This window comes from Manis javanica, chromosome 1 (assembly GCF_040802235.1).
Source record: "Manis javanica isolate MJ-LG chromosome 1, MJ_LKY, whole genome shotgun sequence".
NCBI lineage: Eukaryota > Metazoa > Chordata > Mammalia > Pholidota > Manidae > Manis > Manis javanica.
Window position 1 is genome coordinate 151,180,947 of NC_133156.1, and position 60,804 is coordinate 151,241,750.

Below are 60,804 nucleotides of genomic sequence, written 5' to 3' on the forward strand. Positions count from 1 at the left end.
GTGGGGATTTCTATACCCTGGTGTCTATCCCATGTGAGAGGTCACCACCTCTGGCTGGGGCTATGGGTGACCTTCATGTTCTGCTTTATGCTTTTGTATCTAAATTTCCTATGATCAAAATGTACTACCTTAAAAAAATTTTTACTTGTCCTATAATTCTTCCTGGGATGATGACTGGAATCCTCATTTGAAAAACTAGACAGTTTGCAGAATGGCCTCCACAGTCAACTCAACTTGCTATTTCTTTTCTCTACACTTGCAAACCCAGACTCCGTCAGCTCCTGGGGACATGGGCCGACAGACAGATGAGCACAGACCATCCTCAGATGCCTACTGGAGGCCGCAGAGGCTGCCAGTAGGGGCATTGTCCTGTTGGGTGTCCACTCTGGGGGGTCACAGAGTGCCTGCGGCTGCCACGGTGCCTGGAACTTCCCAGACGCTGTCCATGAGTGAGAGCGTGCTCACTGTGGCTCAGCACGTTATATCCCAAATTTCCACCTGGGTCGCTGCTCTGCACAGCCCTGGGGGACTGGGGGGTGGCCTGCCAGCTGCCGGGGGCTGTTGCAGATGCCTCAGAGTGTGTATGCCCACCGAGCCAACAGGTCCCACTGTGGCTGCTTTCTGAGAAGTTCTGATTCCTCCAAGGGAAACATGGTGATATTCGAACTGACTTAAGAGCACTTTGCATTTAAGAATTTCTGTGGTGTTTTATGAAGTGCGGAACTCACCATTGCATACCTGCCCACACAACCGAGGACTGAACTCCTGTAGCTCTGAGGGGGCCACCAGGAGAAGCTCTGATTCCATGCCACCCCTGGCCGAGGGGCAAATCAGCGTGGGCAGGAGCAGTTCTGGGAGAAGCTCTGCTTTACAGCAGGAATGTGCCCTCGGGAGCTTTAGGCAGCATCAGTGTCGCCAAGGCACTTTTGGGGAATGTCCCGGGCACCCCATCCTGGCTGTGAGTGGCCCATGGGGGTGAGTCCAGGGGCTCCCGCTTGACAACAGGCAGGGTCCCAGGGGCTCTGCAGTTGCGGCCCAGAGTTGGGGGCTGGTGGCCCTGTGCACAGAAGTTGGGGGGCGGCTCTGGCTCAGGAACACAGTGCACATGTTCCAGGCAGGCACAGCGTGCGGGGTGGAACAGAGCCAGATTACAGCCAGGTCTGGGGTTTGCCCCCAGCATACTGTGCCCCAGGTGCGGGGCACAGAGTTGGTGTCTGTGGCCCAGCTCTGTTTTGAGGTGCATCCTGGTAGGGAAAGTAACCAGCTGTCTCTTGGCCACATCAGTGGCCCCCAGCCACACCTGGCTTGGGGACACAGAGTAGTTGTCTGCTGCATCATCAGATCCAGAGTCACTCTCCATCTTGATAGGCACATCAAGCGACAGAGTGGGGCTGAACAGACTTCCGGGGGGCACCGGCCCGCCTCCAAACTTGGTGTCCTGGGTACAGTAGCCCCCCACCGCAAGCCGCTGTCCTCGAGGAGGAGGGAGCCCGTTCTCCAGGCTCCTCTGGGGAAGGGGGAAGCTGGCGGGAGACAGCCCATGAGCTTGGCCTCCGTCCCGCAGGGTTCTGCCCGGCCGGCCAGTGTATGCACTGGGGAGACGGTTTGATGGGTGAGAGACAAGTGAGCTACCTGAAGCAGTGAAGCTGTCGGTGTGGACGATGCCCTGGGCGCCTGCTTGCCCAGGGAGTGGACCCCCCGTGCTGGGCTCCAGCTTCAGCCTGGTGCCACCCTCCTGCCCTAGCGCCCCAGTCATCCGGTGCAGCTGCTGAGCTGGTCCTGCTGCCTCCAAGTGGCAATCATAGGCGTGACCCTCCCTGCGCCGCCTCACTGTGCTGGAGCCTCCGGGCGCCCTCCCGCGCCCCTCTCGTGTCCCGCCCCTGCAGAGGGGAGATGGCTGTCACCAGAGCATGGAGGGGTCTGCAGAGGCACCAAGTTAAAGTGGTACTGACTAAGCTGTAGGGCTGCCACGGGCCAGCCCATGGTACACTAAGGCTTTTACCCCCTGGCACCCTGTGGTGCCAGCCCAGCACCTTCTCTTCTGTCTTGACCCTCCCACGGTCTCTCGGATGGCCAGGTGAGGCTCTGAGGGCCCAGGGATGGGGTAGGTGCAAGAAGCAGTGTGTGCCACCCACTGGCTCCTCCAGGTGTCGCTGGGGTACACACCACAGGACCAGGGTCACACAAACCCACTGCTACAGACACTGGAAGGGGTGGGGGTCTGGTGCAAAGGGCCCCTCAGACTGTGGAGCAGACAGATACAGTCCCTGGTAGTGCCACCAAGGCCCTCCCGGCACTGCACGGCACCAGGGCTGGCACGTGCAGGGACGGGGGCTGGTGCCCTGAGGCCAGGCAGCCAGACCAGTCCTCCAAGAGGAGACCCTGGGCAGACATGGGGTGGGACAGCAGGCAGGGGCATCTGTAAGTGGGCTGTGGAGGAGAGGTGCAGACAGTTTCTGAGTAAAGGGAGAGGTTGGGCAGACACCTGTGTCCTGGCTACAGTGAGGTGGTGAGGGGTAGTGTGAGCAGGGGACTGTGGGACCTGGCACTCAGGGCGGAAGTCCCTACTGCCCCCCCGGGCCCCAGCAGTGTAATGACCGCTTCCCCAGGGAGAAGCATGTTGGGCATGTGTGTGGATCTACATGGTTCTGCAGCAGCAAGGCCTGGCTCTCCTGCTTGAGGCTGCCAGGCCGGCCACCAGCTCTTCCTTCCTCAAGCCCAGCTGTGAGTTAGTGAGGCACCCAGCTGGGCAGGGCAGCACTTACCCTGAGGCCACCCTGGGGTCCAGGACACTGTCGGGGCCGCCCTTGAGGCAAGGGCACGTGGCTCTGGCAGGAAGCTGGGCCCAGCGGTCACCATCCGTCTGTGCCCTGAACACTGACAGGCCGTTTTCTGCACTGTTCCTTCCTGCGGGGATTTAGGGGAGGGTAGAGCCATCACTGGGGACCTGAGCACCCAGACCCACGGCATCCCACAGGGAGACGACGACCTGGGCTCTGGGCCCAGACACCAAGGCCCTCCAGAATAGCACATGTGTGGAACCAGCCACAGGTCCAGGGACAGGGAGAGCCTGCAGAGCGATACATGCATTTTACCCACTTAGGAGTTGAGAAGGTAAATGTTAAAGTACCTGCTGAGTGGTTGGGCTTCACATGCGATTCTGGCTCACACTGACTTTGGGCTTTTGCTCTGCAAAGAACAGATAACAAACAGGGGGTCACATGTGTGCTGAGGCAGACACAGCACGGCAGGGCCACTGTCATGCCTGAGGGGGCAGACACGGCCACTAACACCTTTGAAGTGTGACCCAGTGTAGTCTTTCCTCAGGCTTGCTGGCAATTTCAATGCACGTCACTTTTCAAGTCAATGAAGGGCTGACAAATTTGCTCCAGAAAGTAGACCTAGTCCACACAGGATGACTCCCAGTGCCTTTGGTTTTTCTGGATGAAAGGAGAGGGAGGCGGGGAAGAGAGGAGAGGGCGGAGCAGGGATCAGAGGAGAGACAGGAGGCAGGTCCTGCTCAGCTGGGATGGTGCAGGTGGGCAGCTCACATTTTTGCCCTCTGTACCTCCCAGGAGTGACTCAGAGCCCAGGCACTGATCCAAGTATAAACAGGCCACAGCGGTGGGAGGATTTCAAGCGCATTCCTGCGGGAAGGCCACGCAGGGCCCGGGAAGACAGCCCGTGAGTGCAGGGCCTCGCCAGAGCTCTGATGTGGACAGACCCCAGACGGGTTTCTGAGCCCAGAGGGAGGCGGCTGTGGTGCTGGGGCTGAAAGCTAGGCAGGCATTCAGGTCAGGGCAGGTGGGAATTCAGAGCTCTGAGGACTCCAGGGAGCGCCTTTCCTAAGACAGGTTGGAATCACCCTTCTCTGCGCTGCCCCAGCTCTGCACTCCCGAGGTAAGTGTTCATACAGCATATGGACTGATCTCAGTGGCCTTATGTGAAGCTTAATGTACAAATCCTCACATGCCTCTGAGGTCAGTCTAGGCATCTGGCCCATGGAGGTGCCCACCCCTGCCATCCAGGCCTGCCGCCCACAGAGCTCACAGCATGTGTGCAGCCAGCCTGCACCTCCCTGTGTTTGCACCTGGGGGGCTTGGGAGCCCAGCCTGCACCCTGACCTCTAAGGGAAGTGGAGAGGTAGGATTTCCCTTCTTGTTTTTAGGACTGGAGACACATGTGGAAAAGAGAAAGCTCCTTGTGAGCTTCAGTCAAGATAAGCAAGCCTTAAAAATAGAAACCTCTGAGACGGTAAATGAAAGCAGAGCAATGCACAGAACACGAGTGTCAGGCCTCCGCCCTGGGCCCCATGCACACGGCAGCCTGGCAGTGGCCTCTGCACCTGGCTCACTCGCAAGGTTCTGCTTTGTAACTCACTTCACGGTTTTCCGTGGATTCTGTTTTCCCTCCCTCATGACATTTTGTATCCCTAAAATTAAGGAAGTATGTATATGTAATACACTCTGAAAGCTGCAGTTTCAGCACTCTGGCACGTGTCAGGGTGCCCAGAGGGGCAGCTCAGCCACCCTCCATCCATGCACCCCGACCAGCTTCTGCCATGGAGGCAGAGGCTCCAGTTACAGACCTGAAGCCAACCACATCCGAGTTGCAAAAACAAGAGGTGACCCAAGGAACAGGGAGCAGAAAGGCACCCCCCGTGCAACCTCAGCTTCCTACCTGGCCAGACAGTTGCCCGAGGAAGCCAAAGATGAATTGTGGTTGCTGACCAGGAGTGAACACTCACACCCCAGTGGGGACATACAGGGGCACGGGGGCTTGCGAGGAAGCCCTGGGGCTCACCCCCTCCCAGGGTTGTGGATGGGTGAACAGGGATTCCTGGGAGTGGGCTGCATGCCCACCTCCTAAAAGGGCAGCTGCCGGCTCTCCCTGTAAGTGGGAGCCAGGTGTGGGGCCAGGGTCTTCCTGAGGGTGTCAGGCCTGAGAGTGTCCTGGGCAGGCTGTGAGCCCAGGAGTCCCAGCACCAGACTGCTGGCCCCACACGAAGCCAGTGCAGAGTGGCTCTCCTGGCCAGTGCCAGGGGCCTGGCAGCTGGCTCCATGCTTGGTCGGCCCAGCACTCAGCCCAACTCAAGTGGCTATTCCAAGCCCAGCAGCTCTCAGCTGACGCAGCACTTAGGGGGTGAGCTGAGGCAGGGCCGGTGGGCTCCTCTGCAGCTGCTGGCTCCACTCGACCCCACTGTGGGGACCATCACAAAGGACAGAGAAATAGCCTGGGTACACAGGGACCTTTTGACATCCTGCATCTAACCCATTCCAAGAAATTACAGATGTGAGCTGCCTATAAAAATTCATATAATGTGTTTTTTGCTCCTGAAAGGCTGATTTTTTTGTTCCTGGAAGGCAGTGGTACCATATCTCTACCTCCTGGACATCACCTCTGGCATTTGGGCACCACTGTGTACAAAGGGGGGGTGGCCCAGAGAAGTAGAGGAGGCTGCTGGCCCTGACCTTCCACCCCATGGCAAACACAGGCTTGGGTGTCTCTCCTGAGCTGCAACTGGGTTCAGGGACTCGGTGATGAAGGCAGCATGCAGCCTGTCACAGGTCACAAACTTTAGTTTGAAAGTGCATCATTTTTCTAAGAGTAGTTTCCTACACACTGTACTAGCTTTAAAAACAAAAAGCTCTCATTTTATTGCTTGCTGGAAATGAAGAAAGAACAGACAGAAAATACCAGTTCCAAAGCACTTGTCTCAACCCTGACTCTTACCTTGCATCTGTCAGGGCTGAGATGTCCGCCCCGTGCTTCAGCCTCAAGAATGTGCTCTTCACTTTCATCTCGGCAGCGGAGGGAAGGAGGGCAGGTGCCGCAGTGCAGAACAACGAGAGCCGAGGGGGCAGAGCCGTCCCTGAGGGAGCTTTCCTCTTCTGTCCAAACAGGAATTTCAGTTTTCCTTGAAACTGCATCGTCTGGCAATTCAGAGACAGAAACAAAGGCCTATTTGCAGAGTGAATAAGGGCACCATCAAGGGCTCAGAACACATTCTTGGGATGGAAACTTGGAGAAACATCTATTCAGAGTCACTAAGGAGATGTGAGTCAGCAGTCCCTACATGCTCAGTGTCTCAGGGGCCTTCAGAATGACTCGGGTTTCCTGGATTCTCTTGAACGCCCTGACAAGCATGCTCCTGCGCATGCATTCTGGGGCGTGTGGATGTGTGAGCCGACTTCCCCATGCTGGTAGGGAAGGCGCACTGAGTTGGGCTGACCCATGAGCCACCAGTTAATTCCTGAGTAGGATTTGCTGGAGCAAAAGTCCCCAAGGACCATTCTAGCTGTAACCCTCCATTTCCAAATTATTAGTCCTTTATTCATGATGATAAACTTAGTGACAATTGGATTTTGTTTATCTAGACTTTATAAAGTGAGTTAAAAACAACAAATATCTAGGGGTTTGTGATAAAAACATAAAAGATCTCGCTATAATGCAACAGCTAATCTATAATTGACTTGGTTACCAAACACTTTTGAGGGTCCTCCTTCCCTTGATGGAAGAACAATGTGGCCCCACTCTGTCCGTCTTTCCAACATCTGTCCTTCCATCATCCATCACCTCCCCAACCATCACCTTCCCATCCGTCCATTCTTCTATTCCTTCATCCGTCATCCATTACCTACCCATCCATCATCCACCGTCCATCCGTCCATCCTCCCACCTTCCATTCCTCCAACCACCCATCACCCTCCCATCCTTCTATCCATCCCTCCTTCCAACCACTCACCCATTGACCTCTCTGTCTCCCTGTTTGTATATGGGTTTATTTTGTGAGCAAACACTTGTAAAGCACTCGCTGATGCCAGTCTCATTGATGTGGAAGATTCAAAGTACTGTTGTGCTGGGATGTTAACATCCAGCTCTCCAGACAAAAGCCCTGGTTTGTAGTGTTAGCCAATGTCTTTGCTATTTCCACTGTAGCTGATCTCAGTCTACCAGCCTAATGTCAACCAGCTCTCCAGATTCCTGATATTCTACCCATGGGCTCTCCTGGCCAGTAGCACAGTGCTGCCCAGACCCAGGGAAAGGGTCTGCAGTCACGGTGGGGCCGGAAAGAGCCTGCAGGTCACATGGGGCCTGCACTCAGCTCCTGTGCTGGGGGGCCTGGGCCTTTCCAGGGCTGCAGCGCTGAATTCAACTGTGATGTGTAATCACACACTTACAAACTACTTGCTTATTTGCTGCTTTGTTTTATAGCTTCAATTCAACCTACATTTCAACCTCTGCTTGACTGAAGTAAGATCCCTCCAATTTTAGTTCTTCTGGAAATAAGAGATTCCAACTTACCAAGAATTGGTTGCCCAATTTAAAAAAATGAAAAACATTATCAGCCAATAAATAGTAACTATCATAGTTTCCACCAAATGTAGATCAAAGTGTTATCAAAATAAAAGAATTTATGGTCAATAATTGCCTAAGGAAAGGTGAGCAGTTAGTGGTATGTGTGGTAGCAGAAGATCCAGGACCCATGTGCTTTCCTTAGGAAGGGTCCAGGTCAGGTGAAAATCCTGCAGAAACAGACACACAGGAGGAGCCTCTGCTGTGGGGCTGAGCTAGGCTTGGGTCCTCGCTGTCAGCCACCAGGGACCCTCATCACTGTCCCTTGGGATCAGGGGAATGAATTCAGGGAGCGTGAAGCTACCACTTCACTGTTGATGGATGAAGCCAGACTACTGCCTTAAAGGCTGTGGGGCAGCCTGGAGCCACTCGGTAAGCTGCCCCCACTCTGCAAGAAAGCAGCTCGGCAGTTTTGGGGGCCTGAGGCAGGTGACAGGTCCTCTGGAGGTGGAGCATCCCGAGTGGGGACCTGGGTTTGGAGAGGGGTCAGCAGGTGAAGCTCAGGGCCCAGAGCACACACAGAAATGGGGGACGACCCTGAGTCCTGAGGAGGGCCCCCAAGCTCAGCTCCCTCACACAGGTCAGTGGAGAGCAGGAGGCCGGGGGCCCCTTCAGGAGGTACATGGGGTCAGAGCGGTGACCTCCGGGAAGGGGGCTGGGGACCTGCAAAGGGTGTTCATTCTGGTCTTCATTCTCTGCTCTTGTGAAGTAACTGGATTTGTACTATGTACAAGCAATGTTTACATTTTTAAAAAGTTCATACAAAACGAAAACTAACCAACAGGAAAGGCAGTAGAAACTACAGCCCTCTGCCCACACCTGGCAAGGGGATGCTGGCCGCATGTTCTAAGGAGCTTTGCTCCTCAGCAGGACCCACGGACGACTCTAGGAGCCATCTGGGTGTGCATCTCCCGAAAGTGGGCTGGGGCTTGGGGTGGCTGGAGGAGCCGTGGAGCCCCTCAGGCCTGTGACCTGGAAAGGCCCTCGTGCACCACGAAATGTGGTGGGGCCCCCCAGGAGCAGGACACTGAGACCAGCAGGGGTGGCTGGACCAATCCTGGGCTCAGCCTGGTCTGTAGGGGCTTCTGAAGGGCCCCCTCTTCAGAGCCATCAGGAGACATCTACCTAACACCCACGCCCCTCTGGGAGCCCTGAGGGAAGTCGCCAACTCTGGCCTAAAACTAAACTCCAGGATGACCCCCACAGGTCTCCAAAGTCAAGGTGGGGGACACTGATCCCCAGTGGGGCTGGGGACCGGTGTGCAGAGGTCCTGGGAGTGGGAGAAGCTCCCTGGCAGCCTGCCCAGCAGCGACAGGCCCAGGGGCCCCAGGGTCAGAGGTCCTGGTGTTGTAATGTTGCCTCAAGGACTAGCCGGGGGCTCTTGGGAGAGTCGGGGGGGATGGGCTGGGTCGGGGGCAGCAGGTGAGGCTCTGGGTCTGTGTGGAGGCCTGAGGTGCATGCCAGTTCAGCTCCCAGGAGATTATCTCCTTCTTCCATCTATCTTTTCCTGGAGGAGCTGGTCAAGCATGGGGAGTGGAAACCCCAGCATCTATTTGCAAGAGAAGTGGGGAAGCCAGGGCTCGGCAGGAGGCCTCTGGGCTTCGGTGCCCCAAGCTCACTGCTGGGTGTAGGCACTGGGAGAGCTTTTCAAAGGAGTTTTGGTGGTGGAAGAGCTAGACACAAACAGGACCGGCTACTCATCTGAAACCCGCCCGGAAGCCTCCCTCCATCCCCCGCGCCCTGCAGCTCCCCAGCGCCCCCAACCCGGCCACCCCCTCCCCTGCAGCACCCTCGGCGCCTCCTGCTTTCCCTCCGCCCTGCAGACCCCGCGCCCCCACTCTGCAACCCCCCAGCCCCCCAGTGCCCCCCCACCCACACTCACCAGGAAGCCCGAGGTGCTGTCCAGCAAGCAGCGCACGCGGCAGACGAAGCAGCGCGTCAGGAAGGCCGAGTACTCGGCGGGCGAGCCCGCGCCGTCTTCCTGGGCCCGGAGGAGCCTCCCCAGCGCGGCGTCCTCTGCTGCCCGAGGCGTCGGCACCGCGCGGCCGGGCGGGAGAGACCGAGATGAGCGCAGGCCCCCCCGCAGCCCGCCCTCCGCCCTGGAACCCGCGCCTCCGGCCGCGCGCGGGACTCGGGGCCGTGGCGCGTGGGGTGGCTGGGGCTTCCCGGCGGGGCTCCGTCCCCCGCGTGAGAGGGAATCGCGCTACCCCTGCGGCCTGAGGTCGGCGGACACTGTCGGGGATGCCTCACGCCCCGTAAACCGAATGTGGCCCCAGGGCCTTCCCGGAAGGCTGCCCCGAGGGCCCGGCTGCGCTAAGCCGGCACCCTGGCCGAGCACGGGGCAACCGCCGACTCGCGGGCGTGCGGGGACCGCGGCGGGGCCCTCTGGGGAGGGGGCGCGGGGCACCGCGTTCAGGTTGCAGGCGGAGGGGACCAGGGCCGGCGCATCTCCGCGGAGCGTGCTGCTCTCCCCGGCGGCGGCAGACCCACCTGCCTCTGAGCGCAGGGGCCGCCCGAGCGCTGCGTGCGGAGGGTCCATGGCCCAGTGGAGCTGCCGACGGAAGTCATGGCGGTCGTCCACGTGGATATAGTCATAGATGTTCTGGTGCAGGACGTCCGTCTGCAATGGGCGAGAGGCGGTCAGCAGGTTTCCACAGGAAGACGCGGTGCAGGTCACGGTCATCAGCGTCGTCCGGGGTCGGGGACTCCAGGCGGGAACGTGGGGCTGACGGGCAGAGACCGGCTCAAGGCGGAAGGGGCGCCCCAGGCCCGCCCTCCAGCCCGAGCCCCGGGGGCTGCATGATCCCAAGCGTGCTGCCCTCCCAGGGGCGCTTTCCCAGCCAACCCGTGACCAGGGGCGGCGCTCGCTGAACAGCGCCTGTCGTGAACCCGCTGTTAGCTCCACACCGGGAGGCAGGACGCCCACTGCGGGTCGGGAGCCTGTCTCCACCTGGGCTGGCGCCAGGGGCCAGTTCCACACGTCCGTGAGCGCTGTGTGCGCGTCTGTCTGCCGGCTCCCTGCCGTGACCCACGGAGGCACGGTGTTTGCCGCTCCATCCGTGTCAGGCAGGGCTGGCGCCCTGGCATCTCCCCGATGAGCTGAGGGCACCTCCGTGGCACACACATGTAGCAGGATCGCTGGGCACGAGGCTCGGCTCGGGAGGCAACACGGCGCGGATATCCAGTGAGGCCGGCGTGTTCAGAGGACCGGCCGCTGCGCTTCCCGGCAGTTGCCTGCATCTCCGCCTTTTCCATTTGAGCCACGGTGTGGGTGTGCGGTGGTTCTGACCATGGCTTTGATTTGTCATGAGCGGATACAATTGGACAAAAATTGAGTATTTATTGGTCTTGGATGTGTGTGCTTGTGGTGTGTGCCTATGGGTCTGTTTGCCTGCACTTGCACAGATCTCACACCGCTTTCACTACTGATTCTATAGGAATCCTCGTCTCTGGGACCCTAGACCCAGGATGACCTCCATTCTGTCCTCTCCAGACCGGCTTGGATATGCTTAGCGCTCTGCATTTCCAGTTAGCATGTCGATTTCTGCCCAGAAAAGCCGCTTAGCTTTCATGGGAATGCCATTAACTCTGTAACTTTATCCGACACCTTTGTAACAATAGTATTGATTCCTCCAATTCACGATGACACACCCACCACCATTTACCTGCATCTTCTTTAATTTCTTTAAGTAATGTCTTGACATGGAAAACTGTACAGCGCTTGATCGCCTCCTTACTGGGAACCAGCGTCTCTCTCCTGCTGTGGCCAGAGGGCATGTCTCCCTCTGCTGATTATGGACCTTTGTGCTGACTGCGAGCCCCAGGTCATGGTGATCCCCACAGCAGACAGTGAACTCTCGGGAGTGTTGGTAGGTGGCCCCACGCTGTGTAGGTCCCGGGAGGCACTGAGCTGCTGGCAGCTCCTTGCATGTCCTGTGAATCTCCACACACCTCAGCTAATTCAGGGGAAGGTGCAGTTCATGTGCCAGGAGTGAGTCTGCGGCTCGGCCCGTCAGACGGCGAACTTGGAGCAGAGCGTAATAAGGACGCTCCAGCACAAGGCCTTTAAGTGGAAGCACGGTTCCGTATTGTAACAGTCAGTGTGGCACACTGACCACTGGTCCTAAGCCCCTGGAGACTTACCCCAACAAAGCGAGGTCAGGAGAAATGAGTGGGGGCACATAGGGTGGGGAGATAGCAATACGGGAGTCACTTGGGTGGAGCAAGGCAAACACGCTGCTCCTGAGGCCAGCCTTCACTGCGGCTCAGCCTTCACTCACAGCGCTAGAAGCCTGCTGGTTCTAGCTGCCCGTCCTGGTGTCTGCACTGCTGCCTACAGAGTCTGCACATACCTGCTGCCCATGCCCGTGGATTCCAACAGCTCGGACCGTCCACCCCAGGTCAATGGGGCACTTCCCCAGCACTGATCTTTGAAAGAGCGAACGGCTTCCTGAATCAAGTCAACAGTCATTGCAATATACTCTAGAACTTATTTCTAATCGCAAAGTGTGCTGAAGGTGAAGAGGCTGAAATGATGTACTCAGTCTCTGATAGGAAACAACTGGTTCCTGATGGTTTGTAGAGCACTTTGGACAAGAAGCTCAAAAGAGCACAAAGCTGTTCTAATATTATCTCAAAATATTTTGCATAAACTAGAGGCAATGCCTGATTGAATGGCATTTGGAAACAATCTCGTTATAATAAAAGGCAAAACTATTTTTACCTCTAATGTTTGGTGGAAAATAACCAAGCTCCAAGAAAACCAAAGATCCAGTCAGCAAGTTTATGCATGGAATTGAAGCTGTTTGCAGGGCACTTGCATTTATCACTAAAGCCAAGCCCTGTGGTAAAATCTCTGAATGACAACAAAAGGCAGGCAGCTCTGGGCACATCTGGAGAATCCACAGGGCAACTCTGGAGATGGTGACTGGAACTAAAGGAAATTCTGCCACGGCAAAGGCAAATCAAACTGTGTTTTTCTAGATTCAGACACTGCACACACAGTCAAGGGGAGGCAGTTGGGGGGTTCCGCCACTTGGGGGCCAGAACCTGTCATGTCCACACCCTCACTCTGTGCAGTGTGAGTGCTCCCCAGAGGGAACCCCCCGTCCCGGCTTGCCCACCAATCCCTTCCGTGCAAATGGGGCAACAAGTTGCATGAAGAGGCACCCCAGCACCGAGCAGAGGACAGAGGGAGGAGGGCCTGGAGTGGCTCTTAGGGACCAGTGGCTTGTCCCATCACAAGACCTCACAGCTCGCATTCAGGAGAGTGCCTGCAGACAACGGTGGAGGCACTTGCCCCATAGGAGTGGCCAAGGGGAGAAACCCCTGGGCAGCACCCCGGCAGTGGGGACACCAGTCCAGAGGCTGGTCTGCAGCCATGTGCTCTCACAGCTGTGCTGGCCACCGGGAGGAGGAAGAACTACCTCCTACCTGCCAGGATGGCCCAACCCATGGAGTGCCCTCTGCACATCACCCCTCACCACATGCTGGTGTCTGAGGGCCACACAGGCCATCTTCCCCTGAGTCGCCAGCACCCCAGTGGGCGGTTTCCTGCGGCCTAGCCCTGGCCTGGGACAGGGTGGACTCCAAAATGTGGTCCTTGCTGGGATGCCCGGCTGTGCTTTGCTGCCCCCCGTGATGTCTGCACCCTTTTATTTCTCACTGTGTTACTAGTTAATAATTCTTTATAACTATGTTTACACTAATTCCTCAGATTATGTATTGTATATTATGTACTTTACACTATATATAATATACTTATCATATACAAGTTTTTTTGCCTCCAGTTTTGCCTCTGGATGGAACCCTAGCAGATGTGCCCTTCTTCATTTCCCAAAGCTCTGTTTTGTCCTTTCTCAAACCCACCTGCTTGTGGTCCTAGGCTCTTTGGGGAGGGGGTCACCTCCACCACAGCCTGTGGCTCCCTTGTGTGTCCATGATTCTGTGTGGGAGCCCTCTTCAGAGGGGATGTTTTCATGGGGTGCTGTGGCAGGGCGGCCTGGGGTCCCACTGAGCTCTCCTGGTCTGCAGCCACCTACTTTGCCTACAGCCAGTTTGATTCCGTGTTCAGGGTCTGCTCAGGGGGGGCATGCCTGGGTTAGGATTTCTCACAAGGGGCTCCTTTTTCATCCAGAGGCCAGAGATGTTTCCTTTGTGTTTCCTGGGCCTGGGTGGGACTTTTATTGCACGTTTTCTTGGAGAAGCTGCCCTTCTAAGATCCCAGAGTTTGAGGGGGTCTCAACCCCAGGTCTCTGCCCAATATCTGGAATTGTACAGACTGGGCTGGCCTGGGCGAGGCACCGACTGAAACGTCTGTGCTCAGTAAGGGCATTTCCAGACCTCACTATATCCTGAGTGCACCACATATCTGGGGTTTATGCCACAGATGTTGCTGGCAAGGAGAGGGGCGGGCACCATGCCGCTGTCAGCACAGGTCTCTGCCCACGAGACCTGGGAAGCCCTGGACACCATCACCTCCCGCCATGGCCCACAGTCCTAGACAAAGCAGGGGTGTGGGAATCCTCGGCGGGCAAAGCAGCTTCATTTTAAGACGTCTAAGCCCTCAAGACAGTAAGATTTACAAGGTGGCAGAACCTACCGGGCAGCATATCATACAGCCGCTTACCTGGTGGAAGCCCAAATAGTCCACAATCGTGGCTGATGCATAAAATATCATTCCTTCCGCACTCACGACCAGTGCAAAGCCATCAAGGGACTGGAAGAAACAGAAAACGGGGTTGGGGCTCGGACGAAACACTGCTTGTGCTTGAGTTTTCAACCAGCTTTACCAACTCTGTGGTCCGTGTACATAACCTCTGCAAACACCCACTTTTAATTCATTTATGACCATTTTGCAATAGGTTCCAGGTTGGCAGACGACTTGGGAACTGGGTCATGGTTCAGCAGCTCGAGACTTGGGCTCCTCTTTTCCTGAGGATCAAGAGGTTTGTTTTAGGGACTGTAAAAGTCACATGGTGCCACGACACTGCCAGAGCCTGGGCCGGGGAAGGAGCCACCGCCCACCCGCGTGCCTGTCCCCATCACAACCTCCTGTGCCTTGTCGTGGGTTTCCTAAGAGTCATTATCATGAAAAGATGTGCAACTCCATCAAATGCTTCTTCTACATCTACTGAAACAACCACATAAAATGTCTGTATTCACGTGGTGCAGTACCCTGACAGGTCCATATGGTGACTCGTTCTTGCACGTACGGGGTAAACTTTATCTGACTGGAATCTCTCACTTGTTAGTGGAGCGGACCCACTTCCCTTAAGAGTGAGTCTCCACACCAAAGGAGAAGCCGGCCTACAAACTTTTCTCCTCATCTCGGTGTCAAGGCCCCTGATCATCAGAGATGAAATGGACTTCTTCCCTTCTTTCATTTCCTGGAGCCACTTTTTTAAGATGAGGATGATGACTTTCTCAAAAGTCTGGTTCACCTCTCTTATATTGCCCAGTCTAGGCACATTTTGGGCAGATGTTAAGGGAAAAGGGGTTGATTTTACTACCATACCAATTGATTTAATGGTTGGTAGTGTATCCAGGGTTTTTTTTTTTGAATGAATGAATAAATATATTCCCTTGCTTTTAACTGTATCCACAATTTAATATAGTAATACTGGTTATCATATGATAATACCAAATCTTGCTATTCAGTTTTACATGCCACTAATTAGTTAAAATGGGGGAAAATGAGATTATTATTCAATAAGGGCTTTGTTGACAAAAGTTTTTCCAAAAATGAAATAAGAAGATGAGCAACTAACTCTATTCTTTAAAACACTCAAAAGGCTTGAACAGATACTTTACAAAAGGACATATAAGAATGCCCTGGATATGCATGAAAATGTGTCCAGCATCATTAGACATTGGGGAAATGCAAATTAAAACTGTATTAAAATGGCATTTTGCACACACTAGGATGGCTACAGTGGGAAGGACTGGCAGCACTAATGCTGGTGTGAGTGAGGGGCGTCCGCAGAGCAACATCCATCCACCACGCAACCAGCAGTCCCGCTCTGAGTGGTTACCCGTGTGAAATGGGCAAGTTCACAAAGACACAGGAATGAGAGTGGCCTTGTAACAGTCAAAAGCTGAAAATAACCCAAATGTCTGCAACTGGAGAATGTGCATTGCAGAATAATTGTACATGGAGCCCTAACACATGAGCGAAGGGACACACTACTGGTCACGCAAAAGCTGAATCTCAGAAGCATTGTGTTAAGTGAAGGAAACCAGGCCCAAAGTACATCGCTGTGCATCTATGAATGCAAAATCCAAGAGTAGGTCACACAAGTGGCTTGTGACAAACATCAGAGAGGGGCTCCCTGGGGATGCAGAGGGGGCTAATTAAATGAAGGTAGGAGAAAAAACCCAATACAAGTAAATTTGAAGACACAGGTAAGTATATATCTTCTGGAAAAATACAAGTTACCAGAAATAGAAACCGTAAAAGAGCGATTTCCCCAGAGGAAACACAGAGTCATTGAGGAACCCCTCCACTGAAGCGCACCAGAGCCGAATGGTTTTAAAACATGATTCTGCCAAATCTTTAAAGATCAGACATCAATGTCCCATAAACTGCCCCAGAGTGGGAGATTGAAGGAAGTTTTCTGATTAGTTTCAGAAGTCTGACAGTTACACTGAAGTCTGATAAGGCAAGTGTAATAAAACTAGTCCTTTATGAATCAGACATGCTCAATAAAATGTTTGCATCCAGACTCCCATTTCACATGAGGAAAACAATACATTGTGAGCAAGTGGGTTTACTGCAGTAGTGCAAGGCTGACTTGGCATCAGGAAGTTCATTAATATAATGTACCACATTTACAGATCTAAGGAGAAAAATCTCATGATTATCTACATGATGGTGAAAAGATTTCAACAAAATTCAAAACTTGTTCCTGATAAAAACACTCAAGAAAATAGGAATTGTGGACAGTTTCTTAACATGATAACATGTGCATGTGCATGTGTGTGGGTGTGTCCATCTGTCTTATTTTAAGGCAGCAGCTTTCTCAATGGAGAAACCTAGGTGTTTCCAGTAAGATCAGGAGGCCAGGCAAGGGATGCCTACTGTCTCCCTCTCCAGGGCCATGGGCAGCAGCTGGGAATGGGGGGAGGGGTGTCTATTCAAGTATTCAAATGCACTGTCAGGCTTCCACTAGTACAATCCTTGGGTACCAGGCATGGACAGACAAGTAAGTCAGTGGACCTGAGTAGGAATCCAGAAACAGGTCCAAGTACAAATGGAAATTTGGTACAAAAAAAACCAAACACCATATGATTTCACTTATATGTGGAATCTAAAAACAAAACAAACGAACAAGCAAAAAAACCCAGAAATAGACTCATAAACACAGAAAACAGACTGGTGGTTGACTAAGGGAGAGGGTGGGGGGTGGGGTGGGGAAAATAGGCGAAGGGGAAAAATTAGTGGGAATGTTTGACATATTGATCTGGGAGGTGGTTACATGAGTGCACACATGGCAAAATTCATTGAGCTTTTCATCATATGCTAAGATCTGTGGGGAAAAAAAGGGGTCCTCTCAAACCACTGGGACAAAGACGGGCTTTTCAATGCACAGTGATCTGCTGAGATTTTGTTTCTACAGTGTTTCGTTGTCTGTCTGTCTAACTGGGGCTGGATAACTGTCCGCTGTGAGCTTTCCTCCTTCAGTATATTAAGTCAGAACGTTGGCAGTTATTTCCTGGCCTGGTGCACCGCCCCATCCCAGGACTTCCCATGGCCACTGCGGCCGACTATTTCATGACACAGGAGGAGACAACTAGCCACAGCTCTATTTAGGGTGGTCCGGACACAATTCTCCCTCGTGCTGGCTCTGCCGGGCTTTGACGCAGCACAGGGGTTCCCGGTTTCATGATATTAGCTGAACAGGTATTTTCTGTTCCTCAAAGGTTTCTGAAGTTTGTCTGTAAAAGCGAGTGGATCAGATACCCATTGCATTCTTCCACAGTCCCCCAAGGATGAACTCACTTTCAGAGTAACACCCCCCCACACACAAATGCTGCAGTCTGGGTGTGGGGCAGGGCTGGGCTCTGGAAGACCCTTCCTCACTTGGGGGCCGCCAGGCAGCTCCCCTCGGCTCCTGCACAGGACCGTAGGCTTGCCCGGCAGTGGGAGGGCAGGCACTCCTGTGTCAAGACCTGCAGGAGCGGGGCCACCTGCCCCCGGCCGTGCTGGGGCTTCTGTCACCGGGGCCTGGACGAGACTGTCTCCTGGGCAGCTCACAGCCTCTCTTGTGCTCCCCATTCTTTCTTTTCTCAGTTAATTTGTCGTAGATCTTCTGCCTTATTTGTTTCAAGGCAGAACGTCACTTTTGTTCCCAGCATGTGTGTTTATCTGTTGTTGGGTATCAGGGGCACGGGAGCTGTGGAGGCACCACTTCAAGTCAGGGGTTGGGTGCTCTTCCCAGAGGCATGCTCCGGAGGGAAGCTCCTCCAGGGGACAGGTGCAGCCGCCCCGCCATGGACAGAACTGGGCTCTGCTGCAAAGCCACAGTGTTGGCCATGCAAAGAAGACTCAGAAGAAGAAGTCACAGCATTCACAGAAACAGAATAAACACTTGTCAAAAACCTTGTTCAAGAGGGAAGCGGGGTTGTGTTAAAGCCCATCTGCAAGGTGTGCGAGTGGCTGGGGGCTTACGGGCGTCAGGTAAGACTACAGCACCAGAGGCAAAACCTAAGTTCCCTGAATGATCCTTGAGTGGCCTTCCTCCCACACGGCTTGGAAAGGATGTGTCACCAGCCTTCTGCCTTATTTCAAAGTTTCAGATAACTTTTCCAACATGTGAGCGTGGGGACTGCACAGTGGGACTTAGACATGGTGCTGTTTTCTGAGCAGAAATGCAAGCCCCACGCAGCTCCCCAGCTGCGGCTGCTGCTCACAGTGGTCTGGCCCCGCACCCATGCCCCAGGGTCCTTCTAAAGAACAGGAAACAGCCCCCGCACAATGTGTGCATCCACCAGAACGTCCCCCGGAGCCTGACAGACCTCACTGCCACCGCAGTTCCTCTGCAGCCCCTGGGGCGTGTGTCTCCACCCCTCAGATCTCGGAGCTGTAAGCCGAACACCCAGTACCTGCCTGGATCTCCTCTTCGCCAGCAATTTGAGTTTGTAAATGTGCCTAAATTCCCACTTGCCTCTCTTCTCAGACATGCAGCGTTTCATGGGGGCGGGGCACCCACGAAACATGCGGGCTTCATTTGTTTATATATCTTAACAAGGGACCGAATCTGCCCCTAACAAAGAGCCACAGAATGGAAATGGCTGCCGGACATGGAGGTGTGGGCGCTCCCCTGAGCAGGTGGGTCGCATCCTCCATGGGTGCCCAGTCTGGACGCTCTCTCACCTCCTCTGGTGCCCCTCCAGGTTCGCCCAGAAGTGTGAGAACTCCTCACCCACTTCCACCTGCCTGGATGCCTTCTAACGAGCCTGTCTGAGCACCGGGGTGAGGCTGCAGCATGCTGAGGCCCAGGGCTCTGCGCTCCTCAGATAATGACCAAACAAAGACTGTATTTTGTAACTGTTTTTTTAAAACCTAAAAAAATTATTTCAGGTGTGTTAAAATACAGATAACATAAAACTCACCATCTTAACCATCGTTAGGTGCACAGCTCAGGGCATGAAGCAAATTCACATGTTTGCAGCCTCCTCACCACCATCTCCAGGACTTTCCATCCTCCCAAACTGAAGCTCTGCACCACTAAATGCCCCTGCACCCCAGCCCACCATCCAGTCTCTGTGGCCTGATAAGCCCACCTTTGGCTGCCATGAGCAGCGGCCACAGCCCCAAGTCCATGTTTGGTCAGACAGTAAGCATGTCTTCAGGAGGGTGTCTGAGGAAGGGTGATGGTCCCAGCGCTCGGCTCTTCCCGCTGCCCTGGCTGGGATGGAAGATGCAGAAGCACTTCTGGGCAGGCTGCAGCCTGCAGAGAGGCAAGCCTTTTTCAAAAGCAGAGGCAGCCAGCCTTGAGCCCCCTGAGCTGGCCACCAAGCGCTTCGCCTGGACGGCCCAGAGCTCCCCGGGTTTGATCTGAGCCAGGGCTTGTACCCCAACCTCCCAGTCACGCTCAGCAGAGTCTGGGTGTGGCTAAGGCTCTGGGGCTGGTGCTGGTGGACAGGTGGGCTTCGGGCATGGCAGAGAGAATATGCCTGGTGCTACTGCTTCCCATGCGGTGGTAGTGACAGGGCTCAGTGACAGTGGGTGGCCAGGCACTCCAGGCGCTCACGCCTGATCAGGAGCTGGCAGCAGCATCCCTGGAGGGGATTCCCTGCAGCCCCACCCCGGAGATGGGTGCTGGGATCCTGAGGGGTTTGAAAGAAGTCGGGCAGACAATCACTAAAACATGAGACCTATGGTGATCCGTGGGCAGTCAGAGGCCAGCTCCCCGTGTGGTGCCAGGCAGTGGTGACCGCAAGGGCCCAGCCTCCTCCTGTGGCAGCTGAAGGTGTGCAGCTAGTGCGGGCAGGGCAGCTTTGTCCCAGAGCCACCGGAGTCGAGGGGGCACCCAAGCTGCGCCGCCAGCCACCCAGCTTTTCCCAGTTTGCAGTGGCTGCATATTGATGGTACCCTGCTAATAATAGCTCGAAGACCAAAGAAAGGTTCAAGGCTTGAGTATGTAAAATGCCTTCTTAAAAAAGATTTTACAAGGTTAGTCACAACCAAAAACAACCTTAATTTTAACTCACAAGGCAGAAATTTTTTAAAAGACCATAAAATGCTGTTTGCCGAGTCATATGGATTCAATATCAGATAGACAACTGGTCCAGGATCATTATGCCAAATACTTTTACACATGTGGGACCATCTCTCAAATATGCATCTCAAACGCTTGTTTATTTTCTCTCCCTGTCTCTTTTTAATCCTACAAGAGTTTTATGTTTTTTAACATGGTACATGGAAAATGAGATCACTTTTCCAAGTGGAAAAAAGGATTTAGCCCCAAGCTTAAGACTGTTGGTTTTTAAGGGGAAAAAAATCACATCTCCATTCAATGACTGAAAGTCACGAAACGTGCACCTGCCATTCCAGGAGACAAGAGGGAGGCAGGCAAGGTTCTGCCCCGCCAGACACTGTCGCCACCTGCAGCTCTGGGTGGGCACAAAGGCAAAAGGCTTAAGCAAGCTGAAACTTCCTCCAGAAGACTCTTTGCATATCCTGATTTCTTCCAGCCTCATGGCCAAAAAAATAGCCAGTAAGGACTTCAAAGACCATTCTGTCAAGGTCATGGCAGAGGAAAAACAAGAGGGAAAGGGAACAATCCTAAACAGTCCCTCTCCCCGCTCCTCCCTGGAAGACTGGGATGTTGGGAGCAGTGGACTCCCCTGGGAGCCGTTGCCATGGTTATGAAGCAACAGCAGGAGGCTGAGACTGCTAGTCACGCAAGCCAGCGGGTACTGGCGGTGCTGGGGCAGCTGGCCCGGCCTTGCTGGAGCCGGATCACTCGCTGAGCCTCTTCATGGGGCCTGTGTGCGTGCGAGGCGGCGTTCCTGCTCGGGGAGCAGAGTGACTGGCTGTTTATAGATCCCACAAACAGTAAACTCAGCCTTGAATTTCTGCCACGAAACGCTACAGCCCTTGAAAATGGTTCTTGAAAGATGCAGTTGGCTGACTGGCAGGACCATGCAGATGGAGGGAAGGCCGGACTAGGGGACCAGGCCTCCTGTGCAAGCCCCACCCCTGCCCCATTAATCCACTGCCCAGGTTCCCAGGTCTTCTCTTCCAAGTGTGTGACCTCCCAGTGTCACAGACATGGGGTGTGGAGGTGCCAGGACAGTGAGGGTCAGGCCTCGGGCTCTCGGCAGTGGACAGTCAGGGGCTCATGTGGACGCTCAGAAGCTGCAAGAGCCGGTGGCTGGCCCTCAGGGCAGGCTGGGGTGTCCTGTGTGTGTCATCAGGCTGGCGAAGAGGCAGGGGAGGGGTAAGGGGTCAGGGGGAGGCTGTCCTGGGGGCAAGCCAGCCGCCTGTGTCCTCTCACAGCCCCTGAAGCCTCTGTAGCTGCCCACCCACCTGTCTGTGGAAAAGAAAGTGCATTCAGAGCCAGAGGCCTGGAAGTTACAGTCGACAGCAACAGAATGTGATTTCTCTGAGCAGAAAGACCAGAGGACCCTGGCCATGTGCACCACAGCCCCTGCTGGAGCTCCCAGACAGGCTCTTGTGCAGGAGAGTGGGGAGCCTGGGGTTTCCCGCCATGGACACTCAGAAACGCGTCTGCCTCACCCAGGTGCCTGCCCGAGGCCCCCCACCCCATCCTTCAAAAGTAGGGTCAGAGGCCCCCCTCCCAACAGCCTGCTGTCCACCTATTGCCCACCAGAGGGCTCCAAGGCCAGCGGAGGCGGCTGGAGGGCAGTCCCACACTTGCCCCAGCCTGGGGGCCAGGCTCAATCCCAGGGCTCAGGACCCCTCTGTCTGAGTTTGAGTCCCCTCAGTAGGCTGGGACCAGTCTCCCCCACCTCTCGGACCCTCCCAGCCCTGGTGAGTCGGCGCCGCCCTCCTGGGCTGATTCCTTGGTGTGCCCCCTTCTGCAGTGGGAAGCCCCCGAGGTCCAGTCGGGAGTTCCCTGGAGAACCAATGGCCTTCTAAGCCTGGCTGTGTGCCCAGTGAGTGTCCCAGCGGGGGCCTGTCAGAGGAGCCTCCCATGAGGCCCCAGCCAGGGGGCGGTGAGCTTCCAGGTCTTTCTCTGGAAGAGTTGCTGGCCTGCAGGTGAGCGCCTCTGCGGCCCCAGCTCCTGTTCACCGAAGGGAGACACACACGGGCTCCAGGGAATTTCCCAGGCACTGTGCTGGCTCTGCCAGAAACCATGGGTTGATGGCGGTCTGCTGAGTGACATGTGACCCCAAGGGCTCCCACTGGCCCAGAACAGGTGGAACAGGAGCGGGTGGATGGCGCCCTGTGTGGGTCTGTGTGGGTCTGTGAGCAGTGAAGCCCATCCCCTGAAGGTCCTGCTGCAGCTGGGGGCTCAGCGATGAGCACAACCAATGGAGTGTGCAGCCCCTCGGGCTGCTTCCACCTCTGCCTCCACTTAGTGCAGACACAGGACTTCTTCTGTCAGCACCCGTGGGATAACAGGGGGTCCAGGGGTCTGGGGCTGGGGGAGGGGAGATGGGGCTGCACAGGGAGCAGCCAGGCAGGTGGGAGGGATCCTTGCTCTGTTCTGCTGCCCTTCCCCCAGGTGCCTGGGGACAGCCTCTGCCGGGTGGGCCAGCAGGGCAGGGCAGGCTGCAGGGCCAGCAGGAGAGAGAAGTCTGTACACTGAGCAGCCACCCGGGTCCCACTCCTCTGCTCCTGGTGCCACCCCCAGGCCATGGCTCCTACCCAAGGTGGCCTTTCCCAAGGGGAACCCCTGACTAAGGAGAAGACCCCCCCCAGCCCAGCTGCTGCTTGACCCTTTGGCTGACCAGGGCTGCCCCTGCTGTCCTGGCACAGGTGCATCAGAGGCACTGGGGTGTGACACCTGCTGGGGGCAGAGCACACAGGAGCCTGGAGATGCCATGAGGGGCCCAGACCGAGACAGGCCTGGACTTGATGAACACTTTCAGGGGAGTAAGAAAAGGCAGCAGCAAAGTGAAGGGAGAGCAAGAATGATACAAGTGGAAGTGCTGAGCATGAAAAAGCAACAAAGGAGTGGGTGCTGGAAGCCGCGGCTGGTGGATGGGCTGGAGCTCCCTCCTGGAGGCTGGCGAGAGCCAGGTGGAGCACAGAGGGAGGCCTGTGGACACGCTGGGTCCGAAAGTGGACCACAGCAGCCGGGGGAGAAAGCACCTGGAGAGGGGCAGCATTTGATGCGCTGATGGAAACAGAACGTCCAGACTGAGGACAGAAACCTGGGAGGAAGTCAGAGCGCCAGGCAGGTGGAACATGGCAGTGCCATGAGATGTAATACTGAAGACAGAGGAAAATCACAAAAGCTCCCAGAAAGCGCTGGGGTGCTGCACATCACCACAGAGGGAGCATCAGACAGACGGCTGGCCTGTCCTGTCGATAGCAGCTGCAAGCAAGGGGATGGATGATGTGCTTGAAAATTGAGGGAGAAAACATTGAACCTGAAATTCTTTATTTGGCCAACTTATTATCGAAATGCGAATGTGTGACATTCTCCAGCATGCGGGAGTGGTCACACCGAGACAGCAAGGAAGGCACTTTGTGGGGAGTGCTCACCACAGTGCAGGACCTGACAGGGGTGGGACTGGAGGTGGGGCACACTTTACTGGAGAGTATGTAAAGCAGCAGAAAGACAAAAGTCTGTGTCGCCCAGGATTCAGACTTCCAGACACAGTCTGTGCGCTAGTGAGAATGTAGCAGAGGGGCCAGGTGTGCCAGCCAGGCAGTCCGGGCATCCTCGACCTGGTAAGTCTGAGAAATCAGGGAGCGAACCAACTCGGAGAGGCAACCCCACGGGAAATGTGGTGTGTGTGGCTTTGGAACAAGCATGAGGGGGTCCCATTTGTTAGGGCCAGAGAGAAGGGAGGAAGTAGACTAAGCACAAAGTGTAGACAGTGACAGAAATTAGCCCCCAAACGGGAGGGGAGGAGGGCCCCTAGGGCACCCAAGACACACACAGACAGAAAAGCGGGAACAGAAGGGGCGACGGGGGCCATCCTGCGGCCACGAGCCACAAGCTATTGGCCAGGGGGCTCAGCCAAGGCCTGAGATCAAATGGGCAGGACTGCAGAGCCAGAAGCCCACGGCCAGCCGGGCCTGTGGCCCCCTTCCCGCCACCCGGTCACTCTGGCCCTGGCTGGTGCTCCCTGGCGCCCAGCAGCTTATGTGACAGCTGCTCTTGGTTTCCCGATTCAGACGTTTTCTGGCATCTGCTGGCATCCACTCCCTTGGCCACTGAGCTGTGTCATGAATGCTCACAGCCCACAGTGTCTGGGTTCCCACAGCCTCTTCTCAGCCCAGCCAGGTGGGCGTGTGACCCTCGTGGGCCTGCACAGCCGGGACGCCTGACTTGGTTACCAGGTCCTGACTTGCCCCCAGATCTCCCAAAGGAAAAACTTCCTCTCTGGCACTGTCCGCATGTCTCTAGGAGTCTCGCGCCCTCCTGGTGGGCCTGGGCTTGTCCCACGCCTGCTGCTTTGCCATCACCCTGGCTCTGGTGGGGCACCTCCTGGGACCTGTATGAGGAAGCAGCACCTCCCAAGTGGGACATTTGCCGCCGCCTGTTTGGAGGAGGTATGGTCCCCACCTGGCACCTCCTCTCGGCTGCCCAGTCTCCTGCTGCCAAGCCTGGACTTCCAACTCGATGCCTCCATGAAGCCTGCTCTTTTCTCTCGGGCATCTAGGGTGCTCTCACGTCCTGTGTGTGGGATGTCGGAGGACAAATGCCCTGGTCCTTCCCACCCCTGTGCTCGCCATGTGGGACCCTCCAGGCAGGGAGCTCACCCCTTGGGCCTCCATGGCCATTTCCTCCCCAGCCGGCTGCACCCGGGCAGGTCCCAGGGGGTCTGCTGATGCTGGCTCTCTGGAACTCCCCATCTACCTTCCATTCACTCTTAGAAAGGCCCCTTGGACTCCAGCGTCCCACCTTCCGTGGGCATCCATGCTTTGCTCTCCTGTGTCTAACTGCTGAACTCCTATGTGAGTCCCTGGGTGCCCTGGCAGTGTGGCCCACCCTCCCTGGATGCAGCTCTGCCACCGCTTGTCTGGGGAGCCTGGCAGCTTGGTGCTTGGCAGCTCCTGCCCTTTGCACACCTGTATCTTCCTGGACCCTGTTTTGCTCCATGAGCCCCTTTCCTGAAGGGTCCCGATCCCTGTGAGAGTGGGAGCAGGACAGCCACCAGGAAGCACAGCGCCCAGTGGCCTGGTGCCAACCTGGCAGAGCAGTTCTGGTGGGCAGCCCTGATGCTGGCACCTTGGCCTTTCCCAGGATGTCGGTGCTCTGGGGCCAAGGTAAGGGCAGGGCTCAGCCCAGTGTGTGCCTTCCACCACGCTGCTGGCAGGGCGCATGAGCTTCTGCTGCAGGAGGGCCTAGCGGCTACAGGCTCGCAGCACATTCTTGACAGTCACCCGAGTCCAGGCGGAGAGGCGCTCGACACTCCCTTGTGATCGTTTGGTCTCACTCTCCTTCTCCTCAAGAAGAGCTGCTGTCAGGTGCCAGGCCCCCACCATCCAACAGCCTCAGAGGCTAATTCTCTTCAGTTTTCAGGGACTTGATGGGAAATTGTGACCCTATCACTAGCAGTGCCTGAATTCATGGCTTCTTTCCATTTAACATTCACTCTTTCTGCTGATCTGCTGGCAAAACCCCTGCCCATACTGTGCAAGCCGCCCCCGGTTTGAGCATCCCCACACCTGGGCTCCCCTGGGACCTCGCCTGTGTTGCCACCAGTTCACTTGATGCTCTTCCTTGAGGAGCTGAGAGTCGTACCAGACCTGGTCACCTGCCCGGCACCCTGGTCCTGGGGCGTGCCCTGTGCATGGTGCTCCAGGAGGCCCATGCACGGTCCGCACACCACCAGCCTTCCCTTACGGAGGCCAGAGATGAGGGGTCCATCGCCCTTGGGTTCCGACTGAGCTCTGTCTTACCTTCCATGTAGAATGTCCCAAGAAAATCCCCCCTGATGCGGGTTTGCAGTGAAGACTGGCCTCCTCCAGGTGCCTGGCCCCAGCAGCCTAGTGCTTCCTGCCACCTTCCTGTTTCCATCTGGTGGGTGGGAACCAGAGGCCTCTGGGACAGCACCCTAGAGCCTGACACAATCCACTCTGTGCAGTCTGTCCCCAGTGGCTTTGAAGATTGAAACCAGGGCTCAAAAATGCTCTGTAGGGTGGGCAGGGGGCTCTGGGCTAAGTCCTTGTCTTGGCTGACAGTGGAACAAGGTCCAGCCTCTGACACCAGCCCTCACACTGCCGAGTTCCATGGGGCCACCTGGGGCAGAGCCCTTAGCTTAGGCCCACTGTGGACCCCTGATTTGGAGGGCTCCAAAGGGGGGGGCAGAGGGGGCTGCCCGCTGCTCTGCCCTTACCAGGACGTGACACTGGGCCACCCTGAGCCTCAGCACCCCCAGCTGTGAGCCAGAGACAGGAAGAGCGTCCACTGTGCCGGTCGATGGTCCCACGCCCCATGGTTCAGAACAGCCCCAGCACAGCACGTGGGCCTCAGAGATGGGGAGGTGTGAGTTTCTGCCCCCAACTGAGCTCTCACCTGAGGACTCTGTAAAAAGGATTGGCTACTGGGCTGAATAGTGGCCCCCAAATTCGTGCTGACCTGGAGCCTGTGAAGGTCACTTTACTTAGAAATGGGATGTTTGCAGATGTAACTAAATTAAGATGAGGTCTCCTGGATTAGCAGGCCTGAAATCCAATTCAAGGGGTGTACTGTACTTGTGAGGGGGAAATTTGGACCCAGAGACACAGCCACAGAAGAATGCCAGCAGATGCCCGGGCATGGAGCACTCTGTCCCCTAGAGCCACCTGAAGGAGCCCCCCATCTCAAGAATTATGGTATGTCTGTTGTCCAAACCCCCATTTTGCAGTAATTTCTTACAGCAGCTGCAGGAAACCAATTCGGTGGCCACCAGGCTGCACCAGCCACACAGCCCAAGTGTGTGCCCAGACCTTCCCATCCTGCTGGCCATGGCCTCTGCCCACGCAGCCTCTGTCCCCCATACTCCCCACCTTGTGCAGTGCCTGCCCTGGCTGCTCCCTGGAGGTAGCTGCACATCCACGTGGACTTCCTGGGGAAGCCGAGGGCCACTGGATCCCAGAGCCACTAAAGGCAGACACGGTAATGCTGGGTCTAGGGGCTAGTCCCAGCCCCAATGGGGGCCCTGGGTGAGCCCCCAATGGCTCCAAATCCTGGTTTCTGCATCTTCAAATGGCAGACATTAGATCACAGACACACTGAAATCTGCGCCAGCTCTAAATATTTATGAATTTATGATGCTGTGCTTTAAACTTCTCCTTTTTTCCAGTTTATTTTCAAGAAATTGAAGATTGGAAATAAAAGCTGGATTTCCTTATTACTGTTCACCTATTTTTCTCTGTTGGCAATTATTTCTGAACTTCAGAAGAGTCCTGATCCCAAAGCTTGGGCATCGCCATCCCAGAAATGCTACAGAGGGAACCCCTCGCCCTGTGACCTAACCTGATTCAGGAACTGCACCTCATTCTCCAAAATGGAGCTGGATGGATACTTTTCCAGCCTGGCCAGGGAAACCCAAGCAATGGGCAACATACCCTGGCCCCTCGGACCATGGCCTCTTTCCCAGAAGTCCCTGCCGAGGAGGGCGGCTCCATAGCATATCTGTCCCCCATGCCTGCCCCCAAAGCCTTCATGCTGGCACCGAAGAGGGAACTTGGCAGGTAGCCAGGCAGGGCTGGCCTCCCCACCCTCCCAGACCCCAGGGGAGAGGGTCAGTTCTGGAGCCGGGACTGGTTGTTCCCTGGGCTTCAGCCTCAGTCAGTCCACAGCCCAAGGCCTCTAAGGAAGACCTAGTACAACCAGGACTGGAAGCAAGCTCCAGGAATGCCGAGAAAAGACCTCCGTGGGGACAGGACAGCCCTGGGGACCCAGCAGAGAAGCTGTGTATGGGGCCCTGGGCAGCAGAGGTGAGGAAGTGAGGAACAGTCCCCTGAGCTCTCACAGGGCTGGGCACTGTGTGCACGAGCTTCCTGCACAGCTTGGGACTGTTTAAAAAGTTTATGATTAAGACTGTGTCATCTTTTCATCATCTTTTTATTAGAAAAGAGCAAAGCCAATAGACTTTTTCCAGGAATAAAATTCAGACTGGTACATTTTCCAGCTCCAAGTTTACTAGCACTGACAGAAAAGAACGATTTTAAAGGAAACATCAATAATATTTAAGAAGCGTGATAAATAATGAAGTATGAAGTATGGGAATATTTCCTCTACTGAAAACACAGTGTTTCCAAAAGTGGTGTGCTATCACCTCCCTGCTGTGCTGCCCACAGAGCTGAGAGTGACCCCCCAAGCTGCGCAGCTTGCCGAGACCCAGCGCAGACCCAGTCAACGCAGGCTGCACTTCCTCATGTTTTAACTTTTTAACAAGGAAATGAATTATAGGTTCCCTGATCCTCATGAGAGCACATCCAACCCCCTCAGCAAGGGTAGAAGCATGGGGGGTCTTGGAGGGTTGCAGGGTCCACATGGGGCCACATGGGATCATGGGGGTCACATGGGAACACAGTCACCCAGCTACGTGTGGTGCTAGCCCCCAAGTCCCAGGTGGCAAGCAGCTCCAGCTCCCTGACCTCTGAAACCAGTCCATCTCACATCTGTCTGTCAGTATGTCCACTTGTTACCCTCACTGCACCTGCCCCCTAGGTGCTGCAGAGATGGGGTCACTCCCAACCTGGGCTCCATCTAGCACATGCAGGATGCCCTCTGGGACCGAGCTCTGGGACCTCGGCAGCATGAAGCCGGGACTCCACGTGCGGTTAAGGGCCTCAGGAACATGGGGTTGGGGCTGGAGGCTCTATGTGCAGTCAGTCCGGTTGGGACAGAGAGAACCAGACAGCCCCTGCATTTCAAATCTGAAAATTGTTTTTCATCTTTTCCTACCCTGCCCTTTCTGCCCTCAAGTCAGCTAAGGATGGAATGTGGGGAGGCAAACGGGCTGGCAGCTTCCCTGGGCTTCCCTGCTCAGCCCCACACCCACTTGTCTCCTGCAGCCCCTCCTGAGATGCTGCCAACCAGGGCCAGGGTCTCTGATTGCCTCTCAGCTGCTGGCAGAGACAGTGATCCCCTCACTGTATGAAACAGCCCCCACGCTATCCTGACTTGCTTAAGAAACTGGCCACAGCGTCCCCAGCCCACCTGTAACAGGCGCATGTGGGTGTCAGAAAGCAGAGCAACCAGAATAGCGGGGCAGGGGGGGGGCTGGTCCAACTCAAGTGACAAGGCCCACAGTGTCCAACGTGTAATGTTAAATGGGCCAGTGGGCACGCCTGCCAGACCCAGGGAAGCTCAACACAGTTTTCTGTCTGATTTGAAAAAACAAAAATAACAAAACTTGCCTAATTTTTTACTAGGTTCTCTGTTGACAAGTAAAACCAGGGAAAAAATGAAAAACAATTTTCAGATTTGAAATGCAGGGGCTGACATGTCACTGGCTGGTTCTCTCTGTCCCAACTGGACTGACCGCACACAGAGCCTCCAGCCCCAACCCCATGTTCCTGAGGCCCTTAACCGCACGTGGAGTCCCGGCCTCATGCTGCCGAGGTCCCAGAGCTATACCCCTTAGTGCTCAGAGCCCTGAATTCTAGCCTGCTGTAGACCTGCGGGTCTGCACAGGTGCCCGGGTAACACCGTGAGATCAGAGGGCGAAGAGGCTCACCTCCAGCAGCAGCCTTCCTTCCAGCACGGGGGGCCGTCCGTAGGGACTGTCTCCTGGTGAGGGGGCTCCAGCTGCCGGTGGCTGAGGGCTCTTCTCCCGCATGGCTGTTAGGGAAGAACAAGCAGGTGGGTGGGCGCCCAGGCCGAGGCCTGCGTCCCCATTGCCTGCCTCCTCGCTGCCCTCCTCCACCACTGAAGTGCCCCCCATGCTGAGTGGGCAGCCCAGACCCCAGGCCACAGGGGGAGCTGAGGCAGGGCCCCCCTCGGAGCACCAAGTGACATTCAGGAGATGGGGAGGTCAGGCTGGACGCCCTCTGCTCCCCAGACTGCTCTCTGCCCTCCACAGAGCCCTCGAGCCCCACCCGCCTCGAAGTTCCTCTCAGACCCAAGCTCGGTGGCTCTGACCACCATGTGCCTTTCCCCTCCCGCTGGAGCCTGCCCTCAGCTCCTCTCAGCCCCAGCCCCCACCAGGGGCGGGGCACACCCTGCTGAGCACACCACCCTTTCCTGGCATTCGGGCACCCGCAGACAGCAGTGTCCTGGCACCTCCGTTTCTACCTCCGTTGGACCATCTCCACTTTGGAGTGGAGAGGCAGGACCTACAGACATGCAGGTCAGACAGACACAGGCGTCATCCACACTCCCGCTCACAGTGGGCCCAGCCCGGAGCTGGATGGAGGGCCCGTGGGAGGCGCCCAGCCCCCTCACTTCCAGGATTCACAGGCAAGCTCAGGTGACCGGGGATACCTGCAGTCCCTGGCCTGTGGCTCCCGCAGAAGGGACACTCGCTCTGGTTCTGGTTTAGGCCCTAAATCTCCCATGTTTTCTTTCAAAACCAGCAGCCTTTCCCTCTGGGAGCCTGGTCCGTTACTTCCCGACTGTGGAAAACCACCCAAGGCCTTTGCATTCCCACTGAGCCATGCTCAGCCCAGGGTCGGCTGCTTGTGGGACGGGCACCTCTGCTCCCCATGGAGCCTGCTAGAAACACAGGCCGCAGGCTGGGCCCCCGACAGCAGGTCCTGCTACAACCCAGGCTGAGACATTTGGTCCAACCCTCCTCCTGCCAGATGGCACCCTGCCCCTCTGCTGATGGAGATCCCTGACCCTCGCCTTCACCAGCTGATGACCGCTGGGCTACAATCCCTTCCACAGGCAGAGGCCATGCTGGTCCCCCTCATCTGTGCCCACGGTTCCCGATGCAGAGACGCTGGAGACCCAAGCACCCACAGGCTGGCTTTGATCCCCCCTCCCCAGGAAGGCTCTCCACCACCCTCCTCTCCCACAGCTCATGAGCACCAGACCCCCATTCATTGTACTAAACATAACAAGAACACACCATTTCCTCAGCCAGAAAGCAGGTGCACCCCAGGAAACAAGCAATCACAGCAGAGGCGAGGGGTCTGCCCCCACAAAACCTCACCAGCAACCGAGCTCATGCCCTCACCTGCCTTCCAGCCAGTGAGACACCAGCTTTGGTTCCGTGCAGTTCACCCCCAGGGCTTGCAGAAGCCATGCCAAAAGGGGCCGGGACCCCAAGGGAACCTGGACACAGAAGCCCAGGAAGGTTGAGGGGAGCCTCTGACGCAGGGTCACACCCCCACCCTGTGTTCTCAGTGGCCGAGAAGACAAAGTGGGAGGAACACTGGCTGAGAGTGTCCAGCAGGGGTCGGGCACATTCTCCCCGCAGCCCGGGGGTGCTTTCCCAGGCCAGGCCAGCTCACCAGCCTACCCAGGGGCTCCTGACCTACAACGGCCCAGGAAGCCAGATTTCTCCCCAGGACTGGGGCCACCCAGGTCGGGCACCGACAGAGCCTGGGCAGTGCCCAGGGGCCTTGGGGCTAGATGAAAGCCAGGGGCAGTAATGGGGCAGGAACAGGGTACCACCTTGGAGCTCCAGGGTCCTGGCCCACATCCCAGCAAGGCCACCCTACAGCAAGAGTTCCATTGCAGGGGCTGTCCCAGCCCACCCAGAGCCCTGCTCCCAGGCCTCCCCAATACACCCTCTAATTGAGGGGAAGGGGAGGCCCGTCACCTCCTGCTCGGCCCTGCAGACCCCATGGGGGGGATGCTGACACCCACAGCTGTGAGGCTGGGGAGCATCTAGGGCCAGAAAAAGCAGGGCGCTAACTCCCACCCAGAGCCCACCCAGATCCCACCCCGCACTCTGATGTGGCCAGATGCACAGGGGCCTCTGTGCTCACCCTCCCACACCCCCTGGAGGAAAGTAGGGGCACCCCCACCTAATAGAATTCTCCCCCTCCCCAGCTCCCCCAGCATTCCCACCCCCGCCCCACGCCCCACTTCCCCTCCTCCGCAGCCACATCCCGGCGGGCACGCCCAGCAGGGCCTCCCTGTGCTCCTGTCACGCGATGGGGCTGTCAGGACCGCAGTGGCAGCCACCTGGACCCTGGCCAGGTCCTCGCGTGCGAGCAGGGCCGCCAGTACGCCCCACCCCCAGGCCTGTGGCAAGACAGAAAGAGACTGAATGCGATTCAGAGACTGTCCTGCAGGACTGAGGGGCCGCTTTCCAGAAAATCCATCTGATCTGATGGCGCCTACCCCCTCACTTCCCAGGTCCCCCGAGTTCAGGGCACTAGGGATGCTGAAACAGGGCAGCAAACTCCAAAGGGTTTGGAAGGCCCCAGCCAGAGCCCACAGGCTTGGGGTCCCTGTGATTCCCTTGCCAGTGGGCAAAGGGGATGACACAGCAACAGGGTCCTGGGGAGCAGCCCCGCAGGAGACGCAGCCCCATCAGAGATGCAGCCCTCTCCCCCTGACCATCCTGCTCCTCCGAGCAGCTACGTCCCCAGCTCTGCCCATCACCCTGGGTCTGTCACTTCATCCCCCCTGAGTTGCCCTTCTCTCTTCTCCCTGTGACTCTGGTCTCACCTGAGCCTCTGACCTGCGAGGAGCCTGGGCACCTGAGCAGGGATGGAAGGGTAGTCTGGGCTGTGGGCAGGGCTGCTTGCTCTGGATGGAGGCCTCTGGAGCACAGCCCTGCTGCTGGGCACTCTCTGGAGGGTACCACGTCTGCATGCCCGGCCTCCTCTGTGACAAGGGACAAGGCATGGCTCCCAGTCCCCTCCCCCTGTGCCGGTGGTACTGGGTCAGGGAGAAAGGCTGGCAGGGAGCAGTGAGGGCCTGTCTGTTTGGGAAGCTGATGAAAGTGTAAGAGAAAGTCAGTATGTCCCCCAGGCCAGGCTTGGTGAGGAGGCAGAGAGGAGGGAGGTCCCAGGCAGGGAAGGGCACCAAGGCCTGCGGCGAGGGTAGCTCCCTGCCAGACCAGCCCCAGAACAGGAGGCCCATCTACGTCCAAGCACCTCGTGCCCCTGGGAGCCTCTGTCCCGCCTGCTGGCCCCGTCCTGTCCTCACAGAGGGGATCAAGCCATGGGTAATGGGCTCCCACCAGGGCCCACTGCCCATTGGCCCCACCGTGCAGGCAGCCACCCCACCTCTGGCCACCTGGACCCTGGGCCGGTGAGAGGTGGGGGAGTACCTCCAAGACCCCGTTCACAGATGTCCTTGCCTGGAGGATGAACTTGAGGCTGACATTCAGCGCCAGGTGTGTCAGACCAAGCTGGGGCCCTAGGGCAGGAGGAGGGACAGACTCACAGCTCAGCCTGAGCCCCGCAGGAGCCGGGCCCCTCTGTGCTTTCGGCTCCCTCCTCCACTCTGAGTCACCTGAACCCCTTCAGCCACACGGGTCCAAGCTGTCCACCAAATGGCTGAGAATTAACCAGCCTCTGTGTGGAGAAAATGGGGATCTCCTGCGGGAGGTGGGGGAGTGGAGGAGCCGAGGGTTCCTGTCTCTGCCTCTGGATGGCGCTGTGGTGCCCAGAGGGTGGCAGCCACTTTGCTCCTGGTCCAGGTGAAGGCCACTTCTCAGTGGACAGGTCAGGGGAGCCAGGACAGGTGACCTGCCACAGGCCGTTCAGAGCCAACGTCTCCGCCCGCCTGTGCATCCCTCTGGAGGTGGGTGTGACCACAGTTCTGCTCTGCTTTCCCCACGCTATGCCAGCAGTCAGGGGTGGAGGGAAAGGACTGAGCTTGGAGCATCGCAGGGACCCCCAGGAGAGGGCGTGCCCTCCTGATTCGGCCCACTTCTCGCCAGGAAACTAACTTTCAGCCCAGAGCCCCTCAGTCAGGCTTAGCAGAGGAGAATGCACAGCTCAGAGCAGGAGCCCTGGAGCCTCAGCCCCTAGGCAGGATGGGTCCGACAGGGCTGCGCACCTGACGTGCTTCATGCAGGCAGGGCAGCAGGTGCCCAGTGGGCAGCTTACTGCTAAATCTCATTGCTACCAACACTCACCACCAGGTAGTTCTCTGGGCTGAATGTGCCCCCTAAATTCACACTTGGAGATCCTCCCCCCAAGGCGATGGGATGTGGTGATGAGGTCGTGAGGGCAGAGCTCCCACAGTGGGATTCGAGCCCTCATGAGAGGCTGGGGAGCATGCTCCTATCCTTGGGGCTGCATGTGCTGCAGGTAGCTGTCAGCTTTGTGCAGCTAGGAAACTGGCCTGGGTTGGGCCAGAGAGACAGGGGTGCCTGGCTCCCCACGCACCCCCTGCCCCCACCCTGAGACTGATGGGTCCCGTGGGCCAACCACTACAGGGGGTGCAGAGGGGCCTGGGGGTACAAGGTGGTCCAGGCGGCAGGGCCAGGGGGCTGGGGGTTGTCCCAGGGAGCCAGGGAGGCTGGGGTATCCAGGGGTGCAGGGCGAATGGGCTAGGGTTGGGTTCAGGGATGCCGGGGGTGGGTGGCCAGGGAAAGCCAGGGGACAGGGCCAAGGGGCCGGGGGGTTCCAAGGGAGCTGGGAGTCTGGGGAGGATGAGGAAGGCTGGGGAGGGCCAGGGGGCAGGTAAGGCCAGGGGTGTAGGGAGGCCTGGGGAAGCAGGGTGGACTGGGAGGCCAAGGGGGTGGGGAGCTGGGGGCACCAGGGGAGACACACGCCCCCATCCTGTTCCAACTGTGTCTACAAACCCCTCTGCAGTTTTGACCTTAAACTAATGGACTATCTAGGACCTCACAGTTTCAAACATTCAAACCATCCTCCCATTCAGTTTTCAAGAACTGAAAGATGAACTCAGGTTTCCCTAAACGATAAACTTCAGACACATACTGGAGGGAAGTGTTATCTAGCGCTTCTCGAGGGATACGGGTCACACCTGCAGAGGAGACCCTGCCTGCCGCCTCTCGGAGGGTCGTCTCTGCACCCAGGATGCGGCCTGTTCATTTCGCTCTCCAGGCAGCCAGCAGGTTTGCGATGCTGTCATTGGCAGAAACCCAGCTTCTGCATGGGGCAGGGTCAGGAGATGCTTTGGCAACTACCCAAGGGTCCTCCGTGCAGGAGACTGTGGCTGAGCACAGGCCTCGCAGCTGCAGGAAGGAGGGAGTCCCTGCAGGTAGAGTCAGGAAACGTGCAAATGCAGCCAAACAAAGGCTGAGCTTGAAGAGCAGGAAGTGTCTCTGGGAAGGTCCCAGGCAGCCTGAGCACAGCGGGCCTTGTGCTCACATGCGTGTGTACTCACACACAAAGCTGGGGAGTCCGGCACTTGTGGGACAAGGCCACCAGTCAGGGTGGGTGTCTGGGAAGGGGCCTGGAAGGTGAGGGTCCAGGAGAGCCCTTGGCCCTCCCAGAAAACAGGGGAGTGGGAGCAGAGTGCTGCCCTGGTGGGTCTGCAGGAGCCCTGGGAGGGGCACCCACAGAGGCATATCAGCCTCGGGTTCCCAGGATGAGGACATCCTGGCCCCATCTTGGGAGTGAGGGTGCGTCTCTCACTGCTGGGAGGAGGCAGACAGATGAGCATTTCCTGGGGCTTTTGGAAAGAAGTGGCCTCAACGGGGGTCCCTCCATGGTTCCAGGGGTTAGTCATGCCCGCCCCGCATGGAGGGCTGCCCCAGTGCTTTTTCATGGTGGTACACGGTGCAGTCTCTGGAGGGGGGCTCACAGGGGCCCCTCTCCTGAAAGCCCCATTTCACCTGGGCTGTGGACTGGAGACCTCAGAGGGAGAGTGCAGGGCTGAGGCCAGTAAATCCCCAGTGGGGACCTCTCCTCTGCTGATCCTCCCCCTGCCACCTGGGGGGCAGTGTGTCCTGGCTACACCAGCCCTGCCCAGGCAGTGCCCCACCAGAGCCGTACATGACTGTTGAATCACACACATGCTGCATGTCATCCCTTGACCCTCCTATCCCACCAGGGGGCCCGCAGGCTGGACGGTGGGCAGAGTGGGGGTAGCCTGCAAGATGTGAGGGGCGGGAACGTCGTGTGGGCGAAGCACGGACAATCTGGGGAAGGGCGGGAGAAACACGCCTCTGTGCAGGTGGCTTTCGGCACAGCGCTGCCAGAGTGTTATAACAGAGGGTGAGAAAATGAATGTGATGTGCACATGGGGGGGAGGAGGCCAGCAAGCCAGTCGGAGGGTCCTGGCAGCTGGGTGCTGGTGTAGGTGTATGCCCTCAACATGCAAGTTTGTGGGGATGGGGGATCACAACTGCCTTTCGAAGCCCCATGCTCCCTCCAGGAAGAAGCAGCTCCAAATCGCTCACTCCATGCAGACGCGGTGCTTCGAGGATAAGGGCACATCCAAGATATATATCGCCTCAATTTGTTGATCTTCCATAGGAAGAATTTCCACATTTTCCAAAACACACCATATGAGCTTTAGAGATTCCATACTCTGACATGGCTCGAAAAAACTACGGAAAACACATTTCCTTAGAGCCGGCAATGATGGGGAGGCCACATCCACGTTTCTCTAACCACTGCTGAGGGCACTTGTCCTGGGAGTCCGGAGGACTCCAAGTCCTGCAGAGAAATGCACCCCTTCCTTTACTCTGCATGCTACCACGCAAGATGCGACAAAAAATAGCTCCTGGGAAGAAAAAGAAAGGAATATTGTTTATACACACTGTGGACCCATGTTCTCCTCATGGTGTGAAACATCTGGAAAAGCCAACTATTTGGGTTAAGTTTCAACACATTAGAAGAAAGATACGCCAACAACAAGCCAAGGGTTCCAGGGATGTTTAGAAAAAAAAGAACAAAAACAAACTGTTCTGGTGCTTTAAAAAAGCCAAATATTTATTCAGCTAATAACAGCAGGTGTATAGTGTAGTGACAAGCACCCACCCTGCGGGCAGGACCCACCACCCGCCCCACCAAGAGCCGGCTCTTGCAGCCCGACTCCCCAGCCTCTGTACCACCAGCCTGCCCTGGGGACATATGGAGAAGGCCCTAAGCCCTGTGGGAGCCGAGGGGCCAGCAAGGGCCTGGCCGTGGGCAAACTGCAGGTGAGCAGGTTATCCGGGGAGCAGCCCCATGAGGCAGTAAGACCCCGTCTCGAGCCCCATGGCAGCCACTCGCCTGCTCCCCATCTCACTGCTCAGACCCTCAACTGCTGATGGGAGGTGTAGGCTTATATTTCACTTACAAAAGGACTGCACGTCCCAAAATGCCAAGTGCCTCTGAAAGGTCTGAATGGGACTTGCCTCACAAACACCCCCACCCACATGCTCCCTGGGACTCTGGCCTCGTGGCCACCGCCTGCCCCCAAAGGACTTGTTCTTCCCACCAGTTCCTTCAGGAGCCAGCCAGGATTCACCCCTCAGCAGCTTCTCCGTTCTGCAATTTCTTTATTCCTCCTTCTGTTTGCTTGTTTCTGTTTTATTTTGAGACAATGTCCAGCTGCCAGGAAAGCTATCAGAATGGTACAGAGCTCCCCAAATACCCTTTGCCCAGAAACTCCACTCAAGTTTCACTACCTTCCACTAGCATCCTTTTACCATTTCTGGTTCTGGGTCCCAGCTGCACTGCAGTCCCCGATGGCCCTGTCCTGAGGGCTCCTTGCCTTTCCCCGACGCTCATGGCCTTGGCCTCAGCTGGGTCTGTGGGGCACTTCCTCATGATTAGACTAAGGTTATCCACCTTTGATAAGAATGTCACAGAAGGGATGGTGTGCTCTTCTTGTGCATCCTGTCGCATGGTGCATGTCAACTTGTCCCGCTGGTGGGTCACATTGACCATCTAGGGCACACACAGGGTCTCTCCACTTTGTGACTGATTCACATTTTGTTGGGAGATGGTTTAGGACTACAGTGATCACCCACCTCCACTGCTTCAACGTCTGCTGAAGTTTCTTGCTGAGTCATCACTATACTGGTTGTTTTATTATATATACTTATAGTTGTACTATTACATCTGGTGATTTTATGTCTCACCTCCTCCATCGAGTCAGCAGTCTAGCATATTCTCTCCTGTCTGTATTAGTTAGTATACTGTTGTGAGGAGGAGCTTTCTCTTGTTATTTATTTATTCATTCATTTACTTGTATCAGTGTGGACTTACGGAGTCCTATTTTATTCACTGGGTTATAATTCATTACTATCCTTATTCATCGTAGTGTTGGAATTGTCCCTGACCTGGCCAGTGGGAGCCCTTCAGGATAGCTCTGTCTTGGGACACTCTCTGAGCACCGCCTTGCTAGCTGGAGTGAGATGTTCTAAGCTTATCTTGTACTTAATCTGCTCCAACTCTTGAAGGAGGCTAAAAACCCCTTGTTCCTTTAACAGTGAGTGGTATCTAGAAACCAAGATCTAGATGTATGTTGTGCTCACTGCCACTGTGGTATCACTGCTCCCAGAGCCATAGCAGACACAGAAAACACACACATACATTTATACATGCATATTTACATCTGCACCCATCTTTATATATTGAAAACCATGAGTTTACAACAATAGTCCCAATTCCAATCGACACCACAGGATTCAGTACAGAGTGGAATTATTTTTCCTTTACTATTTGGTGGAAATTGCTTTAAAACTATCTGGGCTTAAATTTTCCCTGTGGGAGGATTGTAACTACTGATTTAACCTCTTTAACGTTCATATGACTACTCAGGTTTTCCATTTTTTCTTGAGTCATTTTAGTAAGCTGTATTTCTAGGAATTTGTTCATTTATGCTTTCAATTTATTGGCATAACTCTGTTCTTCACAGCCTCAAATCATCTTTTAAATATCTGCACCTATAATTGTGTTCCTTTTACATTCCCAGTACTGTTTATTCCTTTTTCCTTGTTTATCTCACCAGATCTTTGTAAATTTTAAAGGAAATCTTTTGTATGTGTCTTTTCTATTTCAACAGTCTTCTACTTTATAATTTCCTTTCTTTGACTTTTTATTTTGCTTTTCTTTATAAAAAAAGCAAAGCTTAGCTCACTGATTTCCAGCCCTTCTTGTTATATATAAACACTTAAGGTTATTTATTTCTAAGTATTATATTGCATGCGGGCATTTGGGTTTGTAAATATTTTCAAAATCACCATGTTTTCTTCTTTAATCTATGAGTTATTTGCAAGTGTGTTTATTTCCAAATATGAGGGTTTCCAGCCTTCATTTTATTGATTTCCAGCTTAATTGCATTGAGGTCTCACCATGCATTTTTCATCACTTTGTCTTTTGAAATTTATTGAAACTTGCTTTATTGACCAATATATTTTCAATGTACTTACAAGTTCCATTTAGGCCTGAAAAGATGTGAATTCTTTAGTTTCAGACAACAGTGTTTTATGAGTGTCCATTCGCTCAGCCCTCAAACCCCTTTTTTGCATTGTTCAAATCTTCTAGAATCTTTACTGATTTTTTAATTTACCTATTAAATACAGTTACTTAAAATATTTCTCTCTAATGATGAATTCATGTATTTTTACTTATAGTTCTGTCAGTATTTGTTTTATATTTTTTAGGTTATGTTATTGGAAGTACACACATTGTGTGACTGATGAAATGAATTTTTAATCATTAGGTAGTGACACTGTCATAATATCTAATAATGTTTTTACCCCATATCAATTTCTTGACATTAATAGAGCTTCATCAGCTTTCTTTCAGATGGCATTTTTTAATCTTTTTACTTCCACTCTTTCTGTGCCTCTGTAAACAGACAGTGATCACTCTCATCATCCTTGTCTTTTATTTGTCATGTTTGGTCCATTTATGCTTACTATAATTCATGACAGACTTGTAATTTCTACTTTCTTCTCTACCCTTTCACATTTCTTTTTTCTCCTTGTCTTTTTTCTTTTGATTGATTGCATTTTCTCATTCTACTTTTTTCTCTCCACTAGTTTAATAGATAAACTCCATTTCTCTCTTTTTACTGGTTATCCTGACATTCTATTATGAATTAGCTAACCAACCTCCAAAGGAAATTAATATGAGAAACATTGAGCTCTTTAACTTAGATCTCTCTCTCTCTGAATTTATATGCTACTATGGTTAGGAATTTATTTCACTTTTTTGTTGTTGTTCTCACAAAATATCAGCATCACTGTTTTACACAGTGTCTGCTCTGACTTACCCACGTCGTCATCTCCTTCTTCACTCTTTCTTGCACCTCAAACCTCCCACCTGGAATTCCCTTCCCTCTGCATGAAGTACATCCTTTGAAATTTTCTTTAATAAAGCTCTTTTTGCATTCTCATAGTCACTTGGATTTTCATTTCTGAGTATTCCTTAATTTCCTGCTGGCTGATCAAAATATTGTTGAAGGTTGCAGTTATCTTATCTTGTACTTTTGGCTGTTATCAGCAGGAGGACTGCCAGTCACTGGTCTGCTGTGCTGCTGGAGATGGCAAAGGCTGCGTGTGGCGGCAGAGCTTCCCTGCTAGACTGCATAGAGGAGGATGGGGATCATGGCAGCCTGTTTTCTTCTGTTATAACAGGTTGTTAATATGTGACTCTTTCAGTCTGAATTCTGGCTGAGGTGCCACAACAACAGGTACCAACTATACCCAAGTCCCACAATGAGACCCCAGGTGACTAGGGAGGGGTCAGAGGTGAGATGCTCAAGGCTAGGAGCAAGGTTTCCTTGGAGGGGCTGTACTCAGTCCCACATCCCTACCTGCACTAGGAGAGGCCTTTCTCTCCTCACCGCATATCCAGTGACAGGGGCTTCAGAAGGACCCCTGCTTGGGCCTGCCATGTGCCTCCTGGGGCCAGTGCCTCTTGACACTTGTGAAGTCCAAAAGGCAAAGGCTGCATCTGGAGTTCCTAGATGGGAACAACCTGGCGGGTCCAAGGTGCACATTTCTGGGGAGTAAGTGGGACCACAGTGCCTAAATGTTGGCCTAAGAAGATTCATCCTCCCAGGAAGGAGCATGGAAGAGTCCTCAGCAGGAGGGGCTGGAGGTCTCGACACCTGGGACTGAGGAGGAGGCAGAGGGGCCTGGAGGGAGAGGGTGCATGGCCCGCATTGGCCAAAGACTCCCTGGGTCCCTGCAGGGCCGTGTGCTCCACCTACAGTGATGCCGGCTTCTCCCAGCTGCCCCCTTTTTCCCTGCTGCTGCTCCAAATGGGAAGGGTGGGGACTGCAGCCAGCCTGACCTCAGGTGAGGGTGGGGAGGAGGCTCACGCCTGAAGGATAGAGGAGTTTTAACCATTTCACTGGACTGACCACACTGGCAGCAGGCTCAGCCTGCCAGACAACCCACCTGAGCAGAGGGCAGGGAATCACCTGGAAGGGACCAGAGAAGCCCTGGGGCTACCGGGGTCCACAAAGATCTGTGGGTGACTGGTCATGCTGGCCCTGATTCCTGGCTCTGCTGTCCTGTGTGACACAGGTACCAGGCAGAGAGAGCAGGTACACGTGTTAACGAGCAAAGCCTGCTCCCGCTTCTGCCAGACCTGTCTTTAGAAGTAATTGAGATGGTAGGAAAAATAAAACCAGTGCATAAAATAATCAAGATCACCCCTCCCCCACTAGTGGGCTTCTTGGGACCCTGAGGTGAGAAGCAGGGGGGCTCTCTATCCCGAATGGCTCAAAACTTGTGTGTCTTGGCTGGAAATGCCCCCCAGGAGAAGTTGTCTTCCCTGCAGGGTCAGTGGTGGAGAGGAAGGGTTGCAGGAAGGCGAAGAGCTGAAGAGAAACTCAGGGACCCACCATTCCCTTTGGAAATGCGTCCACACCAGCAGAGAAGGGTGATTTCTGGGCCCCTGCCATGCCAATGACAAAACCACACATGGGCAGCTCAAACACAGGTTTATTCCTGGGGCTGGATGTCTGAGGTCAGGTACTGCCTGCGAGGCTCCTGTCCTGGCTCGTAGACACTCCCCTCTGCCCTGTCCTCACGTGGCTTCTCCTCAGCCTGCAGGGAGGGGAGGGCAGGCAGAGTTTCTTTGGTATCTCTCCTGATAGGGACACCAAGCCTATGGGATCAGGCCCCACTGTATGGCCTCACACTTAGCTCAGTTACCTCCCTAGAGGCTCATCTCCAAGTGCATCCACATTCAGTCCACTGCAGGCTCATGCAGAGAAACACTGCTCTTAGGAGAGAGCTGAAAATTGGTGCCATTTAGCTTAAAGCTGTCCACATGTCCACCCTGGCTACAGGACCTTCAAGGGTCTTGAGGAGCATGTGTTCCTGATGTGCCAACCACATGGAGGTCCTGGGACGCACTTGTGTGTGACCCCTGGACCTGCCCAGCCACGTGGGCTGGGGAGACCTAACCGGCCCAGGTGAGCAGGGAACCAGGACCCACCAGGCAGGGCTCCGGGACGGACATGTGCGGTAGACAGGCTGCCAAGGGTCAGGGCCCAGACACAGCCCTCAGTGCAGCCACATCACGGGCGAATAGTGCCCACGTTTTCACAGAGCAGAAGCTGCTTCCTCCTGCCTCGCCCGCTCTGTTCGCTGACTGCACCTTGCTGCTCCTCTGCATCTTCCCAGGTTGATGCTCCACCACGTGGCTCTCAGTGAATGCCGTCCACCTGCAAGGCCCCTTGTCCCTGCGTGGCTCTCCACCACTCTGGCCCAGCGAGCTCATGCTGCAGGGGCAGGTGGTCCTAATACACCTCAGGGCTTATGTGGGAGCATGGGGGCTTCTCTGACCACACATCCTGGAGGTGCCCTGCTCTGCTCCCTGACCTTGGGGCCTTTATGCATCTCCTCTGCCCCCTCCCCTCCCCTTTATCAACCTGCAGTTCAACCTTGTGCAGTTTATAAGCCTGGAAAATCCCACTGTTGCCCATAAGCAGAGGGATGTACAGCTTACGCTCCAACCCCTTGCTCTAGGCAAAAACAGAATAAATAAAATAAAATAAACCCATTCCCTTTTAAGAATTCATGAAAGTCACACTAATGTAAACATTACAAGTAAATTTTCAGGTCATCATTACCCTTTGACGTTGAAACATTTCAGTTCATGTCCTTATTAAAGGTGACTTTTTATGGAAGCTTTGATGAAATTAGCTTGCCCATTTTTGAGTCAGGAAGCACAGACTAAGATACAGTTTTTATAGCTCAACTTTTTCTAACTATGCAGTGAAAATGAATTCAGGGAAAGTTTTTACAATTTTCTCTAAAATATACACTTGGGGGGATTTACAAGCTTCGGAATCCTTGGTAGAAAAGGTGTGATGGAGGAGTCAAGCTCATTATGTCATCCTCCACACGTGCCCATCAGTCACCACCTCCTGTGACACAGATGTGCTTTGCAGAGACAGACCAGCCCATAGCACAAGCATGGAGTTGGCCATCAAGGCTCAGGCAGACCCAAGGGGCGTTCGCCTGCATTCGGGGGAGGGTGTGGGATTGGCAATAAAAGGGGAAAGTCACTTGCTTCTGGTTAAGAAGTAGGACTTAGGTGGACAGCCATCTGGGGATGGCCCATCCCCCAGTCCCCTGGCCAGGAGGTCCAGGCCATGGGGTGTGCCAGTGCAGGAGGGTGAGCTGACCTCCCACTTGGGGAGGCCCCAGACCTGGCCTGAGCTTCCAAATGAGTCACTGTGCAGGGGGTGCATTAGCCCAGTCCTCCAGCTGTGCAAGAGGTGCCTCCCAAGGCTGGTCAGGGCACCACTCCCTCAACCTGTCCTGGCATCTTACGTTACACTTTCCTCACATTTGCATGACTTGTCAATTCCTAATGACATCCTAGAAGAGAACACTGGTCCTGACAACCTGATAATGCTCCAAGTGACATAGTAAGCTGACCTCAACACCACCGGAGCTGAGTGACCACCGACAGCCCTGGGTATGGCATGGGGTCTCAGGCACGGGGATGGGGTCTCGGGCATGGGATGGGGTCTCAGGCACATGGATGGGGTCTCGGGCATGAGGATGGGGTCTCGGGCACGGGGATGGGGTCTCGGGCACGAGGATGGGGTCTCAGGCACATGGATGGGGTCTCAGTCATGGGATGGGGTCTTGGGCATGGGGATGGGGTCTCGGGCACGGGGATGGGGTCTCGGGCACGAGGATGGGGTCTCAGGCACATGGATGGGGTCTCAGTCATGGGATGGGGTCTTGGGCATGGGGATGGGGTCTCGGGCACGGGGATGGGGCACAGGGATGGGGTCTCGGGCAGGGGATGGAGTCTCGGGCATGAGGATGGGGTCTCAGGCATGGGGATGGGGTCTCAGGCATTGGATGGGGTCTCAGGCACAGTGGTGTCTTGGGCACGGGGAAGGGGTCTCGGGCATGGGGATGGGGTCTCGGGCACGGGGATGGGGTCTTAGGCATGGGGATGGGGTCTTGGACACGGGGATGGGGTCTTGGGCACGGGGACGGGTCTCGGGCACAGGGATGGGGTCTCGGGCATGAGGATGAGGTCTCGGGCATGGGGATGGGATCTCGGGCATGGGGATGGGGTCTTGGCACAGGGATGGGGTCTCAGGCACAGAGATGGGGTGTCAGGCACAGGGATAGGGTCTCGAGCACGGGGATGGGGTCTCAGGCACGGGGATGGGGCATGGGGGTGGGTCTCAGGCATGCGGATGGGGCATGGGGATGGGGTCTTGGGCACAGGGATGGGGGTCTCAGGCACGGGGATGGGGTCTCGAGCATGGTGATGGGGTCTCAGGCACGGGGATGGGGGTCTCAGGCATGGGGATGGGGTCTCAGGCATGGGGTGGGGGTCTCAGGCATGGGGATGGGGTCTTGGGCATAGGGGTGGGGCATGGGGATGGGGTCTCGGGCATGGGGATGGGCCCTGGGCATAGGAGGGGTTCCAGGCATGTTTGTGCAGACAGAGTCCCATGCATGGGGAGTTTTGGCATCAGAGCCAGGGTGTGAGGGTGTCTGAAGGCAGTCTGAGAGCCAGCAGCCCCTGCTTGAGCAGTCTAATGGCAGTTGCTCTGTTCTGGAACTCCCTGGGCTAGCCCTCAATCTTGCCCTCACCCTCACATTAAACCCGGATCCTAACTTTCACTGTAACCCCATCCTCCCCATATATCTTACTGAACACCTCACTCTAACCCTAGCCCTGGCCCCTGGACCTGACCCCTCACCATCACCATTGACGTCACCCACATCTCACCGTAACCCTGAACCTCAATCTTGCCCTCGTCCTCACATCAGAGCTGGATCCTGACTCTCACCGTAACCCCATCCTCCCTGTACATCCTACTGAAAGCCCTCAGGCCAACAGTCCGGGCCCCATGACTTCTGTTCTGTCTGTTTTGAAGGTCATGTGGCTTTTCCCTGATGAGACAGAATTCCTTCTGCCTCTTCAAAGTTCTCCAAAGCAGGCTCCGTGTGCCCCAACTTGGGGCTGCCTGGTGACTCCGGCTCCCCCATCTATTCGGCATGCCAGTGTGGAGCCGCACATGGATGCCTGGCCATCTTCAATTGTGCGTGTAATGCACAGTCATGACACTTACACAAAAGCAACCAAATGATGATTTCAACCACAATTTGACTGATTTGAACTACCTGTCTGGCCGCATCATGGCCTGGGTGGCCAGGACAAGGAGCCTGGACCTTTACACCGACAGCAGTGGTGGTGATCTCACACCCAAGACAGACCCTCCTCCCAGAAGGGACACCAGAAGGGGCTGGGAGAGGCCTGTGCAGCACCCCCACCCAAGTCAGAAAACTGGTGAAGCCTCTGGGCTCCTCAAAGCCCCTGAGGACCCAGCGGCCAGTGCTGAGCCCACAGCTGACCTGGACTGGTACATGCCCTCCAGCCACTCAGAGACCCCACTGCCGGGTGTCTGCTGATTTTAAACTTAAAAAGTATAACTCAAAATGCTGTAGGGGAAGTCAGTCAGGGCCTGCATCACCCGACAACATAGGGTTGCAGTTTGCAAACTGTAAAAATCTGAGGCTGTCAGAGATCTGAGGTCTCCAGGCAACCAATAGCCTGAAATCTAAGGAAATGCAGGTCTGGGCAGAGACAGGGCACGAGCCAGGCACTGTGGACACTGTGAAGGAGAGTCAGACAGAATTCAGACACAGCTCTGAATGGTCCAGCAAGCAGACAGAGGTCCCTACGGAGGTTCAGATACGGATGTGCACCCAAGGGCAACTGCTTCTCTGGAGACCTCACTGGCTATGTCCAGGGCAGAGGGGGCTGGTGAGAGTCCCAGTGCAGGCCTGGGGAGGGTGGCAAGCCCTGGCACCCAAGGGCCTCATGAAACCCAGTGCAGCTGGGGAGGCCCTCTGTCCCTAGGAAGGGCCCCAGAGCACTACGTGTGGGAGGAACACCAAGGAGGCCCCACCCAACATGCAGGAACGCATGGGATCTGAGCCACAGATGGCACAGTGCAGCCTGCAGAATGGCCTGCCCCCCTTGCCTCCTCCAGGAAGCCCATGGCCCACACGACCCTCTTGGTGACCTCCACTGAATCTCCCACCACAGCTCCCACCATTTTCTGCCACCCTCCAAAGGGTGGCATCAGAGCTACTGTTTAACCCAAAAGAAGAGCACGTAGTTTGCTGGGAAGCACCAAGCTCCATAAACTCAGATGCCACAGGCCTGTGGGGGGCAGACACCAGCAGGTGGCAAGGGGAGGTGCGGGGAGCAGGGATGGCCCAGAGGAGCCCCCAGCTGACCCTGCATCCCCGAACCCCAGGCCCCAGGACTGACCCCAGCTCAGCCACCCCATGCCACCTGTGTGCTCCACCTCCCCTTGGGGTCAGCCAGCCTTTCCACTATGGGGCAGAGCACGATGCAGGACCAGCCCTCACTACCAACAGGGGGTTTGCATCCTAGAGCAGGTGTGGACCTCCAGGATTCTGGGGCATCAAACAGGTAGGGAGGAAACTGAGATCCACATGCAGAACTGTCACCACACAGTGGGGTCTCAACAGCCAGTGGTGACCAGAGGGTTTGGGGTTCCTGCTCCATGGGGCCCTTCAGAGGGGTGCCGGGGCCCTGCTGGAGTACACAGCAGGCAGAGCACCCTGCAGCTCTGGCCAAGTCCTCAAGAATGCTGCCCCCCACCCACTGCTGGGGTGCTAGGGACAACCAGCAACATGCAGTGGCCGAGTCATACTTGACCCACCTGGACAGGATTCCCAGGCCTAGCTATAGCCACACCAGGCAAACTGTTCCCACAGGTGTGAGAGTAGGGACAGATATGGGCACACAGTCCCAGAGCCTTGCTACCATCCATCCTCACAGCAGTCAGGTGTTCTGTTCAGGTTTGTTGAGGATGTGTGAAGTTGGCTGCCTTGTCCACAGACCATGAGTTCTGCAGTTTGCCACAGTCCCCACCATTCCCTATTGCCCATACCCAACTACTTAAGACATTATCTTACCTGCCCCCAAAGACAGATAGTAAGCTCATAATTTTGGAAGAAGTTCAGACTTAACCCAAGCCACATGGAGACTAAGGTCTGTCCTGGGGCTCTGGGTGTGGAAGCAGGGCTATTGGGAGGGTCTGACACATCAGCACACACGTGCAGGGGGCTAGCACCTGGCAGATCTCACAGTGCCCCCAGGACAGGCAGAGCAATAGGTTGGCCACCCAGCAGTTCCATTGGCCAACAGCAGGACAGGAACTCTGGAGCTCAGCCTGTCTGCTGCCCCATGAGGTGGGTCTACCTGGTTCCTTGGACTGCTGGGCCCTGAAAGGAAGCCCCAGGCCCTGGAGCCAGTGAAGCCAAGCAGAGGGAGGGCCAGCCCCTGCCCCATCCACTGAGCAGCTGTGATTCATCAGCATTCAGCAAATCCCCTCTAAACAGTTACCCAGGACAAGAGGCACAAATGGGCCCACCTTGTGAGACCAAGTGAGACCTGGATGGGCACAGATGTGAGTCCTACCTTGGAAGAAGCTCTTCACCCTGAAGTAGCTGACGCTGAGACGCAAGACTGAAAGCTTGTCCAGCTTGGAGATGACATCAGGTGGGAACGGCAGTAGGCTGGCCAGATGGTCCAGCTCAGCATTGAGACGGTCCCGGTGCCGCTTGGAAGGGTTTGTCCTCTCGGCCCCAGCGGGGGGCCTCCTGTGGGGATGGAGCAGTCAGACTCAGGGCCCACCAGGGCCCCAGCCCCACAGTGGAGACTGTCCCTGCCAGCGATGCTGGGAGGAGCAGTCGGCTTCAAAAGGAGCTGCCCCAGGGTGCTGTGCAGGCAGTCAGCCATTCGCCAGGGAAGGTTTAACCAGGCAGATGGGGACGCCCTGCCTACTGAGTCCAGCAGGTGCTGGACCCCTGTGCTCACTTCCCCACGTGGTGAAGGGCCCCTGACCACCTATTTGCCCAGCCCTCAGGCCCTCCTTGGTGTCTGGACACACGACCTTCTCGGGACCCACAACTCCCAGCCCTGCATCAGCTGGAGAGGCACTCTGGGCTTCACTTCCCTGTCCACACAGCGGGGCTGAAAGGGGCTGAGGCCAAGATGGTGGAAGACCAAGGGCACCCACCCCCAAGGCCTGGAGGGCAAGGCTGAGCCCTGTGTCCCCCACCTCAGACCTGCTCTCCCTCAGGGAGGCCCTGCCCAGGGTGTCCCTGACCAACACTCCCTGGGGACAGCTGACCCTGGGGCCCAACCTGCCCCCTAGTCACCTCCCCATCTGAATTCTCACCCCCACTCACCACCCCATCTGCCCTCCTAGCCCCAGTCACCTCCCCATCTGCCCTCCCACCCCCAGTCACCTCCCCATCTGCCCTCCCAGCCCCAGTCACCTCCTCATCTGCCCTCCCAGCCCCAGTCACCTTCCCATCTACCCTCCCAGCCCATCACTTCCCCACCTGAACTCTCACCCCCTGTCACCTCCCCATCTGCTCTCCCAGCCCGTCACCTCCCATCTGACCTGCTGCCCTCCTCACAGGAAGGTCCGCCTACGGCCTTCCTAGATGCCATCATGGGAAGCACTGAGCCTGAACCAACAGCCAGAGTCAGGAGAGAGGCAAGGGGCTGGGCAGGGGCCTCTGACAGGTGCTGACATGGGGCCCTGGAACCCGGGACCACCCTGGGTCATGGTGCCTGGTGGGCTGCAGAGTCCTGCTGCTCTGAGAGGTTTGGGCCTCTTTCCTCCAGAAGTCCCCATTTTCGATTGCGCCTGCCGGTCAGTTCCCGTAAGCTGCCTTAAAGAACCCTTTTGTTGAAGCCTCGGGGCCCGCCCTCCTTCGTGCTGTGGGGGACGCAGGACACAGAAGCCTCGAGGGAGCTGCAGCTCCACCCCAGCACCACCTCAGTTTTCTTTTTAACTGAGAAATAATTCATAACATAAGCTAATTACGGTGCAGTGTTCCATGGCATCTAGCACATTCACACATTGCACAGCTATCTCCTCTGCCATGTCCCGAGACATCCCATCCCCCAGATAAAACCGTGCTGCCAGTAAGGCCCAGTTCCCTGCCCCTGAGCCCTCACTTTTGTCCCACGGATTTGCCTCCTCTCCTGTCAGTGGGACCATGCAGTGTGAGGCACCCCATGCCAGGCGTCCTTCGCTCGACATCATGCTTTCCAGATTTGTGTCTGGCGCTGCATGGGTCAGACGCCATTCTTTTTCAAGGCTAAGTAATACTTCACTGCATGGCTTTACTGCATGTGCCCCCACCACCAGCAGTGGCCGTCTGGGTTGCTTCCACTTTATGGGTATTGCAAGGAGCAGTGTGGTCAACATTCATGCCCCGGTTTTTGCTTGAACATATGTTTGTAGTTCTCCTGGGTATGTGCCTCGTGGGACAGCTGGGCTAAGACGCAGGCCTATGCCTGACTCTGGGAGACTGCACTCCCAGCAGAGTGCAGGCAGGTCCGAGCCTCACACCCACACCTATGCTTCTCTTCCTCTTTCTCACGGAGTGGTCATTCTCACAGGTGTGAAGCGGTGTCTCATTGTGGTTTGATTTGTATTTCCTCAATGACCAATAATGTTGAGCATCTTTTACAAGCTTGTTGGCATCTGTATATACCCTTGGGAGAGATGTCTGTCTAAGTCCTTTGCCCAGTGTTTAAATTGGGCCGTTTGGCTTTTTACTGTTGAGTTGACTCTTCATCCACCCATTCCCAGGGAGCCGGGGGAGGGACTCACCAGCTGAAGAAATGGGTGTCGGAATTGCTTAGGAAACACAGCTCATTCATTCAGCCCTCCTGAGGACACTGGTTGTCCCAAGATGCACCTCCAACACCTCCCTCCCTGCTCCCCACATTGAAGGGGAGCAGGAACCGCCCACCACCTGCCCAGGGTGGGGTGGGGCCGTGTGGAGGGAAGCACTCCTGTCTGGGCTCAGGCTTGGAGCCCAGGGGCACATGCGGGAGTTTTGCTCATCAGGGACAGGGACCCGCACCTTTACTGCAGGGAGAGTGCTGTTCAGCAGTTACAAAGGTGTAAAATACCTGGAATAAATCTAACGGTATCTGGACTGAAACTGTAAAATACTGCTGGGACACATAAAGTAAAAAATTGATAAACTGATCTTCATCAAAAAGATGAAAGTGTCTTTTGAAAGACCCCATTAGGACAAAGAAAAGGGAAGCCAGATTGGAAAAACATATATTCACAACAAGATTTTGTGTCCAGAAAATATAAAGAAGTATGCAATTTAACAAGTGGACAAACAGCCCCAAATGAGATGGGCAAATTATTTAAACTGGCACTTCACCAGAGAAGATATGAGATGGTAAATAAGCACATGAAAAGGTACTCAGCACCTTCAGTCATTAGAGAAACACACATTAGGCCAGGAGGACACAGCACCATGGAATAAGCAGTTCCGAGGTCCCGCTACCAGGACATAAATGATGCATACTTTGGAAGACAGGTTGGTGGCTTCTTAAAAAGTTAGATGCACATGTACCATATGCCTCGGCAACCCCATTCCTGGGCTGTACCCAAGGGAAATGAAGGCACGCCCATACAAGGACTTGTACGTAAATGTTCATAGCCCCAAAGTGGGGGTGGCCCAACAGCCACCTGCGGGTGAGGGCACAGGGTGAAGTACCCCTAGCCAGGAACAGGCACACATGTGGATGGATCTCAAAACCTCATGCCAAGTGAAAGAAGGCCACAGGCTATCGAGAGAAGATTCCAGGACACACAAGCCAGTGTGCAGGGCAGAACTCAAGAAGCTGCCAGGGATGACACAGAGAGGATTGACAGGGAAGGAGATGGGAGTGTCTGTGACCTTGATTTCAGGGACAGCTTCACAGTGTTTACGCTGTCAGACACAGCCAGACTGAGCATGTTGTATGTGTGCAGTTCGGTGAGCTCCAATCACAGCCCAATGAGGACGAGGAGGCAGGCAGCAGGAGGAAGCTGTGCCATGCCGGGTGAGCATCAGACACAGTGCTGCCCTCAGAACCCACATGACCTGATCCCAAGGCTGGGAGAAAGAGGGAAGGCTGTGGGGGCTCTGCCGGGGAAAGGCTCCAGCCAATGTCTGTGCCAGCCCAGCGGACTCTCTGGGGTGGGCTCTGGCCTAGGACCCAGTGGCACCTGTGTCCAGGTGGGTCCCACTCCTCTGCTATCCCCCAGTCCCAGGACATACGATGTGCATGTGCAGTCCACTGCTCACCCCCAACCCACAAAGGCCAGGCCTGAAGCTGGGACATGAGGCACTGGGGAATAGGGGGTGCTGTGCACCTGGCCAGAGGGTGCCCACTGGCACCGCAGGAGGGGTGGTAGGCATGGGGGCCCCACACTCAACATCAAAGACAAACATGTGGCCTGTGGTGGTGGCTCAGCCCAGACTTGGCTTCTGGCCACTGAGGCAACGTTCGGACGGACGCCCCCTCCTGCCTAGGCTAGCACGGCAGCCAGGCGGGCCAGTGGAAGGAAGGCAGCAGGTTCTGGCTTGGCGCTGCAACTCCTGCAAATCCCCCCACTAGGACATCTCCACCGAATCCTCCCCCTCCACCACTTTTCCTGAAACTCACTTTCTTCATGAACACACATGTACCACCCTCCATCAGTAGGAATCCATCACAATGGAAGATGGGACACTTACTGCTTCTGGACAGGCTTCCTCCTCTTCCTCCCAGCATACATGCACTCGCCCGGCGGGATCATTGTCTCTGGCCTAAGAAAGAAAGGGGGTGTCAAGTGGGACACACGCAACCCCAAGGCTCACGGGCATGTCCGGCAAGGAGCTCTGGGCATTGCCAGCTTGAGCCTGCAGTGTGGACCACTTGTGTATCTTGCTGGGCAGGAAGGTGTGAAGGGTACACGCACCCCCACCATGTTTAGCCCCTTGACAGGCAGCGTCGTGGATGCTAGCTGCACCCTGTCATCTCCTGCTCCAGAGAAACAGCCCTGGGCTCAGAATGCTTATGGCAGGCAGACATCCTGCATGTGTCACCAGGAAACAGAAGCCGTTCCCCAGGGTCCACGAGCAGGACACACCACCATCAGTACCAAGGGCCTGTGTGCTGCGTCAGTGCTCATGGCTGCGGGCTTGTGGCCATCCCTCTTCCTCTTCCCACCCTCCCCTCCGTGGCCCTGGAGTCTGGGCCAAAAGCTTCCTCTTTCCTATGTAAATCCCCCACTCAACACCAGGCTAGATGCCCAGCTGTCACCTCAGGGGCATCAGTCTTGACCCTCCCGCGCAGTGCAGACAGACACCCCACGGACAGCATGCAGTGAACCCACAGTGCTGGGCTCTGGGCCAGCAGATGGGCCATGGAGAGCTCTTACCCAGCCTCAAGCAAGTGCAGCCTGGAAGAGGAGGCTGACACAAACACGCAATTTCCACCCTGGGGAGGAAGCACTGTGAGGGCGTCAGGAATGGGGCCCCCGCCTGCTTTACATGCAAGGAACACACTTTGAGTGTAAGGACATAAGTGGGTAAAGCAAATGGGTGGGAAGCACACGATGCAAACACCAGTCAAAAGAAGCTGGAGAGGCTGTATGAGTGTCAAAGTGGACATCACAAGAGGGACATTTCTGGGAGCAAAGGTCACTATTTAATGACATGGGTTGATTTTCCAAAAAGACAGAGCAACCCTAAATATGTATGCACCTAACAACAGAGCTCCAAAATACATGGAGCAAAAACTAGTAAGACTGAAAAGATCATTCACTGGAGACTTTGACATTCCTTTCTCAGTAATCAAAAGAATAAGTAAACAGAAAATCAGGACCCAAACAAAAACAGAATGACTCCAACTGGAATTGACAGAACACTCCATCCAAAAAGAGCAGGGTCTGCGTTTGTTTGCACATGACTCAGCAAGAGAGGCCACATTCTGGGACTTAAAACAACCCTCAACACATTTAAAAGAATAGAAATCATACATAGTATGTTCTCAGACAATAATGGAATTAAACTAGCTAGATATACAGAAAATACCCAAATATTTGGAAAACAATTCACTTCTAAATAAAACTGGATCAAAGAGAAAGTCTCAAAGAAATTTAAAACTATTTTGAAGTGAATGAAAATGAAAATACAACATACCTAACATTTTGGGATACAGCTGAGCAGTACTTGGATGGAAACTGACGGCATTAAGCATTTATATTAAGAAAAAATTAAAGGCCTCAAATAAGTAAGTTTCACTTTGAGAAACTAAAAGAAGAGAAAATGAATCAAAATCAAGTAAAAAGATGGAAATAATAAATAGGAAATATCAGTGAAACTTAAATCAGAAAAATAGATAAAAATCAATGAAACCAAAAGTTGGTTTTGTTAAAGATCAACACAATTGATAAACCTCTAGGCAGACTAATCCAGAAATAGAGAAGACACAAGTTGTCAATATCAGGAATGAAAGAAAGACATCACTACAGATCCCATAAGCATTAGAAGGAAAATAAGAGAATACTGCTATGAAGCTAGTGGTGTACCCCCAGATCACTATGTCGAAACCCTGGTTCCCCATTTGACTGTACGTGGAGATGGGGCCTCTGAGGAGGTGATCAAGGGTACATGAGGCCATAAAGGTGGAGCCTGATCTGCAGAACTACTGCCTTTATCAGAGAGGAAGAGACAGCAGAGCTCTCTCTCCGCAACATGAATGTAGCGATTTGCCTGCCAAGAGACTCACTAGAAACCAGATCTGCTGGCATCTTGATCTCAGGCTTCCAGCCTCCACAACTATGAAAAATAAATTTCTGTTGTTTAAGCCCCCCACCCCCACTGCCCAGTCTGTGGTGTTTTGTTAAGGCAGCCCAAACAGACTAAGACAAATACTATCCCCATAAATTCAACAATGTAGATGAAATGGACCAATTCCTTGAAAGACACAAAATACCAAAACTCACTCAAGAAAAAATAGATAACTTATTCAGTCCTGTATGTAGCCCAACAACAAGAACAAATAAAAAACAAAAAAATTCTAGTCCAGATGGTTTCACTAGTAAGTTGTACAAATTTGAGGAATAAATAATACCAATTCTCTGCAATCTTTGGCAGAAAATTGAAAATTGCTAATTTATTTTTAAGTTCAACATTACTCTTATACCAAAACCAAAGACATTTCAAAATGATAAAAGTACAAACTAATATCCTTCAAGAACATAGAAACAAAAATCCTCAACCAGATCTTAGCAAATAGAATCCATCAATACATACAGAGGGCAATACATCACAACACATGGGTTTATCCAAGGAATTCAAGGCTGCATCAACATCCAAAATTTGATTATTATAATTCACTGTATTAAAACTAAAGAAAAAATACTTGTGGTTATCTCAACACATACGAAAAAGGATTTGCTGTAATCCAAATCCACTCATAATAATAAAAACTTTCATTAAACCAGGAATAGAAGGGAACTTAATTAACTTGAGGAGTAAGGGAGGTAGTGGGAAAAAAATTGAGAAATAATAGCAGAAATGTGTCCAAATGTAGTGACAACTGCAAACCTACAAGAAGCACAAGAACTATGAAGAAAATTTCACCAAGGCACATCCTAATCAAACTGCTCAGAGCAGCAATAGAACAGTCTTAACAGCTGCAGAGAAAATGGCAGCAGGAACTCAGAAATAAGGGAAAACAGGACAGCAGATGCCACATCAGAAACACGTGGGCAAGAAGGTGGTGGAGCCACACCTCTAAAGTGCTGAAGAAAGAGCCGGACACCAAGAATTCCACACCCCGGGGATGGAGGTGCATTGCCTCACAGACAGGTGGTGCGAATGATCCACACCACAGGCATGTGATGGGGTGTCTTCAGGCCGCAGGAAGTGGTACCGATGGTGACAGAGTGGGTGAACGCAATTTGTTCTCTCTACTCAAATATCGTTCAAAGATAACCAACCGTTTAAACAACAAAGACAGCAACACATTGTGCGGTTTGTGACCCAAGTAGCCACCAAAGGACTGACAGCCACAGTGGAAAGGCCAGGGCAGGAGGGACACGGTGCCCCGCTGTGTCTCCCGTCCCACTCGTGCAGTGGTGTGAACGGAACCAGAGCTGGGCGGGTGCCACCACTGCCTCTAGGCGCCAGTCCATCCTTCCTTGCTTGCTCTCCACTGAGAGACAGGGCCTGTCAAGCATTCCCCCCCACAGTGAGCACAGGGAGGCCCTGCTGGTGGCCAGCCCAGAGGGGAGCCATCAGGTCTGGGCTTTGGAGCCAGGGCTTCCTCTTTCTGTCGCTGCTCAGCACTGCCAGAGGCCGGGAAATCAGTGAACTTCCCATTCCAGGGAAGGAACTCTTCCAAGTTCCCTTTGGGCATGTGCCCCCACCTGGGCACCCTACAAGGTCCTCATGCCACCTCTGCACTTACTTCAATGTTAGTACTGCTACATATTGAAGTCTCTCAATTCAGAGAAAACATTAAAGTTAAAAACATAGAAACTGATATTTTTAGGTCCACATGTTTTAGAGATACATATTAAAACATATATGAGAGAAAGGACATGTCAGGGGTTTGCTTCTACATGATCTGGAGTGGAAGTGGATCAGCCAGTATGGAAGGCTGTCTGGCCAGGGCTGGTGGGTGCATGAACTGGCCTTATGATAAAATTCTCCCCACTTCTGTTAAAAGGTTTGAGATTTCCACAACAAAAAGTTTTTTTAAAACATTAAAAAGAGAAAAAATGTGTCATAAGGATACACGTATGTGGTCAACTGGTTTGGGACAAGGTTGACAAGGCCAGTCAACGGGGAGAGAACAGTCTCATTGACAAATGGCACTAGGACAACTGGACACCCATGTGCCAGAGAACGAAGTTCACCCTCCCTCACACTCGATGAAAAAATTAACCAAAGCTAGACCTAAGTGTAAGAGCTGAAACTATAAAACCCTTGAAGGGCCATATCTTCATGACCTTAAATTTGGCATTCGGGTCTTAGCTATGTGTGATATAATTTGGTCATTCAGATGACCAAATATGTATTTTCCAGATATATTTGGTCTTCATCCACAGTTCTTGGAAACACTGCAGTCTTAAAGTTGAAACGGGTATTTTGTCATGTTAATAAGAGACTTTTGGACCCGGACCAAGGGCAGGGGCTAGAGGCTGAATCAGACAATGGTCAATAATTTAGTCAATCATGACTGCAATGAAGCTCTCACAAAACCCCTGAGAGGAGTGTGTCTCTCTCTTTGCACCTTGCTTCGGAATGCTCTGCTGGAGAGTTTCCACACTTGGGGAAGCAAACGCCTCTGCGTGCCCCCAAGCCAGGCCCCAGGCTCCTTGAGGACAGAAGCTCTTGTATTTGGGACCCCGCCCTGTGTGTCTCCTCATCTGGCTGTTCACTTGTGTCTTTTACAGTATCCTTTATTAAACTGGTAAATGTAAGTGTTTTTCTGACTTCTCTGAGCCACTCTAGCAAATTAATCGAACCTAAGGGCAAGGTCGTGGGAACCTCCAATCTCTCAGAAGAACAGATAACTGCGCTGGGCATGCGACCAGAGTCTGCAGTCAGGGGTGAGGGCAGTCTTGCAGGATGGAGCCCTTAACCTAGGGAATCTGGTGCTGTCTCCCGGCAGCTAGTGTCAGAATTGAGTTGAGTTCTCAGACACCCTGTTGGTGTTTGAGAATTGCTTGGTGTTGTGTGTGGGAAGACCTCCCCTTCCACCCTGCCAATACACATTGGAATCAGGTCCAGTAACCCAAAAGGAGTTAAGCTCACCATCACACTATGTCACCAAAACCACAAGTAAGAAAAGAAAAAATTGATAAATTGGACTTTATCAAAATTTAAAAACGTGTGCTTCAGAGGACACTACTGAGAAAGAGAAAAGACAACTCACAGATGGGAGAAAATATCAAAAATTATGTATCTGATAAGGTTCTAGTATCCAGACTTTATAAAGAACTCTTACAACACAACAATAGAAAGATAAACAACCCAACTGAAAATGGGCAAAGTACTTGCTAGTCCTTTCTCCAAAGATAATATATAAACGGTCAACAAACACATGAAAAGATGTTCAGCATCATTAGTCGCTGGGGACATGTCAATCAAACCCAGCATGTCTTCACACCTACTAGGATGGCTTTACCCAAGAAAACAGAAAATAATAACTGCAGGTGAGGATGTGGACCCTGTATCCCATTGGTGTGGATGTAAGATGGTGTAGCTGATGTGGAAAACATTGTGGCATCTCCTCAAAAAGCAACACATAGAGTTACCACCTGACTCAGTGATTGCACCCCTAGGTACATGCCTCAGAGAACTGAAAACATGTTCAAACACAATCTGGCAGACAAATGCTCATATCATCATTATTCACAACAGCCAAAAGGTGTAAACAATGCACATGCCCATCAACTGATGGCAAAACGAAAGGGGGACTACTACTCAACCATGTAAAAAATGGTGTTCAGAGGCACAGAACAACCCAGATGAACCTTGGAATCTGTGTGAATGAAGCCAGACACAAAGTCTGCATATGTGATCCCAGTTCTCTACAATATCCAGAACAGGCCGATCCACAGAGGCAGAAGGTAGATTATGTTGCCAGGGGCTTGGGGATGAAGGGATGGGCAGTGACGGGCTTACTGGGAGCAGTTTCCATTTGGGGAGAACAAAGTTTTGGAATGAGACAGAGGTGGTGCTTGCACAAGTGTGGCAATATACTAAATAAATGCCACCGAGTAGTGCTTTTTCAAGGTGTTAGTGTTTTTCTATGACTTGTACCTCAATAAAAAATAGCACACAAGTTACATGTAAATATAAACAGAATGTACAGAACAGTAAGAAAGAGAATGGCAGGGGAGGAATAGGCACCAATGCTAGAAATGCCTGCAGGGAGGTCTGCACACTGAGAGTAGATGAGGGCAGCTTAAGCAGATGGGGATGCACTAGGGAACAGGAGGGCTGGAGAGGTGGGCTGGTGTGGGCGAGCTGGGACAGGGCTCTGGTGGCCACAGGCTGGAGCAGGAGCAGGTGGGTGGGTGCCTGGGAGGGTCCAGGCTTCTCAGCTTCACCCTGGGGCTTGGCCACCATGCATGCTCTTCTCTGGGAACCAGGTCGGCCCTCAGTGGTGCTGGAGGCCAGCATGCTGGGCCATCCCAGGCCCAGTCCCCACTGGAGGGGGGAGGAGGCTGGGGTGTTTCCCTGAGTCCTGAGAAGGGCTAGGCATGTAGCCACCAAGTTAAAGGTAAAGGGAACACCAGTCTCAGGAGACCCCATCCCCCCAGTGAGCTGCCAGGGTCCCTCCTACAGTCATCCACAGTGCTAGGGTGCTGGCCGGGGACCTGAGCGCCACAGGAGACACTGATGTGAGCTGGGCCCAACAGGGTGGTGTGTGGGCCTCCCAACCCCACTAAGCTCTGAGCTGGCTGTGTGTTTCACAGAGAAATCTGAACTTGTGTGAGTCCCTTCCTCTTATGGTGGAAGTAAGAGATGCCTGTTCTAGAAAACAGAAAACCAAAAGTCAAACATTAAAAGCCCCACATGCAGCCCCATTCCCTCTGGGTGCGTGCCCCTGGCCCTCTATCCGGCACTCTGGGCCAGCAGCACCAGAGGGAAACAGCATACATGGGCTGAGTCCAAACCCCGTCAGCCACTGGCCTCAGAGTCCTCATACGGCCGCTGAGGGCCACAGCAAAGGTCACGGCCCCACGTAAGGCCCTCTACCCGGGGCACTCTTCTGTCCACATGTGGGGACCATCGGCATATCACCTCAGGCCTCTGACGCCAGTTCTGAGAGCTCCACTGTGGCCACCCTGCCCCAGGAGCCCACAGAGACGGACACGAGGCCCTAATGGCCGAGGTCAGTGGAGGCCGGCCAGCCAAGGTGGCCTGCAGGGCACCCTGTGTGGGCCAAGCGCGAACCAGGCCACAAGTCCAGTCACACACATGCCACGTACCCAGAGCTTGGGGACTGAAGTTCCAGGGCACCCCTCACATGCCCTTTCTGCACAGAGCCCCTCGAGGACCAGAGCCTGTGGCCGTTCCCACAGAGGCTGTGGGTGATCAGTGGGGGCTGTTCCCCCACGGCCCCACTGTGCGGCCACAGCTTGAGGCCTGCTGGGCACTCCCAAGGGTGAGCAGGTGCTTCCGGCCCCAGCCCCTGGGGAAGGCCCAGAAAAGACAGGAGGGATCCAAGGGCAGGGACCCCACAGCCCTGACCTCTGATTCCAGGCGGTCACCTCCCTATGAGTGCGTCCCTCACAAAGTGTTCACAATCTGGGAACTTGAGGCTTTGGGGGAAAATACTTCTTGGTGCCATTAACTGAAACCCAGAGAATTCCTGGAACACCGGCCCTTCACCCTTCCCAAGAGTGAGAACCATCTTCACGTCTGGAAGCAGAGGGCCCAACTGCCACCATGCTTGGGGAGTCCCCAGGTCTGGTCTGGCCCCACCGGTGGTCCTGGGAGGGCCTGTTCAGAGTCCCGCCCGCATCTGCCCAAAACGCAAGCAGACCAAGCGCAAAGGGCGCTTAGTGCAATCCTTCAGGCAGCGGGTCACAGGCAGGGGGTTCCGTTCACAGTGTGAGGGGAGTGGGGGGTCGGGGTCTGATACCCCCGGGCAGGGCACCTGAGAGGGCACGAGCGCTGGGAGCAGACTGGCTTCCCTCATAAGTGCCTTTTTATTTTTAGGTGAGAAGCCGCCCTTCGGACCCCAGGGCCTGGCGACGCGAGGATGGAGCGGGAGGAGGGCTCTACAAGAGGGTCTCCATCGCGGGACAGGGGCCGGCAGAGCCGCCCAGGGCACTTACCCGGGCCGGCGGGGCGCGGAGGCTCAGGCGCTCCCACGGGGGAAGCGCGCACGGCCCGGGAGCTGTGGCTGCGCGGCTGCTGGCGGTAGCATCTCGGGGACCAGGCGGCGGCGGCGGGCGAACAAGAGCGGCCCCACCCGGCACGCGAGCCCGCCCCGCCCCGGAGGCGACCCAGCCCAGGAGGCGGCAGAGGGCGCGCGCGCATCCCCGCCCCGGCCCGCGCCGCGCCACTCCGCGCCCTGCCGTGTCCGCGCGCGCCTGTGCGGGGCGCGCCCTGCGCCCCTCCAGGCCCTGTGGTCTCCCCAAAGTCTGTCCGCTCCAGAGTTCCCTGCATCCACTGAGCCGCCAGCGCCCCCTGCGGGTGCCCCCCTAGTTCTCCCCCAGAGCCACGTGCCGGCGGAGGCTGAGCGCACACCCGGCCGCGGGGCAGAAGTGCGCGGCCCGGGCTCCCCAAGCCGCGAGGTCGCTGCTGCCCCGGAGCGAATAGGTAACGTGAGGTTAGCGTGTCCCGCGCCGCCTGCTCGCGTGGGGTCGTGGATAAAATCTAAAGGACTGATGGGCTTTACAAACTGTAAAATATTAATATCATACTCTGGACCCTGAGCTTCCCAGGAACTGCCCCGTCGTTCTTGCGACGTCCCAGTCCCGGGCCTCTCAGGGTCCCACGCGGCGGAGCGCGCGGCGCGGACGCCCTGCTCCGGACCCGCGCTCCGACTCCGGGAGCCCGCGCGCTCTGGACCTACAGTGGGGACCCTGCCCACTGCTCCTCTTCCACCCCGACAGTCCCTGGCCCCCTCCTCTCCTGTGTGCCGAGGGACACTTCCGGACTCTGAATCCA

At 54.8% G+C, this 60,804-nt stretch overlaps 1 protein-coding gene across 6 annotated transcripts; it reads right to left on the bottom strand.

Moving 5' to 3' along the window:
- Positions 1 to 687: 687 nt before the first annotated feature.
- Positions 688 to 60,496, bottom strand: AHRR (aryl hydrocarbon receptor repressor). 6 transcript variants are annotated; one of them, XM_073238503.1, is made up of 12 exons: positions 59,967 to 60,496; positions 51,853 to 51,924; positions 47,723 to 47,904; positions 29,680 to 29,783; positions 13,985 to 14,074; positions 9,847 to 9,976; positions 9,239 to 9,375; positions 5,734 to 5,933; positions 3,131 to 3,189; positions 2,766 to 2,907; positions 1,633 to 1,880; positions 688 to 1,523 (listed from the first exon to the last, which is right to left on the bottom strand). In XM_073238503.1, exons 2-12 carry the CDS (start codon positions 51,912 to 51,914, stop codon positions 907 to 909), a joined length of 1,971 nt encoding a protein of 656 aa, XP_073094604.1. In that variant the 5' UTR covers positions 51,915 to 51,924; positions 59,967 to 60,496; the 3' UTR covers positions 688 to 906. The 6 variants fall into 6 exon arrangements, with proteins under 6 accessions (XP_073094604.1, XP_073094599.1, XP_073094615.1 ...); XM_073238498.1 differs by having other exon boundaries at positions 688 to 1,880; positions 9,239 to 9,372; XM_073238514.1 differs by lacking the exon at positions 1,633 to 1,880 and having other exon boundaries at positions 688 to 1,592.
- Between the last annotated feature and the right edge of the window lie 308 nt (positions 60,497 to 60,804).

Bases quoted from the DNA above. Each gene is read 5' to 3' on its own strand.
- AHRR (XM_037015395.2), bottom strand. From the start codon at position 51,914: ATGATCCCGCCGGGCGAGTGCATGTATGCTGGGAGGAAGAGGAGGAAG. The intron at 5,934-9,238 runs GTGAGTGTGGGT...CTGAATTGCCAG, and splicing joins ACAGCACCTCGGGCTTCCTG to ACGATGCAGTTTCAAGGAAA. The intron at 2,908-3,130 runs GTACTTTAACAT...AAATCCCCGCAG, and splicing joins GAAGCCCAACCACTCAGCAG to GAAGGAACAGTGCAGAAAAC.